Below are 72,089 nucleotides of genomic sequence, written 5' to 3'. Positions count from 1 at the left end.
GGGTTAGGGGCGGTTTAAGTGAGTTAGGGTTAGGGCGCAGGTTAGGCATGTATGCAATAGTGACAAAAATTAGGGTTAGGGGCGGTTTAAGTGAGTTAGGGTTAGGGCGCGGATCAGGTGAGTGTGCGATAGTGACGGACCTTAGGGTTAGGGTTAGGGTCAAGGTCAGTCGGTAGATATTTGTGTCTTTGTATTGGCATATTAGCATTATTTGTGTTTTCAGGATTTTGGGTTTTCAGGATTTTGAGTTTTCAGGCTTTTGGTTTCAGGATTTTGATTTTCAAGCTTATAGTGTTTCAGGCCCCTGATAGGGAACCGTTTAAATACATTCAAGTGCAACTCCATTGGTTCATTTTCAAAATTGCTCATTAAGGCCAGGTAGGATAATCCACCTAACTTTACAATCCATTTCTTTTCTTTAGAATCTAGAATAGAATGCTATCCAGTTTTGTTAAATTTGTTACCCTTGACAACATCAATGATCATGAAAGAAAATTTTGCAGTTTTATGTGTCAAACAATGTTTATACAAGGCATTGTTAACTTTTTTATTTTTGATGTTACTTACATGTTCAGAGATTCTCAGCCTGAGAGGACGAGATGTTTCTCCAATGTAGAAGGACCCACAGGTGCATGTTGCCAAATAGACTAGCCAGTCGCTGCTACAATTAGCAAGAAATTGGATGTCATAAACCATGGCACAGTTTTTACTTGTAAATTGTTTAGATTTGGTTACTTTATCACAATTGATGCAATGCCCACATGGGAAGCAGCCAATCAAAGGTTCACCAGTCAAGGTGGTTTGTTGTGAGTGAGCATGCCCAGTATCATGAGTATGTTTAGAATGGTTAAAGCAAAATGCCAAGTTCTTACCTTTACAAAATGAAAACAGGCATCTGTCTGGTATTATGTTGGCTAGTTCTTGATCACATTGTAATATGTTCCAGTGTCTATGTATGCTGTTGATTAATAAATCAGAGTTCCTGGCATAAGTGGTTACAAACCTGATAGGTTGGGGTTCCTCCCTGTTCCGTAGGTTAACAAATCCTCCCTGTGAAGTGTGTTGGTCCATTTGCTGGCTTGCAGAACATGTCCCATATAGTATCCCCTGGATCTGAATCTGTTGGTCAGGTCCTGTCTGTGTTCTTGAAAAGAAGCTTCATGGGAACAAATCCGCCTCATTCTTATGAATTGAGATTTCGGGATATTTCTAGCGATGTAAGAAGGATGGAAGCTGGATGCATTGAGGAAAGTATTGTATTCGGGGTACTTCCTGAAGACCTCTGTACTTAAAGTGATAGTACTTACATGATAGTTTGCTGTGAATTGAAGACCCCATTTGTTGTCATTCAGGTAAAATATAAATTCAGCTAAATATTCTACATCTGCCCTCCATACCATCCAGCAATCATCCAAATAATGTCTCCAGATGTCGATTTCATCCAAATAGATATTGTGACTGTTATCATAAATTATATGACCTTCAATGAAGGCCATGAATAGGTCAGCATAGATGGGGGCAAACGATGCCCCCATCGCTGTACCCTTGGTTTGCCAGTAGCAAGTATCCTGATAAAATAAGACGTTATTGGTAAAGACATGTTCTGCAAGACCTACCAGGAAAGAGTTGAAGTCTGGTTCATATAAACCAGCCACATTTAGCCAATGAGCCAGAGCTTCCAAACCTACCTTATGAGGAATGATGGTGTATAGAGCACTCACATCAAGTGTGCACATGAGCCAGCCTGGTTCCAACTGTGTATCAAAAATGATTTGTAGAAATTCAGTAGTGTCCTGTAAATGGGAACGTACCCATGATAATAAAGGTTTTAAATGTTTGGTGAGAAATATAGATAATGGTTCTGTGATGTATCCCCTGCCTGACACTATAGGTCTGCCTGGTGGATTAAATGGATCCTTGTGTATCTTGGGTAGAAAATAGATGCACTGATTGGCAGAGTCCTGAATTGTTAGCTGCTGCATCACATTTGTTGTAATGATACCTTCATCCCTGGCAGTAGATAGAAAGTTGTCAATCTGTTTCTTAAATCTAAACGTGGGGTTGATTGGCATTTCTGAATAGTAGCTTCTGTCCGAAAGTTGTCTCTTGGCCTCCTTGTCATAATTGGACCAGTTCATCACTACTACCACCCCACCTTTATCAGCAGAAATGATGACTATATCCCTGTTGTTCTGTAATTCTATGATTGCCTGTTTTTCACTCAGTGACAAATTATTGGGTTTGAAGCAAGTGTCAGAGCCAGAATAATGCAGATCTTTGAGAATACTGCTCTGGAACTGGTGTACAATGGGATGCATGGGAGGAAGGTATCTTGATTTGTGATATACAAATTTATCATGATTATAATTACCATCTGAATCACCAAACTGCAGCTTAAGGTTTAAGATTCTGCAAAAAGACATAACATCTTGTGCCACGACATCCTCAGATACCACAAAACCAGGGATAAAAGTAAGACCTTTATTGAGAATGGACAGGTGTGTGGGTGACAAAACAAAGTCTGATAAATTTAAATAATTTACATTTGCATTCTGGTTTATTTCTGCATTACTAATTTCAACAGACTTTGAATGTTGTTCATTTTTCTTGTGTTTTCTCCCCTCTCAATTATATTTTGTCCTAAAGGGACAAATCCCTGCATCCATTTTGGGGTCTGTAAATCTGATGCTAAGTGTATATCGCTATCTGTGCAGGATGATGGGTCATCAGTGGATGAACCATTATCTGTGTTCCATTTCCTAAGAATTGACCTTGGCCTTTTTCTTTTTGGAGTTCTTGGTTGATTTGGTGTAAATCTAACATGTTTATTAGAGGTGCTAAAAGGGTTGGCACCCTGGTAATCAAGCTGATCACGCTGAATTTTTTTAATTTTTCTGGTCTTGAGTTGCTCCTCAGGGTTACTGAGATCAGTTGCCACTTTATTCAAATGTTTAGTAAAAGAACTGTCTCCCTCAAATTGTTGTACTTCATTGCACAATTCAGTGACTACATTGATCTCACGGTCAATTACTTTATCATGGTACTTGGCCAAAGCCTCAACAAAAGACATGGTGGCCTGTTGTTGTATAGCTGTCCATTGACTATTTAACTCTTCATCAGCCTCACCCACATGGGGTTGTATTCTGATTCTAAGACCTCTTGGTGTAATGCCTTTGGCCATATAGGCCCTGAAAAGCTTAGAGTGCCATACATTAGAGCTTAAAGATCTAAGATGCTTATGCAACTTATCAAAGGCTAGACCACACGTTGACTTGGGCCCCAAAGGGTCACTAGTGTTGCTATTGTTTTTACTGGGACCCAGCCCAAATGCTCCAAGGTCCTCTCTGTCTGCTGATAGACCTGAGACTAAACTGAGTAGGTCCATACTGATGCTTTATCAAAAATTGCTCGGATCTATAATAATAATAGTGTTGTTGATATGACAACTCAGAAAAACAAAAAATCAACTATATATAAAAGTTATTATAATATGTTTGCGTCCTTAGAGATATTTGACAATAATAGCATTGATCCAAAAAAAAACTTGGAATTGCTACGTCAGTATCATAGGACCATAACCAATCTTTAGATAAAGGGACAATAATAGCCAGAAAAAGCAAGGACCAATTATTAGCCAATTTCAAAATTGTTACGTCCCTTCACAAAATCTTTGAAGGTAATGCCTAGGCACAACACAAATCCTGGATCAATTTGTATTTAGTATAAACAGGAAAAGACCAAAAAAGAGATCAAGGGACAAAACCTTGGGTCAAATGAATGACCAGTGGCCAAGTGGGGCCCAGAGAATGAAGCTTGATGTGGTCAGTCAGTCAAGGGAGTCAACCAACAACAATAGTCATATAAACATTAATATATTATTTTATCCTAGGAGCAACAATGTAGTTCAAGACCAGTACATAAAACTAAGACAACCAAGGTGCCAACCAATGATTAGATGGGAAATGTCCCAATACAAAAACAATTATTGAAAAAGGCCTGGAACTCATGGGTCAACTGGCACCATGCTCAATGATGCAAAAGCAGGCTGAGGTTATGTTCAAAAGTCCAAAAGGTAAAAAGAATAGTTGTGCCTGAAATGTACCATGAATGCTTATTAATAACAGACCCCTGAGGTAGTGTGATTATCCTCAAAAATGTGAAATATTATGAAGAAGGTCATATAAGACAGGGTAAACACAGCAATCGGTCCTTAATGGATCCAAAATAATAATGCTGTGAGAGCTGGTACTGGAGAGATGATTATAAATGGGCTACAATAATAATAATATAGCCAATGGCATAATAAATTAAATAAATATTGAGCCAGCAACAAGCCTTGAGTACCTGACTACTGAAAAAGCATTAGAGAACATGAAAACATGAATAAATAGCTAGTGTGTATCTAGTTCCCCATATACCTTATGCCAATGTCATACAAACATCTGAGCAGCAGGCTAGTGAACAATGAAAATCAAATTAAATAAACTGTTTGAAAAAACGGACATACCTATCCCTAAAACAGTTGGCCTGCTAAATCAAAAATAATTAAACAGCCAAAAAAAGAAATTTGCAATAACAAATTTGTCTGCAATGACCATCTGGTCTTATCAGAAATCAAACTGGTATGAACTGGACCATCTTAGGCAATCCGATATGCAATCCTGACCAAACAGTTGGTTAATGCCAGAGTGACTTGCAAAAGCACATAAATACATGAGCCTGATACACTGGCTTGTTGGTATCTAGTTCCATATATACCTTATACCAATGTCATATAAACATCAACCAGCTAGCTAAAGACTATTCCACTGTTATAAAAACGGACATTCCTATGCATATATTAGTTAGCCCCCTTCATGAAAAATAACTGTATTACTATAAAAAATGATCAAAAAAGCATTTGTGTAAACAAAATAGTGTCCAACGATCTTCCAGTCTATTCAGAGGATGGACTGGTGTGGATTAAACACCATTAAATAGTCCAATATTGCATACTCAATCACAACAGAACAGTTAGTTAGTGCCAGAAAAAATACCATCTTACTCGGCAATCTTGATGTAATACTGTCCAACCTAATGACTGTAATGGCCCCTCTGATGTTCATGTAGTAAAATTGGGATAATTCATCAAAATAGCAACAACCTCCATTCAGTTGTCATAAAAGTCAGAGAAGAATCGCCGGATAACCAATTCTCGAGAAGAGGATAGCCAAACAGTTGTACAACACAAGTCCGTTCTGAAAACAGACAATATAAGCGGTCCACTCAATAGCAGCTGTTAGCATGACCAAACTGTATTTCCAATAAGATGAAAATTGTTCCATAAAAAGTGAAAACAGTACCTTTCAGATGCTCAAATGGTTGAGTATCAACAGATTAGGCGCCAATGCTGCCACCCATTTGTTAGGCCGACAGACCAGGCTGCTGCGAGCAACGTAGAATAAAGCTGGTATTTCCAAACATATATCCCTGAAGAAATCCTGATATTGTTAGGGGAAGGTTCCCAAAAAATAGAAATATAAACCAGACGGCTAGTTAGAGCAGGAAAATGAGCCAAGAATGGAGAAGCGGTATTTGGGACTGCAGAGACAATCATACAGCCAGCATCAGGTTCACAGGCCCCCAGCAGGATGTAGTAAGCAGTGCAACATTCAAAACAAACCTCCTGTATGAGGATTATTGCACGGCTCGAGATTCAAATAAGATCCAAAAAAAAAACATGTTGAGCCAGCAAACTGTGACCTGAAAAAGACATTTATTAATTATTATAGCATAAAAACAAGTAACCAGACCGGTTTCGGCTGGTAAAAAACACAGCCTTCATCAGTGTAAACCAGAAGAAAAAAATGCTACTGTTTAAATACATTCATGTGCAACTCCATTGATTCATTTTCAAAATTGCTCATTAAGGCCATTCTCAATAAAGGTCTTACTTTTATCCCTGGTTTTGTGGTATCTGCGGATGTCCTGGCACAAGATGTTATGTCTTTTTGCAGCATCTTAAAACTTAAGCTGCAGTTTGGTGATTCGGATGGTAATTATAATCATGATAAATTTGTATATCACAAATCAAGATACCTTCCTCCCATGCATCCTATTGTACACCAGTTCCAGAGCAGTATTCTCAAAGATCTGCATTATTCTGGCTCTGACAATTGCTTCAAACCCAATAATTTTCAATGAGTGAGAAACAGGCAATCAGAATTACAGAACAACAGGGATGTAGTCATCATTTCTGCTGATAAAGGTGGGGTGGTAGTAGTGATGAACTGGTCCAGTTATGACAAGGAGGCCAAGAGACAACTTTCGGACAGACGCTACTATTCAAAAATGTCAATCAACCCCACGTTTAGATTTAAGAAGCAGATTGATGACTTTCTATCTACTGCCAGGGACAAAGGTATCATTACAACAAACGTGATGCAGCAGCTAACAATTCAGGACTCTGCCAATCAATACATCTATTTTCTACCCAAGATACACAAGGATCCAGTTAATCCACCAGGCAGACCTATAGTGTCAGGCAGGGGATACATCACAGAACCATTATCTATATTTCTCACCAAACATTTAAAATCTTTATTATCACAGGTACATTCCCATTTACAGGACACTACTGAATTTCTACAAATCATTTCTGATACACAGTTGGAACTAGGCTGGCTCATGTGCACACTTGATGTGAGTGCTCTATGCACCAACATTCCTCATAAGGTAGGTTTGGAAGCTCTGGCTCATTGGCTAAATGTCGCTGGTTTATATGAACTAGACTTCAACTATTTCCTGGTAGGTCTTGCAGAACATGTCCTTACCAATAACGTCTTATTTTATCAGGATACTTGCTACTGGCAAACCAAGGGTACAGCGATGGGGGCGTCGTTTGCCCCCATCTATGCTGACCTATTCATGGCCTTCATTGAAGATCAAATAATTTATGATAGTCACAATATCTATTTGGATGAAATCGACATCTGGATACGTTATTTGGATGATTGCTGGATGGTATGGAGGGCAGATGTAGAATATTTAGCTGAATTTATATCTTACCTGAATGACAACAAATGGGGTCTTCAATTCACAGCAAACTATCATGTAAGTACTATCACCTTTCTTGATGTTCTGGTTAACAGACAACCTGACCACACTTTAAGTACAGAGGTCTTCAGGAAGTACCCCGAATACAATACTGTCTTCCATGCATCCAGCTTCCATCCTCCTCACATCGCTAGAAATATCCCGAAATCTCAATTCATAAGGATGAGGTGGATTTGTTCCCATGAAGCTTCTTTTCAAGAACACAGCCAGGACCTGACCAACAGATTCAGATCCAGGGAATACCATATGGGACATGTTCTGCAAGCCAGAAATTGGGCCAACACACTTCACAGGGAGGATTTGTTAACCTACAAAACACAGAACAGGGAGGAACCCCAACCTATCAGGTTTGTAACCACTTATGCCAGGAACTCTGATTTATTAATCAACAACATACATAGACACTGGAACATATTACAGTGTGATCAAGAACTAGCCAACATAATACCAGACAGATGCTTGTTTTCATTTTGTAAAGGTAAAAACTTGGCATCTTGCTTTAATCATTATAAACATACTCATGATACTGGGCACGCTCACTCACAACAAACCACCTTGACTGGTGAACCTTTGATCGGCTGCTTCCCATGTGTTCATTGCATCAATTGTGATAAAGTAACCAAATCTAAACAATTTACGAGTAAAAACTGTGCCATGGTTTTACATCCAATTTTTTACTAATTGTAGCAGAGACTGGTTAGTCTATTTGGCAACATGCACCTGCGGGTCCTTCTACATTGGACAAACATCTCGTCCTCTCAGGCTGAGAATCTCTGAACATGTAAATAACATCAAAAATAAAAAAGGTAACAATGCCTTGTATAAACATTGTTTGACACATAAAACTGCAAAATTTTCTTTCATGATCATTGATGTTGTCAAGGGTAACAAATTTAACAAAACTGGATGGCATTCTATTGTAGATTCTAAAGAAAAGAAATGGATTGTAAAGTTAGGTGGATTATTCCCACCTGGTCTTAATGAGCAATTTTGAAAATGAACCAATGGAGTTGCACTTGAATGTATTTAAACAGTAGCATTTTTTTCTTCTGGTTTACACTGACGAGGGCTGTATTTTTTACCAGCCAAAACCGGTCTGGTTACTTGTTTTTATGCTATAATAATTAATAAATGTCTTTTTCAGGTCACAGTTTGCTGGCTCAACATGTTTTTTTGATTCTATAACTATGTCAAGAATCTAAATGGCAATGCTCACATCTGCTCTGAGCTACAACAGAATGCATTAAATATACTGATCCAAAGGATATTGCCAATATCCTGGCATATCGATTCAGTGCCAACTTCACCCCCCCTCACCCCCTAAACAGCCCATCTCAATACCGGAAGATTGCCAAATTCTGGTAATAATGGCCACACAGGTAAAAAACGCACTCTCCAAAGCTAAGAATACAGCATCCATGGGACCAGATGATATCCCGGGTTGTGTACTACATGAACTACAAAATGAAATGGCACCTCACCTAAGTGTCATGTTTAATCATACCCTCACCTCAAGCTTCATGCCCACTGAGTGGCTACAGTTATCCCACTCCACAAGGGGGTATCCACCTTGGATCCTGGGAACTACCACCCCATCAGTCTGACGAGCCTGATCTGCAAGGCCATGGAACATATTATCATGGAACTTATAAACAAAGATATTGGCAACCTTCAAACACTGGACCCCACCCAGTTTGGGTTCGTGAAGGGCCGATATTGTCTCCTGAACCTGACTGACTTCTTCGAATCAGTCTCCAGAGCCAAGGATGAGGGTAAGGCAGTCCACACAGCCTATCTGGACCTCACCAAGGCCTTTGACACCATCCCCCACTCTGGAATCATAGATAAACTTACTAAGCTGGGCATTAATCACTACGTCACTCAATGGGTTGCCAACTGGCTTAATGACAGAACCCACACTTTAAAAATAACTGCCTCCAAATCCAGCTCCAGACAAGTGGCAAGTGGAGTACCTCAGGGTTCAGTCCTGGGATCGCTCTTGTTTGGCATCTACTTCTCTGAAGTACAGGCCAACACTAAGGGACTCTGGCTAACAAAGTTCGCAGATGACTGCAAACTGGGAGCCATTATTGAATCCCCACATTATGTGGATATGCTACAAAAGGGCCTTACAGAAACAGATGCTTGGTGCCAAAACCATGGGTTCAAGCTCAATGCCAAGAAATGTATAGTTATCCCCTTTGGGAAAAAATATGTACCCATGAATTACCACATAGGTGACAGTACACTAAACACCGAAAGTGTGATAAGAGACTTAGGGACACAGGTGGACAGTGGTCTCACCTTCAATAACCACATCGCCACAACAGTCAGGAAATCCTTCTATGTGGCACACCTCATCACTAAGGGCTTTTCATCCAGAAAATAGGAGGTCATTGTCCCACTGTACTCATCCCTCATTGGACCCATTATAGAATACAACTCCCCATTTGGTATGTACTTCTCAAGACATCTGCAACAACTGGAAAGGCCGCAGAAATACCTCACTAAAAGAATCACAGGCCTAAAGCAGATGCCCTATGCTGACCGCCTTAAAAACTCCAGCTATACTCTGTCGCATATCGTCTACTCAGAGGCAATCTTTGCTTAACATACAAGGCCATGTCAAACCCAGAGCTGATGGACATGCTACACTTAAAGAAATCCCAATCTCTCAGAGCCACACGCTCCAGGGATCTAAACCTTGTCATCACAATAAACAAAATATGCTGGAGGGATAGGTTCCTGACCCAAATACTCCCCAGACTCTGGAACAGACTGCCCATACATGTCAAGCAGAGTGCCTCCTTGGCCCTCTTCAAAAGGAACCTTGACAATTGGATGGGAGAAAGGAAATTCACCCCAGGGATCACATCAGTTGCCCTGCTAGACAGGGGTCCTGGGAAGTAAATAATGTGGGAAGAAATAGCCAGGGAATTCTTATGGCTAGACTTGTATAGGCCCTAGGGCCGATAGCCTTGTACCAACCTATGAACCTATGAACTATTTCCTCCAAAAATGACACTATTATCTCTCCCTCTGACCATACCAAACTCCTATGCATTGAAATTGATAAAAATCTACACTTCGACGTCCACATTTCACAAACTATCAAAAAAGTCCATAAAAAAATGGGAACACTCTATAGGCACAGGAAATCCCTCTTGAAACAAGCACGGATTACCCCTGCCCAAACTCACCTCTTGTCTACCCTAATGTATGCTGCTCCAATTCTTACCCAGCTTAGAAAACTTGACCTTGCCAGACTCGAATTATGTTATAATAAAATTGCCAAATTTGCAAACAACTCCACCTTTAGAACCCACCATTGCCAGTCTCTAAGGGAACTGCAATGGCTGGAACATCCCCAGCTACTAACCTATCACCAGTTAGTCATTGCCTACAATGTGGTAACACATCCAGAAAAAAACCCTGTACTAGGCCAACTTCTCACCCACTATAATACAAATCATCCTCTCCAATCTTCCAACAAACACCTCCTCTGTAGCTCTAGGGCTAACAATACTGCAGGAAAAGCACTGTTATCCCACTCCATAGCTAGAACCTGGAATAACCAGCCATGCTTCTATACTGGTCTATTTATTATTAAGATTGCATGTATTAAGGCAAGCAGTTTTAAGGTCTTTATTGCTAATATGACAGGAAATTGGGTTTTGTAACTGAGGGCTGAATTGAGGTGGTTCTAGGGTTGAGTGAATATCTCCTAAATGTATAAGTTTGAGTAGGAGACTGTGAAGTTTTGAGAGAAGATCCTTCATTTTTTGGGATGGAGATTGGTGACCTTTGAAGTCATATGGTTGGCAATAGAAAATGTTCCCTAGTAGCATAAGTGCGTTTATTGCTGGTGCCATTCAGTAGACTGTGTATTTTTTATTTGCCAGTAGCAAGCCTGAGTAAAGTTGGAGGTTTCCAGACATGGATGAGAAAGAGGCAAAGTATCTGTAATGAACAGACTGAAGGGTAAGGTGACAGACAAAATAGTAAAACTGCATGCTAAGGATACTTCCACACCAACACCACCAGGTAAACCAACAAAATAAATGCACTCTCTGTGTTCCTTACAGTTCCCAACAGTTCACTCCTTATATCCGTTAAATTAAATCCACAAAATGCATATATTCTCAATGGCCCATTCACAGGTGAAGATTAAAAATGAACTTTAATGAATGAAAAGTCATAAAATATATATACATCCAATTAGCGCTTTTGTCTCAGTAGTTTGAAACTTCAGCAGATACTATTACATTCTTCACATGAAGTTTTGCAGCAAAGAACAATCGTGTGACCACCTTCTGCAATGACATCACTTCCCCCAGACACCCCCCAGCACTTGGTGTTCCCAGGTGGTCTCCCATCCAAGTACTAACCAAGCCTAACCCTGCTTTGCTTCCAAAAAAAGCAGGATTGGGCTTGGTTAGTACTTATTGGAACACAGAGAGTGTTTTTTATTTTGTTAGCTTGCTAAGGATGTTGAGAGAATAAAAACTAGCATTGCATTATGAGACTGCAAGTTAGTTGGATCTATAACTTGTAAAGACAGAGGCAAAGTGTGAATGATGAAATGTCAGAGGTATAATAGATTATATAGCAAGGTTTCTGGAGTGTGAGAGATGTGGTAAAATGGAGAAACGGGGCTGGTAGGAGTCTATGACAATAAGTAGTGTAACAATGTCTTTTCCATCACAATAAGAGGAGGTGGATTGGTGGGAAAAAGAAACACCAGAGCCTAAATTTTGCCAATGCTGTAAATCCATTTATTCCACTCAATTAAACAATAGAAGGTCCATGCAGAAGAAGATAGTATACTTTATCATCTACAAAGGCTGTGTCAGGAAATGAACTAAAAGTGCAGCCTATATTTGTAGCCTAGACTATGAGTTAAAAAAGACTGTAAATGGAGCCTGTCACATAGGATAAGAGTTAAAATGGCCAGATAAGAGAAGGTCCACAGCCTGCCTGCCAACTAGACTGTATGCGTAGGTTAAGTAGTGCAGTCTACTTGCCACCTAGACTATGTGCACAGGTTAAGCAGCACAGTCTACCTGACACCTAGACTGTGTGTATAGGTTAAGTAGCAAAGTCTATCTGTCACCCAGACTGTTGGAGTAGTAGTAGAACAGAGGATGAAATAGCTGGCAATCAAAAGAAAGTGCAGCCTATTTATACTTGGACAATAAAGTAAATGTATCTGACAAGAGCTGGAGGATGTCAACTTATCTGCCACCTAAGCTGGGTGCATAAGTTAAATTGTAGAGTTTAACTGCTACTTAGACTGCTGGACTGACAGTATAAACAGAAAAGGCCCTAATAAGAGAAGGAGATCAGCCTATCTGCTACCTAAGCTATGTGCAAAGATGTGTGGTGCAGCCTATCTGTAGCAGTAAATGTGTAGAAGGAAGAGCAGTTAGGATATGCAATGAAAGACTAAGAGGAAAGAAGACCTGGCAAAAGTAGAAGAATGGCCTATATGCTACTTAGGTTTTGTGCAAACATTAACTTGCAAAGTCTTTCTACTCCCTAGACTGTTTTAATAACTTTATAAATGATGAAATAGTTCGGACATAAGCACAGGCCAAAGGTGAAAGAGCATAAGCAGAGGCAAAAGCAATGTCTTTCGGCTTCTCCCATTAGGGCTCGCCACAGAGGTCACTGGTCTGCAGACTGAGTGGTAGTGGAGTTTTTATGGTATCAAGTTGCCAGTCCAGTGCCCAACCTTCACAGAAGGAGCACACACATCTACCTGCCTGTTTTTAAAACTCACTCAACTGCAGGGAGGACATGCAGACTCCACAAAGAAGGCACTCCAGCTGAAAATCAAACCAGAGAACCTCTTTCTATGAGGCGTCAACCCTAACTGCTGCACCCGGTTCTGAAGGAGGGATGGGCCTCCTTGAAATTGATTATATGTATAGATCTGCAATCGTGGACTCCATACATATCTGCTGACCTTACATGACCCAAACATAGTGAAAGTTTTAAAACATGAGGAGAATAAATCTAAGATGACTTCTCTATATAATTTAGCAGAAGCATATCAGTGTCAAGCAGGAATGGAAATCAAACTAGAAGTGAATAAAAATCAGGCAGCAACTGAATGTGCCAAAAAAACAAAAGAAAGAATATAAGGTGAAGTACCAGATGAGAAGGCAAGAAATGTAGAAAAAGCATAAATATAGCTGCATGTATAGAAAATTTCTGGAAGAAATTTATGTTGATCAGGAACAAAACGCAGAAAAGGTTAAGGAGAGGCGAATTCAAACCAAGAGATGAAATGTTAATATTGGTAGCCCAAGATAGTGGGCTACATACACGTTGGTTTTCAAAGTCCATTGAACATGTGGGAGAAACAGACAAATGTAGGTTTTGTAAAATCAAATTGGAAACAGTTGCACACCTTTTTGCAGGTTGCGACATACTAATGGCAGAAGGACTGTACACTGAAAGGCATAATAATGTGGCAAGACTGTTGCACTGAGGATTGTGCAAACATTATGATATTGAAGTGGCTGAAAAACACTGGAAACATGAGCCACAAAGCATCATAGAAAATGATGAAGTTTATATCACATGGGACCACCCATTAACAACACTTCAAAAGATAGATGCTAGAAAACCAGATATAGTGGTTCAAGAAAAGAAGACAAGAGTAGCATTGATCATTGAAATCGCCGCACCCAGTGACTACAGTGTCTTGTGTACATTGAGACACAAAGTCATAAAATATCAGGATCTGCAGGCAGAAACAACAGCAATGTGGAAGAAAGATACCCAGACAGTTCCAATAGTAGTAGGAGCAACGGGTCTTATAAAAAATAATCTGCAATTGTATTCAATGTAACTCTGTACGAATTGCAAAAGGAGGCATTATTGGGCACATTGCAGGTGCACCGAAGAGCACTTTTGGCTAACATCAAAGAGTGAAACAATACTAATTTCATGAATTTTAATCATACTTTGATTTAGGAATGGGGTCCATTCCCGTCATGGTATTGGAAACCCAAAAGACTTGAAGAAATTAAAAAGATTGAAAACATAAGCAGCGGCACAAGGTGAAAATAATGGATTGAGAAGACAAGAGATCTTGTGAAGGAAGAAGTGGGAGAAAAGAAGTGAGCATTTTATCAGAGACACTTTCTTGTTAAAACAAAATTACTACTATAGCAGTGTACCTCAGTAAGCTAGAAATGTGCAAAAGAAGAAGGGAATTATAGTTATTGAAAGAAAAATGTACAAGAGGAAGCAAATGTTCACAGTATAACAGTGAAGGAGAATGAAGACAGAGTTTTGCCTTGAGAAGAAAAGAGAAGTGCTTAGGTAAAATGGGACCTCTGATCTCACTAAGATAGTTTTGAAGAAGTGTTGTCACTGATGGATTAATGCTGAGTGTGACAGAATGTTAAGTAAAGTAAGGAGAAGTGTTGGTGTTGGTGTATTAACTATATAGTTAAATACAGTGTGTTGCTAAGGGATTCTAGATTATAATAACATTATACTGCTTGGTTAGTAGGGTCATGAAATGATTTATAAGAGTAATGGAGTCAAAGTTTATACAGAAAAGAGCATAAGTTAGCTGGAGTCAAGACGTCACGGTTTCTGTGAGAATAAGTTGAGTTGGGGGTGGGTTAATTCGTGAACAGAGGCTAGGCCTGCTGGATGAGTTTTGTGTAGATCATAGAAAGAATATTCTTGGCAGAATGCCAGCTGAGAGGGGGTCTATGTCAGAAGCTTGAGTTTTTAGAAATTTGAAATTCATATTTTCAAGACAATATGATCGAGTTTCCAAAAAATCGAACATCAAAAAGCAACAAAAATATACCTTGTTTTATCTATATATATATATATTTATATATATATATATATATATATATATATATATATATATATATATATATATATATACACACACACACGCACGTATATATCAACTCCAAGATAGCACTACAGTGCGGAAAAGGGTAAATTCCCCGATCCTCATTGTACTGCAATCTCCATTCAAAAGCTCTCAGTTTTCGGAAACTTGATTATATTGTATCCACAATATGAATTTCGAAGTTCTGAAAACTTGAGCTTCTGAAGGGGACCCGCTGAGAGACATAATATGAATAATGATGTATTTAGTTTTGATTGTTTGATAATTTGTTGCCTAGTTAAAAATTTCACCCTTATTCCTTTCTTAACAATTTCATATATTATTACTGAAATTCAGTCATTGGATCCTTACTTAATTTTTTTATATTGTTTATCATTACATAATAAATCTAATCATATTTATCTTAGTTTTCTAAATTCATTAAAAGAATGTTTGAACTTTTATCTGTGGATTTAATTACTATTGCACCTTCATTTTGTAAATTCATAATTTCTATTCACTCTTCTTAATATTAAAATTATTCTTCCATTTTACATATATAACAAATTAATTAGACAGTTCCTTTAAAGATAGCTTATAAAAACTTGCATCACTGAATTGCTGAAGTGAGGTATAAACTTACTTTTACAATCAGATTTTAACCTTTAGTTACATTATAACCCCTTTTAAAGGGAAGAATCATCTTCATCTTGAAATTCACCTTCATCAAGAAAATCCAATATATTATTTTCCTCATTCCCTCCTGTTAAAACTTTTTTATTAACTGTCTTTGTCTTAAATATTAATTTTAAATAAAGTTTAGAGGCCAAGGACTCTAAGCTGCCAAAATCTTTATTTATGAATTCCATAATGGTGCAGTCCTTCAATTTACAAATACGATTGAGAAAGCTTATTTGTCTGCAGTTGGTAGGATTATTAGTGGGCTTACCCTTGTTGAGGAGGATGACCACATCTGTTCTCCAGACCTCCCACCCATAGCCAATTTCAAGGCTGTGGTTGAACAGGTTCATTAGTGAGTAGGCAAGAATATGCATTATACTGAGAAGAAAGCAGTCAGGCACATTGTTTGGACCCACAGAACCAGTGTTCTTGGCTTTGAACAGTGTCCTTAGGACCTGATGCAGTGTGATCTGTGGGGTGGATGCAGACAAGATGGCATGAAGGCGGAAGTATGAGGGGATGGGGAGGTGAAGTTTGCACTAAATATGTCTGCTAGTATGTCTGCTATGTCCTTTACAGTTGAGTAGCTGTTATTGTTATGTATGAATTTGGTGCAGTGCTGGATACTGTTCCTAAGTTTCCTAACATATATGAAAAAGGTCTTATAGTTCTTATACAGAAGTGGCAATTTTCATTTCATACTTAACCTTGGAGGATTTGATTTTACACCTGAGTTCTTTGTTTAACCTCATAAGTTCACTCCTGGAGTGCAAAATATTCAGCCTGTTTCTCAGGACAAGGAGTTGTTTCCTTTTGTTACATATTTTTTATGTTAGGGTTCCACCATTGTGGGTTATTCCTAAATGTGGCCTTGTATTTGTATCAGCTAGGCACTAATGTCTCTATGCATGCATTAAGGTTGGAATTGAAACTTTCATTATTTATTTGCATATATTTCTTTAACAAGATAGTGCACTGATCAATACCGACTAATTTCAGGCCCAGCCCAGGTGAAATACAAAACATTTCACAAACAAAAATACAGAAATGTAGTGTTGCAAATTTTATGAGGAGAATTTCTGTGAAGTCTAGCTGCAAGGAGAGTAAATGCCTAGAGCTGGAGTAGTTTGTAGAGTTGGTATCCTAAAATGAGGTTAGATCTTTGTTTTTATGGGTAACCATTTTTTCTAGAGTAATACAGTAATGCTCACAGAGTGGTGAGTTCATAATGAATGCAGATGCTGTTATATATAGTCTGTAGTCAGTGTGGCAATGTTTTTCTTGAAGGCAGAAACAAAAGTTGGGAGCCCATATTCAAGTTGGGAATGGAGAACTCCTTTGTCAATGGCTACTCCAGCTGGTCAGGATAGAAAAGCAAAGATCTTTTTTGCTCAGAAAAGGAGGGAGATTATTTATTTAAACTGTATGTAAATGCAGCTGTGTTTGCTACTGGGTCTTCAAGAAGAGTTGGGGGTTTTTAAATTGGATCAGGACATCAAATAGTTGTAGCAGATCTGCATTTAAAAATTCTCTAAAGACTGTAGGGTTTGTGGGTAAGCTGGATTTAGCCATCATTGTAAATACTACTGAACGATGGTCATATCTAACCAATGGTGATATAACCATGTTTGCAGAGAATAATGAGGCTAAATTTTGCACTGTTTGATCTAGAAAGCTTGTGTTTATGAAATCTATTAAATGTTGTACATACTTATTGTTGTAGATTAACAGAAGAGCTCTAGAAGAAAATTAGGGTTTTATTGGATGGAAAGGGACTGTAGTTTGTGTAAGTATGTCTCTTCTGCTGAGGGCATCTTAGAGATGGTTCTGGAGTTGGCTAGGATATGGTAAGAGATCATACCTGTAATAACTATAATGTGGAGGAGCTCAAAGTCATTGCTTTGTTGTATAAGTCTTTAAGTTATATTTTATAGGAATGTCACCACCAGTACAACAGTTATTCCCACAGAGATGGGTCTGAAGAAGTGCTAAGCATTAAATCCTGGTAGGGAATACCATTGCTCTATTAATGTTGACAAATATTTGCCTCCACTCCACAAAACCACAATGAGCCATATCTAATAGTTTTGGCAATACCTCAGCTATTATCTTACATAGTATAGACAGAAGCACTTTATAATAATGGTTTGTAATTGAAAATGGTCTATATGAAGCTGGGTCTGAAATGTATTTACCCCATTTGGGTAATACAGCCACCACAGCTTTCTTACAGGATACTGGCACTGCCCCTCCTTTTAAAATATTGTTAACCAAAACTTTTCAGATCTTTATTGCTTTCTTCCCTTCCCTCCTGACTTCCAAACTTCAACAGGGGCACCTTCTGTCCAGTTGAATGATTATATATATCCATTTTTATCTCATCCTCTCATTTCTTAGCTATTAGTTTTTGAGTCTTATCTTCCCATAGTCAATCAAGTCTTCCATATTGTTTTTACTTGTTTTCCCCACTCATCTGCTTTCTACAGATTTTCATAAACTTTCTGAAATATTTTTATTAACTCTACAGCGTCTCTGGTAATTTTTCTTGTTATAGATTCAAAGAGTTTGACAACACCCTTTTCTATTTTCTGATGCCTAAAGCATTGTGCTAATAGTTTTCATGCTCTGGAATTGTTACAAAAAATATTTGCTTAACAGCAACCTTTCTAAGCTCATGTATATTATCAAAATATTCCCTTATTTTCTTTTTAGCACTCGGCAATTAATCCTCTTCCTCTTCATCTGAAGTAGTTTAACCTTTGATAACCCTGTAAACAATTCCTGCTACTTCTTTCCCCTAGCTTTGTCTCTTATTTCTACCATATTTTAAATTCCATTTTATTTTAGTTTACTTTAGTTTAATTTCTCCAACTATTTTGAGTTTCTAATACCATAGCAGGAATGAACCATATTCCTAAGTCAGGATATGCTCAGAGCTCACATAATTGGTATTGTTTCAGTCTTTGATTTTAGCCAAAAGTGCACTTCTCAGCACTAGCAATGTGCCCAGAATTGCCTTCTTCAGTAATTCATAAAGGGTTACATTTATTGGTAGCATATACAAGTACAGTTGTAAATTCTTTTTTATTAGACCCATTGCACCTAATACTACTGGAACTGCCCGGATATCTTTCTTCCACATTGCTGTCATTTCAGCCTGCAAATCCTGGTATTTTATGACTTTGTGTCTTTCTGTATGTAAGACACTGTAATCACTGGTTGTAGCAATTTCAATGTCTTTTTTCACGTACTGCTATATCTGGTTTTCTTACAGCTGTTTTTGGAATTGTTGGTAATGGATGATAACTATGTAATATCAACTTCATCACTCTCTATAATGCTTTGTGATTCATGTTTCCAAAGCTTCTCGACTAATAATCTATTGCAGCATTTGCATAGTTTCCATTGCAACAGTCTTGCCAAATTATTGTGACTTTCAGTATACAGTCCCTTTGCCATGAATGTATCACACCCAGCAACAAGATGTGCAACTGTTTTCAGTTCTTTTTATAGAACCTACAATTTGTCCATTTCTCCCACCTTTTCAATAGACATTGTATACAAAAGTGTATTAGTCCACAATCCTGAGCCATCATTATTAGACTTTCATCTTTTGGTTTCATTTCAACTCCCTTTAACCATTCCTGTGTCATATCTTGGTCAGCTTGAGGTTGTTTGAGGATATCACTGTACTTCCAGCTATATTTATGGTTTTTCTACTTTTCTTTCCTTCACATCTGTTCCTTTTCCTTATATTTTGGCATATTCAGTTGCTGTCTGATTTTTATCTGCTTCTGGTTTGATTTCCATTCCCACTTGACACTGAAATGCTTCTAATAAACAAAGCAAAGATGTCATCTTGACTTCTACTCCTCGTGTTTTACAACTTTCACTGTGTTTGGATCTGATGGGGTCAGTAAGTATGTATGCAGTCTCACAATTGCAAATCTATACGTGTAATCAATTTTGAGGCAGCCCATACCTACTCTATAGTGAAGAATATATAATCTTGGTATACACTGATTTTTGTATGTCATTTGTTAAGCATGAAGCATTTTTCTTGTTTTATGTCTTATCGATGCAATAATTGTGGGACCACTCAGTCATCCCAAAATTGCTAGCTAGAACAGGAGAGCAAATTGATTTATAGCTTGGACTTAATTCCAAGATGTTAAGGCAGTTTACAATATTCTGAAGTATTCCTGACTATTTCATTCTCATTTATTAATGTTGTATTGTTGATCCTTCAGTTATTCCCAAATATTTATATACTCCTTCTCGCTCATGTTCCTTTGTATCCCATTCCTGTCCAAACCTGATATTTTCTTAGTGCTGCAACTTTTCTATTTTAAATGTTGCTTTTGCACATTTATCAAGACCAAATGTCATTATATCATCTGAGAAGGTTTTAACTATTTGAAGTTGTGCTTCCAACTCCTTATCTGATGAACTACAAAGTATTAAGTCGTCCACAGAAAGCAGATGAGAAATCTTTAAACAAGGTTGGTTTCTGGGAGACAAATTGTAACCATAGGCTAATCTGTCAAATAAACAGCTTAATGGGTTAAGCTCAAGACAAAACAGAAGTGATGACAAAAAAATCACCCTGGAATATCCCCATTTGAATGTTTATCCCTGGGATAATAATTTGCCCATTTTCATGGCTGAACTGCAAACCATTTTCCCACTGTGTAATGTAATTGGTCAATGTAGGGTGTATTTTATACATCTGTAAGTACTCCTTTATCCATGAATGTGGGATGCTGTCAAATGCTATTTTTGTAATCTGCCCATGCCATGCTGAAATTTTCCCATTTTTACAATGCTCTATTATACCTTTATTTATCAACAAATGAGTCTTTGTTCCATGTGACTTTTTTTTATTACCCCTTTGGTCTATTGCCATAATTGATTCTTTTCTAAATGACTATAAACTTTGTCAACATCAATTCCAGTATATAGTTTGCATATTGTTGAAAGACAACTTATTGGTCTACAGCTCTTAGGATGGTTTGCAGGTTCCTGATGTTGATAAAGTCAGTGTCTGTTTAGGATGCAGATATAAAAAACTTACTCAAGGCTAAATATTTCTGTAAAAGTGTTAATGCTTTTAGACAGAAGTTAGGTACTGCATCTGGGCCTTGTTTTTTAGTTAGGAGCTTTTTTAATTTAGCCTCAATTTATATGACCATTACTTCATCCCATTTCATATCCTTTGCATTAAAAATCCTTACTGTTTCATGCAATAATGCTATCCATTCAACATCTTTGTTATGTTCAACAGGGTCTTCATAAATAAATCTCTAAAATGTGTCTATTTCTTCTTTTTTGGGTGGTGTTTCTATTCCCTTTATTTTTATTTCCCAATTCTCTATAAAATATTTTTGTGTCATCAGTGAATTGCTTCTATAGATAAATAAAAAAGAAAAGTACAAAATATATTTTAAGTTGTTCTGCTTATACTGATATATTTTTTTTTTTATTAAAGGTAATAGTGTGTGATAAATCATGGTCTGTTTTGATACTGTGTGTTGCTTTTACCCCGTCTATCTTTATAAGTATTTTTAATTATATGTTCCCTTTCCTATATTCTTCTAACAGTGACACTTCTTGTCTTAATTATGTTACAGTTTTCTTTATTTGGTGCTTTCATGGTAGATTTTTTACTTGTTCCCTTCAATTCCTTTGTTACTCTATGTTTTTGTAATATATTCTATTTATTTATGTTATATTACATGAATTTCTTTTTAATAGTCCTGATTACTGTGTTTATGATCTGTTTTATAAATCTTCTAACATTCTGGGTCTGATTTATATTCAATAACCTATTTCTTTCATAGGTTCATAGGTTCATAGGTGTGTACTAGGCTAATGGCCCTGGAGTGTTTACTAGCCTAGCCCCTAGAAGTGCCCTGGCATCGTGCCGCCCAATGTTAGTTCCCAGTGCCTCTATCAAGTAGAGTCACTGGAGTGATCCCCGGGGTGAACTTTCTATTTCCTATCCACTCATCAAGATTTCTCTTGAAGAGGGCGAGTGAAGTGCTCTGCTTGACATGTATGGGAAGTCTATTCCAGAGCATCTATCTTAATATGTTTAACCACGTCTATTAAATCAAGCAGGTCTTCCCTGAGATCACTTTTTTTTGTAGACTGAGAGCATCTTCCTGGTCCCCTTCTTCTTGTGAGTATTCCATAGAAAGCTTCAAAATATTTTCCTGTGACATATTCTCTTCAGATGCACCCTGCTTAATCTACTGCACCTTCATATGGAAATGCATTGGCCCATCACATCACATTAGCTATGTCAGAGTTGCTAATATTTCTTGCTTCTTTAATTGCTATACAACTTCAACTGTACTTTGATACCAGTCTCATGCAGATGGCTCCAGAGCATCATCATATGGCAAATCTACTTCAGATGCCTCCGGTTCCACCTGCTACTACTTAATCTGGGGACCTATTGTCCCAGCATGCTGCGATATTTGCATAAATATTGCACCATACCTTATCTCTTTTCTTTCCCATGACCATGTTTCTTTTTTATACTTTTCAGAAAACTCTGGATTTTTGTTCTTTATATTTTCACACTTCATCTGTCACTTCTTTTTCCAGGCAGCCCAAAGTTTCTTCATCTGTGTAATGTTTTTCATGGCTCTGTTGTATTAATGAATATAAATTTTTATTTTAAGATTTTGACAGTATTTCTTGTGCAAATATTTTTCTTTCCTCTAGTTCTTCTTTCAGTCTTAATGAACATCTTATATCTGTGAATTCAGGGCTTTTTAGGTTCATAGGTTCATAGGTTCATACTAGGCTATCTGCCCTAGGGCATTTACAAGCCTAGCCAGAGTGTGGTTGGCTTTCGCCACCCATTTTAAAATTAATTTTGCTATGCCCTTTTTCGAGGTTAGTATACTGTGCATCTGTCTAACAGTGACACAGAAGTGATACCCGGAGTAAATCTACGATCTCCCATCCACTCATCAAGATTCCTCTTGAAGAGAGTCAGTGAGGGACTCTGCCTAACCTAGACTGGGATTTTGTTCCAGAGTGAAGGGAGCCACTGGGTTATGAATCTGTCCCTCCAGCATGTCCTATTTATTTCAGTGCTGAGGTTCAAGTCTCTCGAGCGCATAGCTCGATGGGATTTGGATTTTCTGAGGTGCAACATGTCCATTAATTCTGGGTTGGACATGGCTTTATACATCAGGCACAGATCGTCTCTGAGCAGGCTGTATGCCACTGAGTAGAGCTGGAGTTTCTTTAACCGGGCAGCATATGGCATCTGTTTGAGCCCTTTGATCCTCTTGGTGAGGTACTTTTGGGGTCTTTCCAGTTGCTGTAGGTGTCTGGTAAGGTACATCCCAAAAGGGACATTGTACTCAATTATGGGCCTGATGAGGGATGAGTAAAGAGGCACGATGACCTCCACTGATCTAGATGTGAATCCCTTCATGATTAGGTGGGCTATATAAAATGATTTTCTAACCACTTTGGCCACATGGTTGTCGAATGAGAGATTGCTATCGACTTGGGTCCCCAGGTCCCTAATTACTTCTTCCATACTTAATGGATTACCATCTATGTGGTAATTTGTGGGCACTTTGTTTTTGCCGAAGGGGATGACTATATACTTTTTGGTGTTTAGCTTGAGGCCATGGCTCTGGCACCAGTTGTCTGTTTCTATGAGGCCCTTTTGTAGGATGCTTGTGTCGGCTGGAGAGTCGATTATGGCGCCCAGTTTGCAGTCATCTGTGAACTTGGTCAGCCACAGTCCTTCCGTGTTGGCCTGTACCTCCGAGAAATATATACCAAACAAGAGAGGTCCCAGGACTGAGCCTTGTGGGATGCCACTTGTAACTGGTTTGGAGTCTGACATGGCTCCAGCAATTCTAACCATGTGGGTTCTGTCCTTGAGCCAGTTTGCAACCCATCTAGTGACATAGGGATTTATATTTAAGCTGGTGAGCTTATCTATAATGCCCGAGTGGGGTATAAATAATCAGCCCTTGCAAGTCTCGAACCCAGGATCCTCAACACCATAGGCATAGCAAGTCACCACTAAGCCATTTCAGCTGTTTTGGCATAATAATAATAATAACAATATGTAATTTCGTCCTTATCCTCAACAGTTCACTTTGTCATCATTATGACTTTTTTGGCCTGTAAGTTGTGTTTTTTGTGGACTACTTCTTCCATCTACCACAGGGGATTTGCATCATCCCCCTAAGCCTGGCCTAACCCTGATGCAGGAATGTTTCTGTGTCCTGAGGGTTTTTCACAGCCTTTTCCCCATCCTGTCACCGGTGCATACACCAGGATTGAGCACTTTTTTTATCCTGCGACCTGTGCACTCAGCTGTCTTTTTTATTTTTTAACCTACCTTTCTGTGTGATATATGCTATATAAAATACAGTCTATATATCAGTGTCATCTTGAAGAGATTTTGTGAAAATAGGGTCCACCATGTGAAAGTACTGACCAAAACTTGAGGATGGATTCAGTTCCAGCACTACTACTTTATTTTTCATGCTGATTTCATCTCTCCATTCTTGCCCCATATCTGAAATAGTTACTGGATGTGTTTCAAAGCTTTCAATTAAATCCCCCTGCCCCTGTGAAATATAATTTCTATCCAGTATAACCAAGGTATTGTACCCTGATTAATACATTTCTATCCAGTATAACAAAGGTATTGTACCCTGATGAATAAATTTCTATCCAGTATAACAAAGGTATTGTACCCTGATGAATAATATAAAAATTATTTCTGGGTTCCCATTAGTAAGTTTATATCTTCCATTCCAAATATTATCATATATTTTCCATTCTAGGTCCCCTTAATACATCCTCACTATTGCAGATCAGGTTCCAGTCCGAAAATCACAAATAATATTCTGTGCTGAAAGTTACAACTCCTATGATTCTCTGAAGCTCTTTAATAGTAGTTTAAGGTGGAATATATTTATGCCGGTGCAATCTTCTGGAGTGGTTCACTGTTGAAACTGAAATAGCTGGGTGAAAATTAACACCTTCATATCAGGGGTTATGGTTCTGTCCTGGAAATGAAGGGATTTCTTGCTGTAAATATTAGGGCAGTATCTGCTTCAGTTAATAGATTTTAAGTTTGTGGACTTGTTCATCAGAGAAGGTAGAGAGGATCAGGGAACTGACCAGTGGACAGGTAGATTGTAATGGTACAGAAGGTGCAGTACCTGACTATGGAATAAAGTGAAAACGTGAGTTATAAAACGAAGCTCCCAGTTTAGTAATCAGTCCTTGTTCTCATCCTCACCATTGGTTGTGAGCTTTAATTAGTGGCAAAGGGATCCAAGTGGTTAAAGGAGATTCCTTTATAGGGCAGATGAGTTCAGTGTCTGTAACAGAGTGAGGATTTCAGCAGTTTAGGGCAATCTCAGTGCACAGCCAGTGCTTCTCTAAGCTGATGGGCGTTAGCTGATTAGATGTGTGCACCCTGTAAGGGTGTCACCTGAATGCTTCCCACGGCAGCTATTCCAAGCATAGACAATGGGAAGAAGCCCAGGGCATACCCAGTACATGTTGGAACATTATATTTTTCATCTTGCTTAGGATCACAGGATGAGCTGAAAACTGTTGCTGTGGAAAGGGAAGTCTAATCTACCCTGCTCGGTTTAATATCACTGTGACTCAACAGGACAACTGGTTTAGAAACTGGATGGATTATATCACATTTGCTGGATAGCAGAATGCACCAATAAACTTATCCATTCTGCATTGCATTCAACACTGTACCACCTCTCCATTCCAATCTTCTCCCTCACCTCTTCTCTAATTGCCCTTATGCCTCACCATGGATTTGTCTTTTGCCACCCATTTTATTAGTCCATTCTATGTATACACTGCCCTCTCTGTGAAGAAGCCTGTTTGAAAACCTAGTGAGAAGTTAATCCCCACAGTCTCATATTGTGTTAAGTTCTCCCTCCATTGTCCTTCTTACTCAGGACAATCACTTCGTATCTACCTGAGATAATTTTGTGCACCCATATCAAGACCCCCCCTCCATTTCTTCTGGTTTGGACAGAGAAAAAAAATCTAGCTCCTCTAACTTGTGAAAATACCCTTTTCCCTTAATCCCATGCATCTTTCTTTTGGCTACTGGTGGCTTCCCTCTAGATTTCTTCCAGCAGCTTGATATTCTTCTTTTTGTATAGCCTTCAGAACTAGGTAGGCCCTAACCTAGTATAGCAGGAGCATTGCCTCTTTGCTTATGCAGTCTCTCCTACTGAGGAAACATCCACAGAATTCTGTTGATGTTTGCTACTTCACTCTCAATCTCAAACATCCACAGAATTCTGTTGATGTTTGCTACTTCACTCTCAATCTCACTCTGTTCCTGTTAGTCCAGTCTCACAGTGATCTGCACTCCGGGATTTTTTCCTGGTCTGCTGCCATCAAGGGTCTATATTATATTTTCGAAAGTTTCAAACATCGAGCACCATATGGTCAATGTTTGAAATTTCGAAAATATAATAAAAAAAATAGAAATAAAATACTATACTTACCTAAACGCTGAAGGCAGGGGGCAACCCCCCTGCACCCCCCATGGGGGGGCTGTGTCCCCCACACCCCTGCTACTTAAATATTCCTACTCCAAGAATGCACTGCATTGAAGTAAAGGGAAAATATTCTCTACGGCAATTTCCGTGTTACGTGAGCGACGTTTCGACCAATCGGGTTCACTCAATACACATTCGCCGTTTACAATTTTCGATCACATGATAGGAACCCGCCATCAAGTCCATTTCTCCCAGATAACTTCACATCGGGGTTGTATAGGTAGTAAATGTCATTTATTTGCACTGAATCTTAGCTGCAGCCATTCAGCCCACATGGTTTAACCTTTCCAAATCCATCCTTATACTCTATCCTGCAGCCTCCACTGCTGCTTCTAACTAGCGTCATCCAAGTGGAGTTTAATTATGTTCTCTGTTTCTTCAGATATGTCAGAAGTAAATATACATTGAACATATTGACTATAACTAGAGCTAGAACCAACCCCTGCAGTACTCCTGTAGTCATTTTCCATAGATGTATGGATGTACAACTAAGTAAAACATAGGCACACCAAATTATAAAATGGGTCTATATTAAAAGCCCGAAGAGGCGTTACATTGAATGCCTCTTCAGTGACACATAAACACTGACCTCATTAAACTGTGAACATTCAAAACAGCGATTTCTTTCCCTGGGAAAGAAATCGCTAGCACCAAAAACAAATACACACAGTTTCAAACATAACTAAGTGGGGGGCTTTGCCCCCCACACCCCCTAACTAAATATATCAACTCTGAGATCGCACTACCGTGGGGTAAAGGGCAATGTCATGACTCAGGCCAAGCAATTTTTTTCCCTGGGAAAAAAAATTGCTGACCTGAGCCTTCGCTATTTTCAGATTTTGGTCTATGTGTTGGCGAAATGGAATTTGCTGTAGTGCCTTTTCGCCAATCTAATGTAGACCCTTATAAAGTACATGTATAAAATACCCCTATTTTATAAATATATAGATGTAGATGCGTGTGTGTGTGTGTGTGTGTGTGGTATATATATATATATATATATATATATATATATATATATATATATATATATATAGGTCCCTATCAGAGTACTGAAGTTTCAAAAACTTTAAACATCATACGGCCTAGACCATATGATCGAAGTTTTGAAACTTTGAACATTTTGAATAGAGATCGCCATACAGCACGGAACGGGAAATTTACTGTTTTCCTCACTGTAGTGGGATCTTGGAGTTGGTATATTTGATTAGCAGGGGTTTGGGGGTGCATGGGGGGCTTGCTCCCTTGCAAAAATGTAAAAAAAAAAAATTGTTTTTATTTATTTATTATTTTATTACCCATAAAACCATTTTTTTTAAATTGTAGTTTCAAAGTTTCAAAACTTCAGTCATATGGTCTCGGCCGTATGATGTTCAAAGTTTTTGAAACTCCAGTAATCTGATAGGTACCTATATATATATATATATATATATATATATATATATATATATATATATATATATATATATATATATATAATAGACTGCTTGTAATGTTGAACAATTTTACAGCCATCAGAAGTGATTGAAAACTCATTTGATCACTTCTTCCGATGTTAGTTTGGGAGATATCACAGAACAGCTGGGAGTGGAAATTTGCCTTTCATTGGTGGTGTGCAATCTCAGAGTTTGTACAGTATATATATATATATATATATATATATATATATATATATATATATATATATATATATATACACGAGCGCTACAAAATCCTGAGAACAAAATCTTGAAAGTTCAAAATACTGAAAACTCAAAATACTGAATCTCATAACACTGAAAACAAATAATATACCAACACTTACTATATTCCAGCACATAAATGTGCTTTCAGTGAATAGTCCTAGACCCATATCTATCTATCTATATCTATATATATATATATATATATATATATATATATATATATATATATACATATACATATACATATGTACACACACACACACACACACACATATATATATATATATATAAATATATATATTTATATATATATATTATATATATATATATAAAATATATTTCTATACACACACACACACACACACACACATATAATACACATATATATATATATATATATATATATATATATATATATATACATATAAATATATATACACACACACATGTGTATATATATATATATATATATATATATATATATATATATATATATATATATATATATATATATATATATATACATATAATATATATATATATATATATATATATATGTATGCATATATATATATATGTGTATATATATATATATATATATATATATATATATATATAAATAAATGTATATGTATGTACACACATATATATATATATATATATATATATATATATATATATATATATATATATATAGTTTCATAGTTTAGTGCTAGACTATCTGCCCTGAGGCATTTATAAGCCTAGCCATAGTGATGTGGCTTTCGCCACCCCATGTTATGGTACAAAAGTGTACAGAATAGATTTAGAATACTGTGCCTCTGTCTAGTAGTGACACAGTGAAGACCCCCCTTACATAATAGAATTAGTTTACTGTGCCTCTGTCTAGTAATGACACAGAGATGACCCCTGGGGTAAACCTACGATCTCCCATCCACTCGTCAAGATTTCTCTTGAAGAGAGTCAGTGAGGGGCTCTGCCTAACATGAACTGGGATTCTGTTCCAGAGTATGGGAAGCCTCTGAATTATGAATCTGTCCCTCCAGCATGCCCTATTCATATTTGTGCTGAGGTTTAAATCTTTAGCTCTCATGGTTCTGATGGATTTGGATTTTTTGAGGTGGAGCATGTCCATCAATTCCTGATTGGACATGGCATTGTACGTCAGGCACAGATCACCTCTGAGTAGGCGGTATGCTACTGAATAGAGCTGGAGTTTCTTTAGTCTGGCAACATATGACATATGTTGGAGACCCTTGATCCTCTTGGTGAGGTACTTTTGGGGTCTCTCTAGCTGTTGCAAGTGCCGGGTGAGGTACATACCAAATGGGGCATTGTACTCAATCATGGGCCTGATAAGGGAGGAGTATGGGGGTAAAATGACCTCCTTTGATCTGGATGTGAATCCCTTCATGATAAGGTGGGCAAGGTAGAAAGTCTTTCTAACCACTTTGGCAACGTGGGTGTCAAATGTGAGGTCACTATCAACTTGGGTCCCCAGGTCTCTGATTACTTTTTTGGTACTCAGTGGGTTACTGTCTATGTGATAATTTGTGGGTACTTTGTTTTTCCCAAAGAGGATGACTATACATTTTTTGGCATTTAGTTTAAGGCCATGACTCCGGCACCAGTTGTCCGTTTCAGTGAGGCCTTTCTGTAGGATGTATGTGTCAGCTGGTGTATCGACTATGGCGCCTAGTTTGCAGTCATCTGCGAACTTTGTCAGCCACAACCCTCCCATGTTTGCTTTCACAGCTGAGAAATAAATGCCGAACAAGAGGAGTCCCAGGACAGAGCCCTGTGGAACACCACTTGTGACTGGCTTTGAGTCTGACATGGCTCCAGCGATTTTGACTTTATGGGTTCTATCCTTTAGCCAGTTTGCAACCCATCTTGTGACATATGGATTTACATTTAAGCTGTTGAGCTTGTCTATGATGCCAGAGCGGGGTATTGTGTCGAAAGCTTTAGCCAAGTCCAGGTAGGCTGTATGGACTGCTTTGCCCTCGTCAATGATTCTAGTGACTGTTTCAAAAAAGTCAACCAGGTTCAAAAGGCAGGATCTGCCCTTTACAAAGCCAAACTGGGTGGGATCAAGTGTCTGTAAGTCCCCATTGTCTCTGTTTATGAGTTCCATAATGATTCTTTCCATAGCTTTGCAGACCAGGCTGGTTAAGCTTATGTGGCGGTAGTTACCAGGGTCTGTAGAGGTGCCTCCTTTGTGGAGTGGGACTACTGTTGCTGTACGCCAGTGTTCAGGTACACATCCTGTAGTAAGGCTAAGGTTAAATAGCATTTTTATGTGCTGGTTTAGCTCCTCTTGGAGTTCACGTAGCACGCACCCCGGGATACCGTCAGGTCCCATTGATGCTGTGTTTTTAGCTTTGCTGAGGGTGGTTCTCACCTGGACATCTGAGATGACAGGGAGGTTGCATTCAGCTGGGATAAGTATTTCTTCTTTTGGGGGTGAGGGAGGGGAGAAATTTGCACTGAACCTGTCTGCCAGAATGTTGGCAATATCTGTGGGTTCAGTGTATTTTTTGTCATTGTAAACTAACTCTGAACATATCTGAGGGTTTCCGCCCAGGTTTCTAACATAGCAGAAGAAGGCCTTGTGGTTATCTTTAGTGTCCATAGCGATTTTTCTCTCAAAGTTGGCCTTGGATGTTTTTATGAGAAAATGTAGCTTTTTACTAGTGCTGATCAGAGATGCCTTCTCTTTATGGGATTTTGCTCTGTCGTGCAGTAGCTTCCTTCTTTTGTTATACAATTTGTTTATGGCTGGGGTCCACCAGACAGGACACCTGCCCTTGGTGGAGAGGGTCTTGATTTTATTTGGGATTGCATGATCCATGCATTCTTGGAGATGTCCGTAGAAAGCATTTGTGAAGGATTCTGCATTGTGGGATGTGGTTTCCACTGGCCCAGTGGGCTTAAAGGATACCATCTCAGTTTTAAGAAGTGTAAAGTCGGCTTTTGAGAAGTTTTTCACTGTAGTCTTTTGTTTTGGAGGTGGAGGTGGGATATGTATATCCAGGGTGATCAGTTTGTGGTCAGATCTCACTAGTGAGGGGTATACTTCCAGTGTGGAGCGCTTTGTCCCCATGTTTGTGATGATCAGGTCTAGTATATTATCTCCCCTTGTGGGAGATGTGACTAGCTGTTCCATTGCATTTGAATTTATGAATTCCAGGAACCCTTGGGCTAGGGTGTTTGGGCTAGAATAATGCACCCAGTCTATGTTAGGGTAGTTGAAGTCTCCCAATATGATGGTGTTTGGTGAGACATTCATATCCTCCAATGTCTTCAGGAAGGCTGAATGGGGTTCCTGAGATTGGGAGGGTGGTCTGTAATATGCTACCAGTTGTATAGCAGTTTTGCCTATGGTTAGTTGCACCTGGATGGTCTCTGATGCTTCATGTGTTGCCACTAACCTGGAGGTGTGGGTGTCCTTGATGAATATGGACACTCCCCCTCCCTTTTTGGTTTGGCCCGAGTTTTGGGGCCGAAAAGCATGATACGAGGTATAGCCTGGTAGCGCTGGGGTGCTCTCAGGAGCCTTAAACCAGGTTTCAGTTACTGCACAGACATCGATTTTCTCCATACTGAGGAGTGCTTCGAGAGCCTGCATCTTGAGATTTAGACTTCTGGTGTTGAGCAGCATTACCCTTAATTTTTTTCCATTTTTGTTTTCTAAGGAGGTGGGTTTGTCTTTTGAGCCTTGCCTAAAAAAGGCACTATGGGGGTGGCAAGAGCCTTAGCCAATATCCGGAAGCCCAGTGGTGACAGATGCAAGCCGTCCATTGCGAAGCAGCGTGGCTTGTCCAGCATGTCATCCCAAGCAGACAGACATTTGATCCCCCCAGAATGACACCAGTATTTGAGCCAATTATTAAAGCTGATCATCTTGTCTTTGTATTGTGGCATCATTCTTGGTTCATAGGTTCATAGGTTCATACTAGGCTATCTGCCCTAGGGCATTTATAAGCCTAGCCCAGAGTTTTGTGGCTTTCGCCACCCCTTTAGTTTGAAGGATACTATACCCATTATTTTGCTGTGCCTCTGTCAAGCAGTGACACTGAGGTTATCCCTGGGGTATACCTGCGATCTCCCATCCATTGGTCAAGATTTCTCTTGAACAAGGCCAGCGAGGTGCTGTGCCTCACATGAACTGGGATTTTGTTCCACAGCATAGGGAGTCTCTGGGTGATGAATCTGTCCCGCCAGCATGTCCTATTAATAGCCGTGTCGAGGTTTAAGTCTCTTGCCCTTGTAGTTCTGATGGATTTAGATTTTTTGAGGTGAAGCATGTTCATTAATTCCGGGTTGGACATGGCCTTGTATGTCAGGCACAGGTCACCTCTGAGCAGTCGGTAAGCGACTGAATAGAGCTGGAGTTCATTCAGTCGGGCAGCATAAGACATATTTTTGAGACCCTTTATCCTTTTGAGAAGGGCTTCGAGTGCGTGCATCTTGAGGTTGAGACTTCTGGCATTGAGCAGCATTACCCTTAGTTTTTTTCCTTTTTTGTGTTCTAGGGTGGTAGGTTTAGAATTTGAGCCCTGCCTAAAAAAGGAACAATGGGGGTGGCAAGAGCCTTTGCCAAAATCCGGAAGCCCAGGGGTGACAGGTGCAAGCCGTCCCTTGTGAAGCAGCGTGGCTTGTCCAGCATGTCATCCCAGGCAGACAGACATTGGATCCCCTTTGAATGACACCATAGTTTAAGCCAATTATAAAAGCTGATCATCTTGTCTTCGTATTGTGGCATCATTCTTGGTGAAGGTAGGATACTGCTCAAGGTCAGGGTCATACCTGCCTGGGCTACATAATCAGAGAGCTCCTTTATGTCTCTTTTCATGTAGTCCAGGGAGGTACATCTCAGGTCATTCACACCAGCATGGACAATGACTGAGTCATACTTGTACCTGCAGTTGAGTGACCTGAGTGCTTGCGTTATGTGGCGGATTCTAGTGCCTGATAGGCAGCTTACTGTGACCTTCTCCTTACTCAGTCTGGTGAGTGGGACGTCAGTGTGTCTGACTATGGAGTCACCAATGACGAGTGTGTCTGGCATTGTGTTTGGCCTTAAGGGCTGTGACTGTTTGGCACACTGACTCTGTGGTCTATGTGTTGCATGTGCTGTGCCCTGTGGAGGCGGTTGTTTGGGTGTCTGCTTTGGTGGCCTCTGCTGTTTTGGTAGGTTTTTGAACAGAGCCTCCGAGTATGTCTTTGTGTGTTTATGTGTATGATTTGAAGTTGTGATAGTGCTATGTGAGACTGGGTTTGTGGTGTGTGTGGTTACCTTCTCCTCCTGTCTGGTCTTGCCAGTCCTATGTTGAGAGAGCTCAGCCTCCAGTTTGGCTATATATTTGCATCTCTCGCATGTATTTGTGTTTTGTGGGAGAAGGAGAGGGTTGTCAGTGTACATGAGGCAATTGTAACATTGCCTCAATATTCCCAGATTCACCAGCTGAGCAGAAGAGGACACTAGCAACTGATCCTCGCCATGCTAGAAGGAATAGGCAAAAACTTTATGTAGATGAGTTTGAAAAAAGGACTTGGGGATGTGGTGTTTTTGGCGGTGGGGTACTATGTATAATAAAAGTGCTATATCAGAGTAAAAAGTACTTTAGGAGCAAGTGCTAGGCTTTACAGATGGAGAATAGTCTACTTAGGAATCAAGTAGAGCTGAACTTTTTAGTTAGAGAATAGGCTGGTTAGATAGGCAGTACAGTTCAAGAAGAGCTGTTCTAAGGGAAAAAATGAAGAGTGAACTTTAGGTAGCCCAAATAGTTTAACCTTGATTAACTGCCGCTGCTCTTGTGTGCTCCTGTGGCAACTCCGCGCTAAATCGCACTAAAGCGCTCTAAAGCGTGCTTTATAGCAGGGGGCTGGAAAAGGCAGGAAATGAACCAAAATGGCCAATGAACTACAAGTTACTGACTTAAACCACTCCTCTGAGGACAAACAGGCAGCTGCTCAGGGTCAGAGTCATACCAGCCTGGGATACATAATCAGAGAGCTCCTCTATGTCTCTTTTCATGTAGCCCAGGGAGGTACGTCTCAGGTCATTCACACCGGCATGGACAATGACAGAGTCATATTTGTACTTGCTTTGGAGTGACCTGAGTGCGTGTGTTATGTGGCGGATCCTAGCTCCCGATAGGCAGCTCACCGTTACCCTCTCCTTGTTCAGCCTGGTAAGCGGAACGTCAGTGTGTCTGACTATAGAGTCACCTATTACTAGTGTATCAGGCATGGTGTTTGGCTTTAAGGGTTGTGATTGTTTGACACACTGATTTATTGAAGTATGTGTTATGTTTTGAGGTGGTGGATTTTTGGGTGTCTGCTTTGTGAGCCTCTGTTGTTTTGGTAAGTTTTTTGTTAGAGCCTCCGAGTATGTCTTTGTGTTATTATATGTTTGGTTTGCAGTTGTGGTAGGTCTATGTGGGACTGGGTTTGGTGTGTGTGTGGTTACCTTCTCCTCCTGTCTGGTCTTGCCAGTCCTGACTTGAGAGAGTTCAGCCTCCAGTTTGGCTATATAGTTGCATCTCTCGCATGTATTTGTGTTTGTTGGGAGGAGGAGAGGGTTGTCTGTGTACATGAGACAATTGTAGCATTGTCTCAAGATTCCCAGATTAACCAGCTGAACCGGAGAGGATGCTAGTAATCTACCACTCGACATGCTAGAATATTATAAGGGAGTGCTGTGCCTTTAATATATATATATATATATATATATATTATATAATACATATATATACATATATATATATATATATATATATATATATATATATATGTATGTATGGTGTGTGTATATGTACCGATGGTCATATTGATTATGTGAATTCAAATCAAGTTGTGATTAAGGTCAAAAGTGACTTTTGGTCTGAAAAGTCATTGATTAAAGGCAAAACAGTTACGATTAAACTGAATCCTGGGGCAATGTGCAACATAATATCAAAATATATTTATAAAATGTTGCATGTAAACTTTAAGTTGTATAACTACATGCATGCTACTGATACATTATAGGTATGAAGTCAAGCTATTAGGTCAAGTATGACTGATCTTTGCATATAAGAATATAATGGGACATTGCAAGCTCAGCTACAACATCCAGATGTCTTGACAGAGATGCTTGTGTTACACATGGCATGGCATTGGAAGGCAGAATATGTGTGGTTCACATGAGAAATGAGCTTTCTGCAACAATATACAACAAAATGCAGCAATCTGTCAGAGTCTGTGGTCTATTGATATTAAAAATAGAAAGATGCAGCCAGTGAGACAGTTTTAAGAGAATATGTAAGAGGGTACACAGAACAGTCACAGTAATTTTAATTGTAATATAGTACAAAGGTGGACCAATACTGAATCCGAAGTACAGACATTAGGGATGTCTAAAATTATGATTTTATTGACATGCTATCCACTTTTGCAAACATACTCAGTAAAATATGTCCATAATTAACACTTCTTTGCAAGTATAAAAGAAGTACAGAGAATGTTGTTTATGATGCAAATGACATCCTGAAAAGACAGAGTATCTGTCATATTAATTTTTCACCTGAGGTAGTTCCTGTGATTCATGTCACTCATAGTGTACCTGTTGGGTTTAAGGCTTGGCTACAACAACAGCTGAAGCATACAGAGACTAGGAGAGTCATAGAAGAGAGAAACAGAACTGACAGAGTAGGTCACCAGTGTGGTAACAATCATGATAACCAGGATAAGGTCATAATATGAACTGATCAACATGATGGCAACAAATGGATCAAGATAGAGCACTACCCAAATAATATTGAATCATAGGATCATGGGATCATAGGAGATTATTAGGCTATCGACCTGGAGGCCATGTTAAGCTTAGCCGTCCAATCCCAGTGTAATGCTATAGAAATGCTAGTCAGTACCCAAAACTGCATTTAGTGATGACTGATCATGTCCAGGAGGGTAGTGGGCTCTATCCCTGATAAGAATTTACAGTGCCCCATCCACTTGTCCAGGTACCTCTTGAACAATGTCATAGAGGTGCTCTGTTTCACATGAAATGGTAGCCTGTTCCAAAGATGCAGCAGTCACTGGGAGAAAAATCTGTCCCTCCAGCATGTCCCATTTAAGTCTCAGGCCATATTTAGGTCCCTGGAATGTGTAGCCCTAGTCCCGTTTGATATACGGGTATGCAGCAAGTCCTTTAGGTTTGGATCTTGGATTGTACTGTAGGCCAGGCATAAGTCTCCTCTAAGAAGTCTGTATGATATAGCCACAGAAGCAGCAGCAACTATTCTTAATGCCAGATACTATCCAATGCTTCATCAAACTAAAGGTTTTGATGGATCAAGTTGGATGAACGTAGTTCCAAACTTTCAGTGTGCATTAGCTTAAATCATTACAGATTCTTGAGTCAACCTTTTGATATCTTATCAGTCCTAGATGTGTTTCAAAGGGTAGTTGGCATTATAGTTAATGGGCTAGAGGGAAGTATTCAACATAATAGACAATATTCTATCCTGAGTTGCTGTCTCATTAAGAAAACACCCAGAAACATGGATTGTACAGTTAATACAAAAATAAATGTAAAATTACTGTTGCATGTTCATATGACTCTCTTATTTAAAGGTTGTATAACATAGTTATCAAGTGACCACGTGTACTGTAAATAAAATTAGTTTTTGCATGAAGGAGATCCTAACATTTAGTAACAGGAGAACTGGCATACTTGGTGTATATGATTGGTGCAGTGTACCTATAAAGCAGTAGTATTAATGGGATGAGAGCCATGTGATCCTATGGTGATATGGCAGAGTCGTCAGTAAAGGCTTAACGTGCAAACAGTTTCTCCCTGCATTTCTTTCAAATTAAATGATTTAGACAGAGTATGCTATGATTTTTCTTCCCTCGAATTTAGCCTTGTTCCACCAAAATGTACTTACTAATTTTCTTTATAAAATCAGCCCCGCTTATTCATACTATATTAATTCTTTATCAATAACTATATTAAAACCACATGTTGCAAAAAAAAAAAAAAAAACGAAAGAAACTCTAATCATTCTCTGCCATGATTTTAAAGGCCGGTGCTAGCAGAAACTGAGTCTCCCCCAAGCTTTTTAATTAGCCATCTTATAGCTATATTTTAACCTAGCTAACACACGTGACAGACAGACTTGCATCTTCCTAAAATGCTGCTTTACCTTTGTTCTCGAGACAAGGTAAAAATGCATGCGGTTATTTTAATCAAAATTGTCTGAAAGGCAACCAGCTGTATAGAACGCTTCCCAGAATCCTTTTCACCTAGCAATTACACTTGTTCTATTATATAAAGAAACTAGAAGATTTTTGCCTTTAAGCTTCCGTACAAGGAATAGTGATTTAAAATAAGAGCTATTTTTAATTACCACGACCAAGGCGTGGGAAGGTTGTTTACCTCACGGCTAAGGTAATAAAGTAATAGCACAAACCAAAGTATCTCGCACTTCTTTTACTACGCCAAAACAGACATGGGGTACTGAACTTTTGTCAATAGAGTCACACCTGTATGCGCCTTTCATAGGGCGGAGAATTATCTTGCGCAAGCGCAGGAAGATAATTAAGAAGGGAAGTGTTTATCTCTTGGTAAGAGTTTAGTTTGTTGAGACTAATTCAGAGTGGGAGTGTGGTCAGTGCTATAAAACATAGGAATTTGTTTTGGGTTTTATTTAAACGGTGACAGTGTTTGTTTAGAGGATAATTTGAAAATGGCGTGATGTGACAATCTGTTAAAATAGGTAACGTGAGTAAGTAGCTTATATTTATTTTTTAATGTGTGTAGTGTAAAATTTGCTTTATACTTTTTGGTAATTTCAGTATAATCACAACCGGGAGAGCGGAACATTGTCACACAAATGTCAGATTGTAGACTACGCATACCAGGAACAAACTGGTAGCGCACGTAAATGGGTTGAGATTATCTGGAAGGAAATTGTCCGGAACAATACGTTCTTGATCACGGAGTTTAAGCTATTAGTAACGGAAACTTAATAGGACTGGGAAGTAATGCTTCCCTTTTAAAGTGATGGTTTGATACTTCTAAATGTACGAGTAGATGTAGGTTTTAGGCTTTTATGGGGTATTTTGAGGGCTAATTGGAAGTTGTAGTTTTGTGGTCGAGTATTCCAGGGACAAGCGTAACTCGACTCAAAAGACCAAAAAGAAAACGGTTACACCTGATGAGTCCAGGAGCTGCACGTAATATTACTAAGCTTAATTTACAAATGTATGAGGAAAGTAAAATCCGCATTCCACATTTAAACTGCGTTAGCAGTAAATGGACTGAAACCTGGCAAGAAACCTTCACTTTTATTCTTGCTTGATTATTTTGTAGAACTGGTGTAAGAAAGTTACGTAGCCTATCTTTAGATGTAAGGAGTCTTTTTGCCATACCTTAAACTGCTGACCCACGCAGGAGGGGAAGTAGTATTTTGTGACTTTTCTTACACTGCGAATCCATCGCAGCCCTCTTGTAAGAGGAGTGTTTTAAACTTGGATTGAGAACTTTTGTGCCAAGTGGTAAAATACTCTTACCACTTCGATATCTGAATTGTTGACCCATCGTTCAAAACGTAGTTGTCTCCTAGCATAAGCTAGGACGTTTTAGTGTTTAAACTGAGTAATAGTAATGCGGATTAAAATTCTTGCACCTGTTTTACAGCAAGCACACACTTTTCAATACTGGTACAGCGCATTTCGTTTTTGAGTTATCTTTGATTTGCTAACTGCTTCTGAAAGTGCAGCCTCAATTCTTCAGTACAAAACATGTCCTTTCCTTTCTCTGAATATTGATTTAGTAACTTTTCAGTACTGGGCTTTTTTTAGGTAATTATTACGTTTGTATTTCTGTCTGTCTTGGCAGCCAGGGCTGGCCTAGGCGAATGGACTCCATAGAGGCCCCTCCCACAGCAGCACCACCACCATCCAGCCAATAACCCCATCCCTGCTCTACCTTCACCATCCATATTACTTTTTTCTTCCTTTTCTCCCAGTTTGCTTTACTGTTCACTACTACTGTATTTATTCAACCCATTTTAACTAAACAAGACTGCTCCAGGTAACCATGTGTGAAACAACCAGTCGTGGCCTTAGGTCAACTGGTGCCCTAGGCAAAAGGGCTCTATGGTGCTCCCCCCACACCACCCAGTGTCCCCATCCTGGTCTACCTACACCAAATAAATACTGGAAAAGTGCCCCTGCTACAGCAGCGCCCTAGGCGGCTGCCTAGTTGGCCTATGCCTAAGGCCGGCTATGGAAACTACATTTAGTTGAGGTTCTAGATGCTCTGAGGTTCTTTTTACATGTTTTTTAAACAACCTTTTCATCTTGTAATGGCCTGAACAAAAATTCAAGGGAAGAAATTCAGTCCTGCTCATTAACCCCCCCCCCCCCCCCGAATCTTTAACACACTGACTCTACTGTAATAACGTCAGTGGAATTAAATGCATTAAGCTGAATGTTCTTAGTGAGTTAGTTAACTGGGTTGGTTCAACTGGGCCATTAGCCCATTTTCAGTGGAGACTTGAGGAGAAAAGCCCCAGTTACAATTTATAGCAAGTTTTATATTGACTTTCAGAGATAGTAAAACTACTAGCAATAGAAGCAAAAAATGAAAAGCATGATAATTTATTTTATTTTATTTTATTTACATTTGTTGACTGGGAGTGTCCGACTGGACGTAGGTGGATTTTCAGCGGAGGCCCGGGGAGAAAAACTCCACAGTTAAAATAAACTGACAGTTACATTGGAGTACATGGCGATTAACAATATAACATGGCAAGTACAACATATTTACAGATTAAGAACATATTTACGGATTAAGAACATAGTACATCAGTAGAAAACTAGAATCTTTATCTGTGAAGTACATAACGGACATTAACAAATGTTATAATAAGTTCTTGCTGTATAATAAGTACTAGGCTTATGAGCATCTGAGCTTGCTATAATCAAGGTAGTTGGAGTGGAAAGAAAGGTAGTGGTTGGATGGGGTGGGTGATTTTTAGAGTGGGAGTTGCAAGGGCATAGCCAGCATGTTTTTAGGTGTGCTTTTAGTAAAGGTTTGAAGTGGGTGCATGATGATACGGAGGTAATTGTGGGTGGGAGGGAGTTCCATAATTTGGCTATGATGCAAGAGTTATTGGCTTTAGTAATCTGCAAGTGATTTTTGTTGCTGGATCTTAGTGGTCTGGTGGTGCGATAGGGTTGGAGTAGGTTCTGGAGGGTTGGGACATTTAGTGGATTGTTTACTAGTTTGTGGGCGAGTGAGAGTTGATACCATTGAAGGAGGTGAGGGAGTTCAAGCCAGCCCAGTTCAGCAAGTGAGACAGTGGTGACTACGGTAGGATGCCCCTTTTGTTGTAGCGGGTCTCTAGCTTGTTTAGATCGCATTGCCTTAGGTTGGTATATATTGGAGAGGCATAAAGTAGGGTGGAGATAAGGTGGGAATTTGCTATTGAAATCTTTGGTGAGAAGTTGCTTATTTCTGTATAAAGCTCCAAGTTTTTTGTGGACTATATATATATATATATATATATATATATATATATATATATATATATATATTTTTTTTTTTTGGGTATGTGAAAGACAAACAAAAATTTGACAATGTCCACTCCTAGCAATTTGGTGAATTCAGTTGGGTATATAGTGGTGTTGTCTTGCTGTGATGTTAAGTGAGTTGTTTTGAGTATGATGGGTTGGAAGATGAGTAGTTTAGTTTTGTTTGGGTTGAGTATTAATTGGGCATCGGATAACCAAGTTTCAACAGAGGAAAAGGCTTCCTGTGACTTTTTGCATTTTGGGTAGGGACTGGGCTGAGCAGATGATGGTTGAGTCATTTGCTTATTGTATGAGTGTGCCATGTTTGGTGGCAGAGGCTAGATTATTGGTGAAAATGGAGAAGAGTAAGGGTCCAAGGATGGATCCTTGGGGAACCCCTATGGAGACAGGTAGTTGGGGAGATGTCATTCTGCCATACAACGGATTGTTGGCGGTCGGACAGGTAAATCTGAAACTAGTTGGTGACTGAGAAGGATAGGTTACTGAGGTCCGAGATAAGTTGTTTGTGTGGGACCATGTCAAATGCTTTAGGTAGGTCTAGGAAAGTAGCAGAGGAGAGAGTGCCATTGTTTTTATGCAGAAGGATAGTGTTGGTAAAGGTGAGTAAGGCAGTGGTGGTGCTATGGTTTGGTCAGAAACCATGCTGAGTATTGGAAAGGAGGTTGTTAGTAAGGAGGTAGTCTGAGACCTGAGTGTATGCATCTCTGTAGTATTTTGAAGAGTGGAGAGAGAATAGCTATGGGGCGGTAATTGGTTAGTTCTGTGGAGGGTCCGCCTTTGTGGAGGGGAATTATGTTATACTTTCCGCAGTGTGGGAACTTAACTTTCTGACAAAGATCGGTTAATCAAGATAGATACTGGGTAGGCCGGAGCATCAGCTACGATTTGTAGGTATTCACTTTGGAGGTTGTCTGCTGCTAATTTGGTGGGCTTAAGTTTAGTTAAGAGTTTTTTATGTTGGAGGTAGGTACATGAGAAAAAGAGAAGGCAGTGGGGAGATTACTAGTTGAAGGTGTGGGTTGGAGGGGAGGAGGGTTGTGTTTATTGGTTTGTGTGAAGTGTGTGTTGAATGAGGTAGCAATGTTTTCTGAGGAGTGAGGGATGTTAGGAGGAGGGGCACTGACTTTACCTGGGTGGAGGATGGAGTTTATGGAAGACCAGAATTGTTTGGGGCTGTGTTGGGAGGAGTCTAGGGCAGACTGGTAGTACTGGAATTTGTCCTGTTTTATTAGCTTTTTGACTCTATTGCGTAGTTCTAGAAATTTCTGTCTCGTTGAGGGGGTTTTGGTTTTGCACCAGTGCTCCCAGGCTTTATCCCTGTTTTTCATTTCTGACTTAGTGGTTTTCTGTAGCCATGGGGAGGGTTGTGCTTTGGTTCTGGAAAGTCTTATGGGGGCATGGTAATTAAGGATGCTCAGGAAGGTAGTATTAAAATTCAACTGAGTCAAGACTGAGGTACTTTAGAGTATGCCAGTTACATTCTTTGAGGAATGAGATGAATGTGAGTGGGTTAAAGTTTAGTTTTTACATATTTAATGGTAGATGACAGGTTTAGCTTGGTATAGGTATTTTTTGAGTAGGAATGTTGGGGAGTGATCACTGAGGCTATCTGATAAGCAGCCTGTTATATATGACTGGGGGCTCTTGCTGACCACTATCCAATCCAGGGTAGTGTGCTTGCTGGAGTTTTTATTTATCCTGGTTGGCGACTGGACTAGTTGGGTGAAGGTTTACATGATTGGGTTGGATGGTTGCCAGAACAGGATTGCCAGTCAATATTGAAATCACCTAAAATGATAGTTTCTTGGGGGAGATGGGTAGACCAGCTGAGGAGGTTTTCTAGTGGAGGGATGTTTTGGCCAGGTGGGAAGTAGCATCCAATTATGTTGATGATTTGGTCATGGTTTATTTTGAGGTTGGTATATATTTCTTCATTGCCTGTTTGTGGAGCTGATGATTTTAAGATCTGGATGTTTAGATGCTGTTTAAATATTATAGCTACACCGCCTCCTTTCTTGTTTAGCCGGTCTACTCTTAGTATGCCGTAACCTGTAGGGAGTATTTGCTCACTAGTAATGTGAGGTTTTAGCCAGGTTTCTGTCAGGATGACTGTATCTGGGGAGTTTGGATATACTTCTAATATTTAGGCTTAGTAGAAGGAAGTCACTTGGCTTTCTGTTGGCTGTAATATGGAAGAATTTGTGGTTCCTAGTCTGATTGAGGATTGGGGTTGGAGATGGTAGGGCCAGGGTTGGGGTGGATGTCTCTACTTGCGGCTAGTTTTGATATGCATGAGGTTATTAGTTTTCTCAGTTTTTGAATGTATTTGTTTATAACGGAAACTTTGATTGTGCTCTGTGGGTAATGGGTATGGTGGGAGGGTTACTATGTTAAGTTGTAGGGGATGCTTTGTTTGAGTAATATAGTTGGTAAAATATGTGGGGGGTACATAGGGATGGTTCTTGAGTTGGTGGGAGGGGAGCTGAGTGAAGATGAGACATGAGTGGTGGTGTGAGTAGTAGTACAGTGGTAGTGGTTGAGTGGGGGAATGACAGAGCTTTGGTAGGATGCAAGATATGCAAGGAGAGTGCATGCAGCGAATATAGGTAAGGTATGCTTGTACATGTTAGTTGAGGAGGTGTGATAGTAGTGGGAAGATGGGAGGAGGTAGTGTTGGGTTAACACTGTGGTTGGCTATTGGGAAGATGGGAGGGGTTTGTGAGTGTAATAAAGGTGGGACCACTGGGGGTGGGAGGGAATAGGGTGCATGGTGGGGAGCGAAGCTGGTAGAAACCCTGTTAGTTGCTCTTATGAGGGGGCTGGAAACACTCTGGTAACAGTTAACTGATAAATGAACATATGATAGTGACAAGGGTGGTTGTAGTTTTAAAAATGGTGCCTGCCCACAGGTATTATTTATTAACTTTGGGATTGTCTTAAGGTAATAAACAGGGAAGGGGGGGAGAACAAGGGTGTGAGCAGGCAGTTATTTGTACTGCTGCTAATGAGCCAAAACAGGCAAGTTTGTGTTTAAGAAACAGTTTCAGAGCAGTCCTTGGTCAATTGTGATTAAGTCATTTCTTAAATAAATAAATACACACACAGTAAAGTATAATTTCCCTTAAGAGCACACACAGATCAGTCAGTCTGGGGCTGGTTTCTCCCTTCTCTCCATGTCCCCAGTAAGACTCCCCACTGGCACAGCTGTAGGGTCCAGACCTTAGCCTAGTGGGCAAACTTAAAACCTCCAGCACCCTCTGTCCAACCAGTGCTTCGTGTCCCTGCCCAAGTAGCTGACACACACACTTTGAGATGGAGTTCTATACATCCACACAGATGCTCCTGGGGAAGGCTGGCACAGGTTTTCCAGCTGTGCCCCTTTTACCCAGACTATATACAGTAGTACCACTTGCCACCACCCACTTATTTATCAGCTGCTAAAACACCCTTATGAAAGGGTGTCCAATAATACTGTGCAATATTATAGCAATAACCCACGCCTGGGTGTGGGTAATGCTGGATTTACCCACAGTTGGCGTGGTTTGGTCCCGAGGGCGAAGCCCGACCAAAGCCAACCGTGGGTAAATACAGCATTACCCACACCCCGAAGTGGGTTATTGCTATTATACCATGACATTATTTAAGAAAAGAAACTATTACTTTTCTTAAATAATGGCATAGTATAATGCCTGTTTACTGCCCTTCCGCAGATGTCTGGCATCCGCAGCAGTTCTGATGTACTGCGCGCCTGTGCAGTACATCAGAGCTGTGGGCAAAAGCAACGGAGAAAGCAAGATCTCAGTTGCCTTTTTTTATAACTGTTTTCGCTATGTTAAATCCCGTTGCTTATTTTAAAACTGTCTCGCTATGTTAAACCCATTTAACATAGCGAAACAGTAAAAAAAGCAACGGAGATCTTGCTTTCTCCGTTGCTTTTTTTAAAACCTGTCTCGCTATGTTAAACCCATTTAACATAGCGAGACAGTGTTTTAAAAGTAGAGTTATACTAATGGAAAAAAGTCCGGGCGACCGGACCTTTTTCCATTAGTATAACTCTATTTACAATGTGCATGCTGGCCAATCAGCATGCACACTTTGGGGGGGGTCATGGTATAATATCCAAATGATGAGTGTGACTGAACAGCAAGGCTACTGGGAGTAGCTTTGTACAATATCACTAAATACATGCTATGTACTCTTAGACGTTAAATTATCTCTACACAAAACAGACAGTTGAAAGGTTTAAAAATATTTAATAAATCAAAACACACTACAATGCGTCTTACTACATAGTGCTAGTCAAGAGTTCAGACATCACAGGAAAATGCTTAAAATAATGCAGTAGAAGAGTTCTGACATCAGTACAGAAAAGACTAATCTAATCTTCCTAGTTCCTAGCTATATCTAGGAGAAAACACAGTTCTAAAATAAACTTGCATATAGAACACAGGCAGAGCGGTGGTGAGTTAGATGTTCTCAAGACAAATGCTCTCATTATTTCTGTCCTTAAATTGATATGTCAGTACTGCGGATTAATTTTGGATGACATCATTTCTTTCTGGTTCCCAGGTTAACAGAAACTGTGAGGTTAATAGCCCTTTTGATCTTGCAGCTGGTCGGGAAGCCAGAGCAATATAAGAAATATACATGTAAATTCTAGCCATTAACTCTAGCCTCAAAACCATAGGCATAATGCCTCCCTCTAGACATCTCTGCTCTGAGTTTTAGATCAAAGAATTTCAAAATGTTTGACTTGTCAGCTTTCTTACAGCAGAGTGCACTGTTGCATTTTTTCAGTTCAACATCCAGTGCAGTCTCTTCACATTTAAGAGAACGAGCCTGTGGCTTGCATTACTATTTACAAATGACGAGAATTCTATCTGGCAGCCTTCACCTTTCTAATGGGATGCTTGCAACAACTTGCTCAGCAGTCCACAAGACATCCAAGATAGATGGAAGGAATACTTCCAGCACCTTCTAAATGAAGAAATCCTCACAGAAGCTGTACTGCCCTGTACACAGCCTATGATGAAAGAATAGGAACCCACTCCAGAAGAATTGAGAACAGCATAAGACATGGAAAGCAGTAGGCTCTGACGTCACAGCAGATATGATAAAGATGCTGGGTGAGATGGGGAGAAATGGCTCCTGAGGGTACTCGTAATACTATGGAGAGAGAGAAGTATTCTCGATTCCAATAAGTATACTAGTGCCAGTGTGTAAGAACAAAGGGGATATTCACAACTGTGGCCAATACAGAAGTATCAAACTCCTGTCGTATTGTGTGAAAGTCCTGGAGCAGGTGATTGATAAATGAATAGAATAAAGTAAGATGGGAGATGAGCTGATTGGAATAAGATCAAGATGCAGCACAACTGACCCAAATATTGCAGGTGAAACTGATGGGTGAGAAGAAGCTGGAGATGAGGAAAGTGCCCAAATGGGCTTTCTTAGACTTTGAGAGAGCCTATGATAAGGTCTCAGAACTGATTTGGGTAGACCTGAGGTGGTTCGGTGTCCCAGAAACATTGTTAGAATTAATGCAGGTTATATACAAAGATCCAGTGACTCAAGTACCAAATTGTGTCTGGTCTCACTGAGATGGGAGTGTGCATGCATCAGGGTTGATCTGAGCCCATTGCTTTTCATACTGGTGATGGATTAAATTAGTAAACGGGTTAGCGGGGACAGATCAACAGAAGTGCTGTATGCAGGTGATGTGGCATTACAGGCAGACCCTGAACAAGAACTTCAGTTTTGCATACCATTCACCTATTGCTTGCTGAAGAGACACAGGATGAAACTAAGTTACAGATAAGATGGGTAAACCTGAAGAAATAATATACCCAGCTCCCCGAACAAGCTACCATGATCTGTGTACACCTCCTGAGGAAGGCTGGTTTTAGACTAGGTGGGGCTCGAGGCAGATGCAACTACTATGCTTGTCAAAATAGACTTGTACAACTTTGGTGTGTAGGAGCCACAAACCTCCACAAGTTGTGAAGATCTGGATGTTGTACTGTATATTTTATACCTTCTTAATTGTTTTGACAGAAACCTTAAACTGAGCAAATCAGAAAAGGGTTATATAGTTTCATCCAGAAAGCCCCCCCCTCCCAAACGGGCAGCCATAGCCACTTCTGTGTACAATTCAGACATCCGATTGTGATGGAAAAGGATGGCAGTGTAATGTAGTTCATAGAGTTGTCGTACATTAAACGTATTCCAGGTTTCAGATTAATCCTGCAAAGCCAGAATAATGAGCAAGCAACAGCAGGCAGCTAGGTATCTTCCTGTACAGACAGCTGTAACAGTTAGATACTTTTTGTGTACATGTCAAATGTCTGGATCAGTAGTCCATCTTACTTTTATATAAATACACTAATTCTGAATGCCAGATAGTGACTGTTTAAATTGAAGAGGTCAGAAAGAGGTCAGTTTCTTTGTTGCTCCAAACCCCACTCTGCAGTTACAGCTACATCTGTATGCACTTCATATGTTTCAGATAAATGACCGCCACTTATCATATTCAGCTCTGTTAACTTCCATGCAAACAGTAGCCAGATATTATAATGTATTCCCAGTTGCTTCACAGAAATCATGTCTGCAAACCCACATTAGTCCTGCAAAGCTAGATAGTGCCTGTATAAAATGATGGAAAAAGAGGTTCAATTACTATCCATAAACAGCCCCTCATCTGCAGTTATAGCTAAAAGTCATAGCCATGTGTTGCATTTGACAAAACTTTAAGCACCCAATAGGATGTGCAGTATTTGACAAAACTTTAAGCACCCAATAGGATGTGCAGTAGTAAGCCCCACATCCACCTACTAGTCAGTCACACCCTCCATTACTTTTGTATAAAGACAGGTGGTTTAATTTCTGGGGGGGCTGCTGTCATCCTTGCTCCTCCACCACAGGATCATAATGTTTTAACCGGGTGCATTAGTAACAGTTGCCATTGTAATACATGGTGGGGGTGCTGGAGGAGAGAAGACCCCTTGCTGCATATGGACATTTCTTTCTTGTCATCTTATCAGTCATTCAGAGCCACTTCCAAGTCTGTGAGAAAATGGTGTGGCGTGTTTAAAGTAAGTCATCACTTGTATCTCAGCTTTGTTGCATGGAAACAGTGTTGCATTTAAAGTGTTAACAGGCTACTTCACATAAGTGACACTAATCCTAAAAATGCACAATAGTCCAGCAAAGCCAGATGGTGTTTCTTTAGATAAAGTAAACAAGAGGGTCGGTTACCTTCTGCAGGCGGCTCCCACCTCCATTCTGCATTTGTAATTAAACATGACATCAGCTTTGTTCTATGGAAACAGTAGCTACATACAAGTATTCTAAGTTCCCCTTACACAAATTGCAATAATCCTGCAAATTCAGAATAATCACTCTTGAAAGACACCCTGGCTTTGTTCTGTAACTGTCCTGGATAGACCTACAAGGTATAACCTTATCTATCCAGTTACTCCTTGCTGTCCCCTCTAATCCTACCAATGCACATCTCCTGACTCTATTCTCCTAAGTCTGTCTTACTGATGTATGATGATTTTACCCATGTGCTTACTGTAGTTGGATAGGTAGTGTCTACATTACCCATCATTCTAATATGTATTCATCCTGGAAATGTTAATTTCATCTGTATGCTTTTTTATATATGTGTGTGTGTGTGTTTTATTTATATATACATGTATACATACAGTTTTTCATATTTGGAAATTCTAAATTCCTTTTTGTTAAGTTTGTCTTTTGCATAATATTATTAGCCTGTGTAAGCTTTTTTTGAATTTTTGTAAATTTTGGTATATGTATTGAGCTTTTTGTATATGTATTAAAAACTTTTGTAAGCTTTTGGAACTGGAGCTTTTCTCCCCGGGCCTCTGCTGAAAAGGGACGTGTCCAGTCGGACTTTCACTGTTAACAAATGTAAAATAAAAAGTAGTTATTAGTCATATTCCCCAAAAGACAGGACATCATTTTATATAAAATTTTTTATTGACACACTTTCTGGATTGAAGCACAGAAATGCAATATCTAAGATTATTACTGGACTGTAATCCTCAGTGGTTTATAAGGTTAAAAATATAGGAGGGGTATGCCTGTTAACCACTTGACGCAAGAAACCTGGACAATGTCAAAATTAATCGGATGGGGCAAAATTAGGTCCAGACTTAAAATATTCTTATAAGTTTAGGAAATTGCTGGAAAAGGCTTTGCATTAACATGCATTTTTTTTGAGGGATGTGGAGTCTGAAACTGAAATGCCTGTTGTTGTATGTGGTAAAATAGGCATGTTTTGTCAAATTAGGGACAGCTGAGGACTAACCAGTGCCCAGCCATCCAAAAGATCTGGTTGTTTGCTTATAATAAACAAATGCAAATCTCCCTCCCCTCTCTCACATAGACTTTATGCCATTGCCAATTTTCTCTTTGCACCATTTCTCACTCTTGAATTTTTTTTTATTTCTTCTCCTGTTCTCCCCCCCCCCCCCTTTAACCTGCCTGATTCATTGTCTTTGGAGGTCATGGGTAGTAGAAGCAGGAGGCCAACAGATAGGCAAAAACTACAGAACTTCCACCCTAGGGTGCCTTGCCACTTCTCTAGCAGGGGAGCTTTTGTGGTACTTATTCTTTGTAGTAAAGAAACCATTTCTTTTCTACAGAAAAATACTAACCCGAAAAGCACACCTGCTAGAGTGATGCCATAGGTGGCCGCCAAGTTGGCTTATGCTTAAGAATGGCTATTTTGGCAGCAACTTGCAGCCTTGCATACAACCATACCTCTTGACTGTCCAGATTTTCGCCTCATATTTTCAGTCTGTGCCTCCTAAAATTGTTAGTTTTCTGTCTGCCTTGGATGACATGATGGACAAGCCTTGCTGTTTCACCAGAGATGGTTTGCACCTGTCACCCCTAGGCTTTCGAATACTGGCCAAGGCTCTTGCCGTCCCCATAGTGCCTTTTTTAGGCAAGGCTCCAAGGACAGACCAACCAGCACAGGTAACCAAAAACTAAGGGTAATGCTACTCAATGCCAGAAGTCTCAACCTCAAAATGCATGCACTCGAGGCACTCCTCAGTATGGAGAAAATCTATGTTTGTGCAGTGACGGAAACCTGGTTCAAGGCTCCAGAGAGCACCCCAGCACTACCAGGTTACAATTCATATACCTTCCGGCCTCAGTTACCGGATCGCAGTACAAAGGGTGGAGGTGTATCCATATTCATCAAGGATACCCACATTGGGTGGAGGTGTATCCATATTCATCAAGGATACCCACATCTCCAGGTTAATGGTGGAACATGATGCCCCAGAGATCATCCATGCTGCAACTATCAGCAGGCAAAACCACTTTTTGGATCGTAGCCTGTTATAGATTACCCACCATGTCCCAAGATGCCCACTCAGCATTCCTTGAGGCATTAGAAAATATAAAGGTCCTACCAAACACCATAATTTTGGGTGATTTCAACTACCCTGGTATAGACTAGATGAACTACCAAAGTTCTAACTTCTATGCCCAGTGTTTCATAGAATTTATAAATTCAAATGCCCTTGAACAACTGGTATGCTCTCCCACTAGAGGGGACAACCTATTGGATTTAGTCATCACAAATATGGGCGCCCATTGTACCACACCCATTATCACTCCCTCCCTGGTCAGATCAGACCAGAAACTGATAACCCTGGGCATCCTCACCCCTCCACCTCCCCCAGTCAAAGAAACCATCGTAACAAAACCTTTCCAAAGCAAGCTTCTAACTACTTGTCAGAAGTGGAAAGCTTCACTATTCCCTTGCAGAAGGATAATGATATCCAGGATGCAGAATCCTACACCAAGGTACTTTTTATATACATCTTCAGGATTGCATGGACCATGCTATCCCATATAAAACCAAGACTCCTTCCTCAAGCAAGAAGAAACCAGTCTGGTGGACCCTGGCCATAAGCAAACTATACAATAAAAGGAGGAGACTTGTACAAAAAAAGGCCAAATCTCAAGTAGAAAAATCATCCCTGATCAGCATTAGTAAGAAATTGAGGGCCCTCATCAAGTCAACTAAAGCCAATTTCAAAAATGTTGCCAAGCATAACCATAAGGCCTTCTATGGTTACATCAAAAACCTAAATGGCAATGCTCAGGTCTGTTCTGAGCTAGTACAAAATGGAACAAAATACACTGACCCCACTGACATTGCCAACATCTTGGCTGACAGGTTCAGTGCAAACCCCCCCCCAACCACCTGCAGGGCCTATTACTATTCCAGGAGATTGTGTAACTCCAATTATTACTGATACGTTGGCTAATAAGACTCTATCTAAAGCTAAAAACACTGCCTCCATGGGACCAGATGGTGTCCCGGGCTGTCTCATACCTGAGCTCCAAAATGAATTAACCCCGCATCTGAATACCCTGTTCAGTCTCATCCTCTCGACAGGCTATGTGCAGTTAGAATGGCGCACAGCAACGGTGGTTCCGCTGCATAAGGGTAGGCCCACAACCGACCCTGGGAACTACCGACCAATAAGCCTGACCAGTCTGATCTGTAAGGCAATGGAGTGAATCATTATGGAACTCATAAATGGAGAGATTGGGAACCTCCAAACACTTGACCCCCACACAGTTCGGATTCGTCAAGGGCAGATCATGCCTCCTGAACCTGGTGGACGACTTTGAGACAATTACTCAGGCTGTAGATAAGGGAAGGGAGGTAAACGCTGCTTACCTTGACCTTGCTAAAGCATTGGACACCATTCCCCATTCGGGTATTATTGATAAACTCACCAACCTGGGCATAAGCCCTTGCGTCACAAGATGGATTGCAGACTGGCTCTGACAGATCTCACAAAGTAAGAGAAGTGGGATCTATGTCTGAATCCAGACCAGTAACGAGTGGTGTGCCTCAGGGCTCTGTCCTGGGGCCCCTCCTGTTTGGCATATACTTCTCAGAAGTACAGGCAAGCACTGAAGGGCTGTGGCTGACCAAGTTTGCGGACGACTGCAAACTGGGTGCTATAATAGTCTCCTGCCGATATGGATATCCTCCAGAAGGGCCTTAGTGAGACTGATGCATGGTGTCAAAGCCATGGTCTCAAGCTAAATGCGTAGTAATCCCCTTTGGAAAAAGAGTACTCGCGAACTACCACATAGGATGTTGTTGTCGTCGTAGTTTCTTTTGGCTTTTCCCGGTTAAGGGTCGCCACAGCGGAACTCCGGTCCGCTAATGATTGGCAGCAGACTTTTACATACCAAGATGCCAGCTCTGACACACACCATTCAACGAAGGTATGCCCATTCTACACAAGACGCTTTAGCTGAGTATCGAACAGGACAATGTCTTACTGTAAGGCGATGACGCTACTGCAGCACCACCACTGCAGGAGGTAACCCCCTGAAATTTGAAGTAATAAGGGATCTAGGGACCCTAGTAGATAGTCAGCTTTCCTTTGATAACCATGTTGCCATGGTGGTTAGAAAATCCTTCTGTGTGACCCATCTGATCACGAAAGGTCGCATCAAGATCTAAGGATGTAGTGGTGCCCTCTACTCTTCCCTCATCAGACCCATTGAGTACAATGCACCAATTGGAATGTACCTGGCTAGGCATCTCCAGCAGCTGGTGGGACCACAGAGGTACCTCAGGGTTACTGGCCTCGAACAGTTGCCCTATGCAGCACGATTGAAAAAAACTAAGGCTTTTCTCTCTTGCATACCACCTTCTCAGAGGCTATCTCGGTCTAACATACAGAGCCATGTCCAACCCAGAACTGTTAAACATGCTCCATCTTAGCTAAACCAAATCTACTTGAGCTACACACTCTAGGGATATAAACCTCAGCACAACAATGAATAGAACATGCTGGAGGGATAGATTCCCCTCGCAGAGACTCCCCTTGCTATGGAACAAGGTCGTGATCTACATAAGACAGAGCCCCTCACTATCGCTCTTCAAGAGGGACCTTGACGAGTGGATGGTTAACAAAGTTCACACCAGGGATCTTACAAACAGCTCTACTAGATAGGGGCCAAGGGTACTAGCTGCTAGATCAAGGGCCTATGGAACTAACCAAAGGGGCAGTGAATACTGCACAATGTGTCTGGGCTAATATATGCCTTCGGGCAGATAGCCCAGTACCTACATATGAACCTAAGTCACTGAGGATTGAAGCCACTAAATGACATAAGTTTCAGACTTCTTATCCTTCAGAAAATGCAGGCAGTGCAGGCTAACACAAGTCCTGCTATTTTAGCAACTTTAAGTTTATAAAAGTGATTTTAAAATGTGTCCATATTTTTGGCATTTATCCTTATGTTAGGCTTTGTCCACATTTCTTATGCTAACAAGTTGAGAGGTATGAAAGTAACATATATATTGCTTCATATTCACAGACTGATTTCAGCATGGAATGACTCTGTATTTTTTAACTTCAACACTTAAGTGTACAACAAGACCTTTCACTAAGAACCAGGTCATCTTTATGATGCAGATTAGAAAGTGGTACAATATTTATGTTGACAGTACTGATGCAGCAAGTTAGTTCAGCTGATGTTTGTTTGAAAGATCACTTAGCATTTTTAGCTCTAGGTGTATGGATTAAGAGCTCGGTAATCTTTGAGTTGGATTCGTTTGACAGGTGGATTAACATAGTACTTGAAGGGGAAGAAGACTGGTCAACTCAAGGTAGTGGTGTTTAGACTGGTCTGTTTCCAGTGGTAGCCCTATTAACCAAAGTTGTTAATGGTGTAGAACACTGATACAGGTGGCCAGTTTTAGCCTCTGCCCTGAAGTACAGAAAGAATACAGTATGAAAAATAAATAGTGTAAGAATATTAATCAAATAAGAATAGTCTAAACTATTCATGAATACATGGAAATTAGTTGCTGAAGGCCATTGTAAAAGCTGGTAAAATCTATACTGTTATGGGTGAGAGCAAGACCGGTGAAAAATCTATACTACAAAAAGAACCAGAAAGGGAAGCGTGTTACCAAAAGTGCAAAAAAAAGGTGGTCCTTCTACGAGTGTAATCCACAAACCAAGTTAAGCAAGGCAAGCAATCCTTTGTTGAAAAACAAGCAGGTAGTAGTACTTCGAGTATAATCCACAAACCAGGCTAAGGAAGGTGAACAATCCTTTATTTAGAAACAAATAACGTAAAACACTACAAAGCGTTTTTCGTTCAGCACTGTGACTGAACTTCTTCAGACAAACACTAGTGCTTCCAGCAGCTTGTGTTTAAATAATACATTAATTATGATGTCATTAACTTCTGAGTTAATTGGATAAATTGATTTAACTTGGTCAAAAAACCAAGCTCTGTTTCTTGTATATACAAACCTTAAAGAGCACAAGGACATAAAAAATGTTTGACTCTTCTCCATCACATTTCGCATTTCAAATGCGAACCAACAGTGGAGGCAATAATAAACAAAACACTATATCATATAAAATTTAGGAAACAAATCTACATTAAGCTTCAGAAGTTTGTTCATCAAGACAAACAGCTGTTTCGCTTTCATATAGTATTCCATCTCATTGACAAATTAAGTCAAACTAATAATTTTTCTAATAAAAATATTGATTTAAAATCATTAAAAGTATATATAAGTGAATATATACAAATAAATACCTAAAACATGTGTATTATATTACAAATGGTAAATTCTGTTAATTCTACCCTACTTGTCTGGATTTTCATTGGAAAATAACCCCACACTATGATGTTGGCGTTTCTAACTGATAATTATACAATTTTACTTAAAAAGAGTATAAATAATCAAACTAATAAAAGTAAAAATAAAAATGAATACAATAATAAGTATTAAAGGGTAGTGTAAATTTTAATTGTTCAAACTCTTAGCCTGTTTACCTAAGTAAACTTTTAAGTTTCAGTATGCAAGTGATAGAACTTCATTAAGCCCTGGGTCCCTACAAGCCATTAAGCGGAGTTGCCAACTTAACTCCTTCTTTTCAAGTTGTAACCTTAGCAAGTTTTCATTCGCCATATTCAGGACATCCATCTGGACTTGGTCAATGGCCATAAATTTAAATGTATGACTTGTGTTTGATGTACAATGTCTCGCAAGGGCATTCTCCTCTCTACTTTTCTTAATGGCATAAATATGCTGGTACACTCTATCTCTGTGGCGTCGGTCCGTTTTCCCTATATAGAATGACGGACACTGTTCACACTGGGCTAAGTATACTACCCTCTTACTATTACAGTTAAGTGTTTTTAATGTTATAAGTTTCTTTCCTGATGGTAAAGTTGTCCGCAATTGTTATGTGGGCACAGTATTTACATGATCCACATTTGTTGGTGCCCCCCTTCCCTTTGTTTACTTTCAATTTCCTTTCTAGTAGTTCTTTCATATTTATATGTAATAATAGGACTGAAATTAAGGATTTGTGTCACCTTTTTGTCTAATGATAAACAGGACCAATATTTTCTCACTGTTTTACAAATTTCAGGTGCTTCAGGACAGAAGGTAAATACAAATGCTGTAGTAAAGTTTCTATTGTTTTCTGTAATGGCAGTAGAGGGCGTCTGAGTCATTAGTATTATTCGCCCTCATACTATGTGCTTGGGTGTCAACTTGGTCTGTAAAATCAATTACAGATCGCGTTTTCAAAATAGCTTTATAAATTCCTTCTCTCCTTTTCAAAGTGACTTCTTTGAAAATTCCTTCCAAAAATGTGTTGGGGTAACCTCTATGTGAAAACATCAAATAAAAGTTATCACATTCAGTGTCAAAGTCCTCGTCTAAGGTGGTCATTTTAGCTGCCCTCACAAGTTGCCCCTTCACCACAGATTTCTTTTGGTGAAGGGGGTGTAGGCTAGAAAAATGGAGGCAAGTACTAGAAAAGGTACTTTCTATGGATTCTTGAAATATATCCTCCTTGGGTCTTGTTGAGTTCGGTGTCAAGAAAACATATGGTGGTTTTTTGAAAGTTCATAGTGAACTTTAAAAACCTTGTGGTAGTATTGAAGTACTCGACTAATTCTTCTGCTTCTTTTTCTTGTCCCTTAAGTAAAATAAAGATATCACTGGTATTTGGAACTGTTCATAATTCCCTCCCCCTTGACTAAAGCCTCAGTTCCAGCTGAATAAAATGCTTCACTGTGGGGATGGTGTTCTTTTGGTGATGTGAAGTGTTTGTGTCAAAACGTACCTTTTGGAATAGTGGCCAAAAAGTTCAACTATGGTCTCAGACCATGACACATTTTCCCACATGCGTTTGGGAGACTTGATGCATTATTTTGCAAATTTTAGCTGGGTATGGATGTTTGTGTGTAAGAAAAGGCTTCTGTCTTGCAACCCTACCCATAGTCCAGACATGTGGAGGAATCGGGAGATTGTCGAATGTAGTACACAACCAGTACTTGCCAGAAATTCCTGCAGCTCCTTCAGTGTTGCTCTAGGTGTCATGGCAGCCTGCCTGACCAGTTTTCATCTTGTCTTTTCATCAATTTTGGAGGGACATCTAGTTCTTTGCAATGTCACTGTTGTCCCATATTTTCTCTACTTTTTGATGACCGTCTTTACTGTGTTCCATGGTATATCCAGTGCTGTGAATTTTTTTGTACACTTCTGACTGATACATTTCAACAATGACACCCCTTTGATGCTTTGTAAGCTGTCTGCGAACCATGGCTTTTGCTGCAGCAGGCAACTGAGTTAAATGTCAGGAAAGTCCTACTAGGACAGCTGAACTTTATTTGACGTTAATCCATCTCTTTAATTGATGGCAGGTGTGTACCCAAGAAGACTGAATGATGTAATTAAATCAAAAGGTGCTTCAACAAACTATTAGTTTAAGAGTGTGCACAGACATCAAAGTATTAGTTTGTGTGCACACTTCTACAACCAGCGTATTTTTATTTTTTATATTTTTTCCCTAACGGATTTGTTTTTATTTGAATTGTATGGGTTATAGGTCACATTAAAGGTGCTTGAGTTTTGAAATGATTTATTGTGGTCTCATTTTTTTATATCACAAAAACCTGGCATTTTAACAGCGGTGTGAACTTTTTATGTCCACTGTACACTCGAGGAATCAACTTGTAGGGATAATTGAGGCATTAGGAAAGAGGCAGCTGCTCCTTTCTGTAGTGTAACTGTCAAGTTAGACAGTAGTTGGTCTCTTGTTTCAGTGATAACTGATTAATGGTGTGCATGTGGGGAGGAGGGGAGAAATAACTCAATTTTTAGAAGGCTGTTTTTCTAGACTTGTGATTTTTAACCACTGCAGTAGAAGTGTGTACTTTGCATAACCAAAAGCTACCTTTTGGTCTGTGAATACTACCTTGGTTATGTCATTTGTCTGTGTGCATATAAAGACGTCCCTTGGTGACTGTTTTGATTGTCTTGTTGAAACTTTTGTCCATTTGCTTAAAGACTATATTAAGTTTTGTAGTCTTAAAGTCTTTTTTGGCTTTTCCCGGTTGGGGGTTGCCACAGTGGAACTCTGGTCCACTCATGATTGGCAGTGGGTTTTTACAGTGCCGAGTTGCCAGCCTGCCCAACCTTCAACGAAGGTATGCCCATTCATGCTCGCACCTACCTGCATGTCTTTAGTGACCCTCGACCGTGGGGAGGATATGCAGACTCCACACACAAGGCGCTGCAGACGAGAATTGAACAGGAGAACCTCTTGCTGTGAGGCAACAACGCTAACTGCTGCACCACCCCGGGCCCAGTTAAAGCTTTTTAGTAGACTTTCTAAATCAGACCATTATAGCTGGTAAAGGGTAGGGGATTAGCTTTAAAGTACTTGGGTATTGTAGATTTTTATAGATACCAAAGGTTTGGACTAGGAGTTAAGGATAGGTTTTTTTAACTGAGCAGGGGGCTTGACAATGTGTGGCATTGGTAACTTTTTAAAATGTAGGGTTGTAAAAATCATCACTTGGATTTCTGCTATAGGAAGTTTTGACTAACTTTTCACCAAAAATATTCACTGCAAATACTGAAGCAGAATCCTCTTCTGTGTGAAGGTGCTGGGGAGATGACTTTTAAGAAACGCAATGTGCGTAGAGAGGAGTAATTGGAGAGAGAGAAACAAAAAAAAATTTAAGAGCTCCACTGATGGGTGCATATAGTAGAAACATGGAATGGAACAAGGTTGTCATGGGAAATAGCGGAGCTGCTTGTTATAACACCTGTTTTATAGATGAGCTTTGTAATGGCTGCCACAGCTTAACCTGTAAAAGAAGGCAGGTGTGCATTGTATATATAGAATTTGGTGAAATCGTTATAAATCTATATATTTTTTTCTTTTATAGGTGAGACCATCTTATTGCAGAAACCTCACGTGGAAGGCAGTGCATCAGAATATTTTACAGGATACAATCTGCTAAAAGCTTTGAAACCTACATAGAAGAAATGGGTATTAACACACATGCAGCTGAAGCATCCCTGCAACTTTGTTAAAAGTGGAATTTGAAGCAATCCTTTCAGAAATGCACTCTGTACAGTTAATGCATACTCTTGGATGTGTCTGACTTGCATTTTGAGCCCGTTTGAAGGAACATTATTAAGGAATTGATTTATGTCCTTTCAGTTTTGGATATTTTTTTAAACCCTGACATAGAACATTGACGAACTGTGTCTGATCACTGGTTTTAGAATTTTCTAAAGAACAAAATGAAGTACAGGTGACTTGACAGCTGTACATAAGCAGGAGGGAACAGATGGTCTTACCTGCTTTTTGCATTTTTACTCAAAGTAGGATAGTCTTTGGTCTATTCCATGAAAGTACTGTAAATTGTCTTGGTCTTAAAAAAAAATTACATTAGTATTGATGTTTTTTGAGGAATTGACCTTTCTGGAGCTTTCCTTTAAAGTTATAAACTGTATGTCGCATGTGTCTTCTGAAGATGAAGGGATCTGTTAAAGAGCAGCAGAAACGTCCACAGATTATTCACAGTGGTCACTTCATGGTTTCTGAACCACATACAGACCCAGATCCTACACTGACTGGACTTGAGGTACAAGAGTCAAGTGGGACTGTGCCTGGATCTGCAGATGGGGATGATGGCACTATTGGGATACCACATTTGTCAAGGGAAGGCTATGATTTTGACACTGTGAACAAGCAGGCCTGCCAGACTTATCGCTTTGGACCACGCAGCACAGGGTACATGAATATCGATGCCTCCCTAACTAAGCTGTTTGAATGTATGACACTTGCATACAGGTGAGGGCCTAGTGCAGTTTATTGCATTTTGGAGTTTTAAACATTGCTGATATGTTATGATGGAATACAACAGTACAAAACAACATTTTCTGGCTTTTTGCGGCAGGGGAAGAACTGTGACTCTTACTTCTGTGGTTTTGCCCATTACACTTCTCTCAACAGTGTTTTTGGGACTTGACACTTTAGTCTCCATATAGCTTCAGTACTAAACTATTTTGCTAATATTTGGCTTTCCTATTACAGCTGTCAACTTGAGCAAATCTACTGCAGTTCTGTGTGGTACAGCTAGGAGATGATTTTCTACACTCAGGATTGACTGATTTTTGGCACCCTTTTTCTAACATGACTAAATTGAATTTAATTAGTACTCTGGCTGTATAGGTTTAGGTTACGTACGGGTTCTTCTCATATACTTGAGCCCTAGTATTGATATAATCCCAAGAACTGAATACTTCTTCCCAGTTACTGTCCCTCTTCCTGGTGGGACCATCAAATTAAGCAGGCCCTCTTTTTCACTTCTCGCTTGGTGAGAAGTCTTCCTAAAAAGTTTGCTCTAGCATTATGAAATGGGCAGCCTCTTTACAAAAAGAAAAAAAAATGGTCTGTTACATCTGTCACAAGTGTACAAACAGGCCTGTTTGAGATGTTGAGCTAGTATAGTTCATTTCAGTCACTTCATTAATTGTATTTGTTTTTAGTAAGTCATGCAATACTGCGGTGAGCCCACTGGTCTTTATAATAAGCAACTCTACAGATAGGAATGCACAGTTTCTAGTTTGTTTTTGCTGTAACATATCTTATCTATGGTGGTTGCAACGGTCTGTACCCTGTGGCTCCAGTGGAGTCTGATAAGAGGTCTTAACTGACTACATACTGTGTTATTGAACAAAAATAAATAACATTGCTGTAAGTTACGGACATGGATTTTAGCAATGAAAGCCAGTATAGAGAAACCAAAATGGTGCAAGGTGCACAAGTATAACTTTCGCATAGGTTTTGCCATGGGAGGACATTTCACATCGTAGCTGTGAACAGTAGCTTAAGGTGGTATGGTATACAGACTTTGTTGCTACTTAATTTGCTGTTCCCAGGTGTGCCTTGCTTGTTCGATCATGCTAGGGTTACTCTTGCATTTAAACAAGAAAATGCCTCAGTAGGCATTAATGCAGAGCTAGTTATGTCCATATTATGGTAATAAAGGGATCTGGTGCTGTTAGATCGATCTTTTAGTGCTGCATGGTATCACATTGAAGGTGTCGAAGGGTAGTTGTGGTAGCAGTTGTTCAGGGGAACTCCATTGCATGCAGGATTCTTCCTGCTGTGAAGAGAACTGTAGTGGTAGAATGCTGCTCAGCTTTGTAGGCTGATAAATCACTAACCTGACAAGTGGAAAACTTAACTTGTATGCAGTTGGAATCCTGTAGGTTATGCCTCTGGCATCCACTCTTGCGCGCACATGGTGTTTGCAATTTCCATATTGTCAAATGTAGATCATTTGCATGTGTGCCTTTATTTCAGCCATGTAGATTTTGGTACACTGTTGTATGGCATATCAGCCCAGTATAATATTTGACTTTCATCTTGTAGCCAGACTGTTAATTTGTAGTGTGAAGGTGAATTGAGCAGACATGTAGGAATTGCTTTTTGTTGGGTAATGAAAGTCCATTTTTATTTTTGTGCCCCCCCCCCCCCTTACTCCTTTCTTGAGTGCGTTAGCCTCAGTAGGCTAATAGCCTGTCTTCAGGTAAGACCTGAGCACATTTCTCAACTGTCCAACCTTTTGCTCATTTTTGGTGTTCCTCATAAAATTTGTGGTTTCCTAGCAATCTCAGGATTGAAGTCACTAAATGACATTTCACTTCTGCATTTCATAGCTTTCAGGAAATGCATGCTAATGCAAATCCTGTTCTAGCAACTTTGAGTTTATAAGAGCAATACATAAAATGTGTCCTTATTTTTGGACCTTTGTCTCCATTATGTCAGGCTTTGTCCAGATCTCTTGTGCTAAGAGGTTGAGAGAGATGTCCTCAAGGTGATATTTGTCAACTAAGGAATTTGGGCAGGTACTGGGGGCGCTCCATGCTATGGGTTCTTTTACAATTACATACACCAACATGGGTAGTTGGGTTCTTGCTTTAATACAATTCCTCACTCAGAAATTATTGATAAACTCACCAAACTAGGCATCAACCCCCTGTATCACTAGGTGGGTTTCAAATTGGCTCAATCCACACACACTGTGTAAGTAGCGGACTCAGTCAGACTGCCATTCACTCATGAGTCCCATAGGGATTGGTCCTGGGTCCTCTCCTGTTTGGCATCTACTTCTCAGAAGTCCAGGCCAGCATGGAGGGAGTCTGGCTGACCAAGTTCTCAGACGACTGCAAGCCATTATTAACTCCCCAAGTGATTGTAGACATGTACAGAAAGGCCTCACTGAGACAAGTGAGTGCTGTCAAAACCATGGCCTTAACCTAAATGCCAAACAATGCAGAGTCCTCCCCTTTGGGGAAAAACTCAGTTCCCACTAATTACCACATTGATGGGAGCCCACTTAAGGCGTTATAAGAGAACTAGAGACACAGGTTGACACCAACCTCTCCTTCGACCACCACATTGCCACTGTGGTCAGGGGGGAGTCCTGTGTGGCACATCTCATTACCAAGGGGTTTGCATCCAGGAAGAAAGAGGTGGTCATCTCTCTCTGCTCCTGTCTCATTAGGCCAGTCTGAGTATAATGCCCCATTTGGCATGCACCTGACTAAACGCATGCAACAGCTGGAAAGGCCATAAAAGTACCTCACAAAGAGGATCTTAAACACATGTCCTACACGAGCAGACTCAAAAAAAAAAAAAAAAAAAAAAAAAAAAAAACTCCAGCTATTCTCCCTGTCATATAGTCTACTAAGAGGTGATTTCTGCTTGACTTACAAAGCCATGCCTGACCCAGCTCTGTTAGAAATGCTACATCTAAAGAAATCCCAATCCCTCTGCCCCACATGCTCCAGAGACCTCAACCTCATTGCTACAATCAACGTAACATGCTGGAGGGACAGGTTCATAAACCAGACACTGCCCATGCTCTGGAATAGACTTCTCATACATGTCAAGAAGAGCACCTCACTGGCCCTCGTAAAGAGAAATCTTGAGTGGATGGGAAATCAAGTTCACCTTGGGGATCACTCCAGTGGCTGTACTTGATAGAGGCACTGGGAACCAACATCGGGTGTCACAATGCCAGAGCACTTCTATGGGCTAGGCTGGTAAAGGCTCCAGGGCCATTAGCCTAGTAAACACCTATGAACTTATGTTCTGCCCAGATGTAGGGCACACTGGGAAGTGCAGCACTCCCCAATACCACACTGCAGTGTTGGTAATGGAAAATGAATCCAGTCACCTGTGGTGGAAATGGATCCCACTTTTTTTTTTTTTTTTTTTTATCTTCCAGCACCCGCAGAAACTGTGCTACTTGTTGAACCAGTGACGCAACTTAAAATGAATAACTCCACCTTCTTCTGCCTTGTTAGACTACATATGCTTTACGCATAGGTGAGTTTTGGAAGTTAGGTTTTATATTAGGGGTCTGTTTTTGGGAAGCTTTTTGTAGCCTAAAAACTTAGCTGTGGTGTCTTGTACTAGAGCAGTGCTTTAGCATGTTTGTTTCCAGATTGTGCCTCTACCTCAACTTCTGCTAAAAGCCAACCCCATGTGCATTCGTTTTATCATGGAAGTAACATTTTACATTTTGCCTGCCTCCCTGAACCATTCATTTACTTTAGATGTTTTGTATTTCTTACAGTGAAAGTGTTGTGTTGAGTAGCTGCTGTTTCTGCCCATGGAAAGGGACATGGTTTACTTGTACCATATAATGTGAAAATGCAGTTGAGGATGATAATGGTGCAGTGTGTCATTTGGTTACAGTGAGGCGTGAAGCTAATGTAACTGTAGAGAGCAAGTTCATTTTCAGGCAAGTGAGTGCAGGTACTGGGACCCAGGTTCTTTAAGGGTATGGATAAATAGGAAAGGCCAAAAAGTCAGGTAAATGATAAATTGTATCGGAAGCAATTTGTTTACTGAGCTTGTGCACTGATCACATCTGACCAATTTTATTTGCCGCATGTGTGAATCCATCAGGAGAATAGCAGTAGAAGGCTTATAGAAAATCCCCAAGTGAACCAATATGATTTGCACCTTAGTATGCAAAGCCTGAGTTATTCAAAATGTATAGACAAACTAATGCATGCTCAGTTTCAACTAGTTTAGTTTACAGTAAAATAGGCTGGTGTAGCCTTTTTATGTACTGTGATTTTAAAATGGAAGTATAAGCACAAGATACAGTGTCTGATAATTTTTATAAGCAAGGGCAATACAAAAATTGGATTGGTACACATTGCCTGTGGAAGTAGGGGTAAAACTACCCAATATGGAACGGTGTGGCCTTTAACTGAAGGGATATGGTGGAATAGGTATGGGTAATAAGAGGAAGATAATGGGTGGGGGGAATATGCTGTGTGCATACTGGCTGAAACGTTAACGGTCATTGACAGTTTTTCCACAAGATACCTTGAGAATGGAGTTGAGTGAGATTATCAATTGAGTGTACCATCAAGAGGTTGGGAGGTGCTTTCCAAGGAAAGGTGCAATGGTAGACTCGGACAAACCAGCTGAAAGTGTTTGTTGTGGAAGCATTGGCATATTAAAGTGATGTGCCTTGTCAAAAAGCACTTGCATTGTGCTAGTTTCAAAAGATGTTTGAATTAGGGGCTGAATATATGCTGTCCATAGAGTCTTCTGTCAGGAAAATGAGAAGGCATGCACAGAGTCTACGGGCAGGGTGGAAAAAGCATAGTTTGAGCATCTGTAGTGCAGGGGTTGCCTGAGAGGTTGGATAAAGTGGTTTTTGGCTGTAAGTTTAATAGCAAATGACGTGTGTTTTGAGGTGCACAAGTTTAGAGTCTTGTTCCTACCAGGGTTTTTTCTGACTGGCAGCCATTTGGCTTTGGAGAGAGAGGTAGTGGTGTTGAGGTGGAGAGTTGCAGATAACCAAAAAGTTGTGTTGAATGTCTTTTGTACAGCAGATGACCTTTTTCTTGACTGTGTAACTATGATGGGGAAGCCATACTCCGGACTAAGAAGTCTTTTACCCCAGGTGACCCTTGGTGATGCTGAGGTAAGGAGATATTTGCCTGTAAAGTGGAATTTGAATAATTGTTTTCAGTATGAAGTTCAGCCAGTTTCCAAGGTAATTTACCCACCTGTAATTGCTTCTATGGGTATGTTTTAAGTATGCAGTACAGGGGATTAGCTGAGAGACAAGCACTGAAGTATGGTTTTAGTGTTGAAAGGGGGTTAAATTTAAGTTATGGTGCAGATAACCTAGGTCTCTGGTTTTGTATGACATTGTACCTGGACTGAAAGATAAACATGTCATCTGCATACAAGATCAGTGGTATATGACCTCCCTATATTCTACATGTATGGAAGCCTGTTAACAAAGATGGAGGGGAGGGGCAAGGATTGATCCTTGTGGTACTCCTTTGTATAGAGGTGGTTCCCCAGAGGTAGAGGTTTCTGGTTTGTTTAGGAAGTCCTGGAACCAGGTTGAGTCATCAGGACTGATACCAGTGTTGGAGTGTGTGGAGAAATGGGGTATGGTCTCAAAAGACTGCATTGTGAGGTTGCCTTTGTCCATGTTAATAAGCAAATTGTCATGGTGCTGTAATCTTGCCAGAATCTGTACTGTTTTAAGAAAGGAGTCTGTATTGGTAGTTGGGAGTGAATGCATTATAATTATTGTGTACTGTTTTGCCTAGTTGCAGGGTGGATAGAGAGGTCAGAAGTGAGTCTTTGGTTGGGTTGTCTGGAAATAGTGTGATTAGTTTTCCTTGTTCTTGGTCTGATGCTAATGGTTAAACAAAAAATTATAGATGTATGTGAGGCACAGTGAGGGTGTCTTTTGACTTATAGGTAAGTAGTAGGTTAGGTGGCCTTTTGGACCATTTTAAGCCTACAGTGGATATAAAAAGGGTAAACACCCCTGTTAAAATGCCAGGTTTTGTGGTATAAAGAGACCACAATAAATTCAAAACGTTTCCCACCTTTTAATGTGACCTATAAACCTGTACAATTCAAAAAAATCTGGGGGGGTATAAAGTGTACAAATAAGCTGGTTGCATAAGTGTGCACACCCTTAAACTAATACTTTGAAGCACCTTTTGATTTAATTACATCATTCAGTCTTGGGTACGCACCTGCCATCAATTAGAGACAGATTAACCCCAAGTAAAGTTTGGCTGTCGTAGTATGATTTTCCTGACACTCTGTTGTCTGTTAAAGCAAAACCCATGGTTCGCAGAGAGCTTAAACAGCATCCGAGATCTCCTTGTTGAAAGGTATCGGTCAGGAAAAGGGTACAAAAAAAATTTCCACAGCATTGGATATACCATAGAACACAGTGAAGACTGATCAAAAAGTAGAGAAAATATGGGACAACAGTGATGTTGCGAAGAGCTAGATGTTCCCCCAAAACTGAAGACCACCTGAAAACTGGTCAGGGAAGCTGCCAAGAGACCTACAGCAACACTGAAGGAGCTGCAGGAATTTCTGGCAAATACTGGTAGTTTCATGTAGTACACAATCTCCTGTATTCTCCATATGTCTGGACTATGGGGTAGGGTTGCAAGATGGAAGCTTTTTCTTCTACAGAAAAACATCCAGGCCCAGCTGTAATTTGCAAAACTATACATAGTCTCCCAAAAGCATGTGGGGAAAATGTGTTATGGTCTGAGACCAAGGTTTAACGTTTTGGCCACAATTCCAAAAGGTACGTTTGGTGCAAAAACACTTTGTATCACCAAAAGAACACCATCCCCACAATCAAGCATGATGGTGGCAGTGTCATGATTTGTGGTTGCTATTCAGCTGAAACTAGTGTTTTGGAACTGTTCATACTTCCCTCCACCTTGAGTAAATATCAGTCACTTTTGGTCCAAAACCTGCAGGCGTCTGCTAGAAAGATGAAGGGGGATTTCACCTTTCAGCACGACAATGGCCCCACGTATGTATCCAAATTTACAAAAGAATGGCTTCACCGAAAGAAAAGTTTTGGAATGGCCCAGACCTAAATCCAATAGAAAATCTTTGGGGTGACCTGAAGAGGAATGTGCACAAGGGATTCCCTTGCAATCTGAGAGATTTGGAGCGCTTTTGCAAGTAAGAGTAGGCAAATATTGCCAAGTCACGATGTGCCATGCTGATAGACTCCTACTCAAGAAGACTGAATGCTGTAACGAAATCAAAAGGCGCTTCAGCAAAGCATTAGTTTAAGGGTGTGGACACTTGCGCAACCAGCTCATTCTACATTTATTTTTTTTCTCCAAACGGATTTGTTTTTCAATTGAATTTTACAGGTCATATTAAAGGTGGGAAAAGTCTTGAAATGATATCACAAAAATCTGGCATTTTAACAGGAGTGTGGACACTTAATGTCCACTGTAGGTAACTTCCCTTGGTGAAAATCAAACCCTGTACCTCTTGTCTGAGGTAAAAACCTTAACCATTAATACCAATCCCTCAACCTCTGTTTGCAGAGGTAAATGAACCAAGTGGAGAAGTAACTGGACCTGGGTGGACTTTTGGTAGGGATTTGGTTATGTACATCTATGATGTAATTTTTTTATTTTGGAAGTAGCCTTTGAGGTAGGAAGAATGGGTAGGGTGACTGGGGAGCAGTATTATGATGGTAGTCTCTGGGTTGGAGAAAATTATGAATTTCTTATGGATGGCCATGTGAAAGTTTCATACTAACACATGGCTTCCTTGCCAAGGTTGCAAAGTGAAGGCTTGTTTTGTTTATCTTCCCCTACTCAAGTTTGCTAATCTTTGGTCTCTTAATTTAAGGATGTGTTCTCCCATCTTTTTATTCCATGTTTTTAAGGAGTCTTTTAACCAGGTGTGAGAAGTAACCTTGAAGTTGAATGACACCGCTATGAGTGTATTTTGGGATCTTGTGAACTGTAAGAGATTGTGGAATTTTGGAGAAGTAAAATTGGATTTTGGCCTGCAGGAGCGTAGCACCAGTAGGGGCATGATTGCTGAGTGTTGATTCTGTTTGAGATGAAGGTTGGAGTGTTGGTGATTAAACTGAGGAGGAAGGATGTTGGAATTGAGGATAGGTTGTGCAGGATGTTCTTCGTGTTTCACTGTTGCAGTCATCACATTTGGGTTATCCCTGCCAGGGTAGCCCTTAGTCGGCCCAAGTACCAGAGGCTTAGTATTTCTGCATTGGTTGATGTCACTCCAGGACTGACGTCAGGTAGTCAGTGGTATAAAATCAGGCAGCCAACGCCATCGGTCTTTTTTTTGCCAAGGATCCAGAAGCAGTTCACACGGGTGCCGGTCTGCACCTATCTGAGTTTTTCTTGCTCTAACCGATGTCAGAAAAAGTTAACAATTGTCTTGCCTGTGGAAAGCAAATACCACACATTAGACTTTCATTGTTGCTGCATCACTTGCTTAGGCCCAGACCATGACGTGTCCCCACTGTCACTTTTGTGCTTTGTTCAGTGCCAGAACTTTACGTTGTCAGGTCCTTATTGTAGCTAGATAACAGATCTTCTGAAAAAACATAAGGATAACGACTGAGACCACACAGGTCCAAGACTGCTAATGCTTCCGTTAAGCTAGTAGTCAGTTTTCCGGTCCTCAGGTGCTTTTGCAGCCCCTGATGCCTGCTTCTGTGGATTCGCAGGCCCCTACTGAGACCCTTTAGGAGTCCTGTATGCTGCGAGACTCTAAGGATCCCGTGGATGTCTCTACGTTGGATGGATCCGGAACTGCCGAGCAGGCACTGGCTTAAGAGGAAGTACTTCGCACTACAGATGCTCTACATAGACCGACTTCGCATCTACAGTTAGTTCAAAAACTACAGCGTTTCTAAGGCCCAGGGTACAAACCACACCCAAAAACAGACTACCCAAGCTCAGGCACCTCCTTCCTTGCCTCAGTCTTAAATGCTTAAAATGGCGGAAGACATTACACTTATCAGGGAAAGCCAGGCTACCCCTTCCAAAGGAAAGAGACTTGTCCCTAGTAGCTTTATCTGAACAGGCATCTGATGACTCTGATGCATTTGAATATGAAGATATGAAACCCCTCTGCTTATGAGAATTCTGATGCAGAGGAATCCATCTCTTCAGCCTCTCCACCAGAGGACTTTTTTTTTTTCCTTTGCGGAAACCCTACATACTGTAAGGGATCATTTCCAGTGGGAATGTCAGGACTATCCTCGGTCAAAAAGAGCCTTGGGGAATTTAGATTTTCCACAGCATAAATCTCTGGCCATTCCTCCTGTCCTGGATGATGTGGATTGTTTTTATGGAATTCAGTTTGACCCCCGACACCTTCCCTCCTGCTCCCAGGAAACCTGACAGGTACTATAGAGTCCCTGACTCTCACAAATTTCTTTTCAAAAATCTTACTGCTGACCCTGCGGTAATCTCTCGAGGACCTAAAGGAATCAAAGCAACTTCAGCTAAGAAACCCACCCCCTCTGATAGGGATTTCTGAGCATTAGACAAATGGGGCAAAAAAGTGTACGCCTCTGCTACTTTTGCTATTGGATCATTAAATTGTTAGTTCCATATGCTGAAATATCAGCAACATACCATGGAACTCCTCAAACAAAAAATTATCTTTTTCCTGTTTGTGCGGAAAATAGTTACAAGAGTTAGTGTGTTCTGCAAGACAAGTAACTAAGCACACCTTGCAAAGTGGTTTTGATGCCCTAGAAGCATCTTGCAGGACAGCAGTCACTGGTTCTGTCCTTGGAATGCATGCTTGGCTTAAGGAACAGCCTTTGCCAGACCATGTCAAATCCAAATTATTGGACGCACCCTTGCACAAAGACAACTTATTTGGCACCAAGGCAGATGAGCTCTTAAAGATGGAAGAAAAAGATAAATCTATGTAGACAGACTTTACAGGTCCAGCCATTGAAGTTCAGTAGGCATTGCCACTCCAAGCACTGGTCCTTTCTTGCCCTCACCAGGTCAGCTCAGCCCAGACTTGGGGGAAGCAGGCCCCCCCCCAGACAACAGCCCCAGGGAATGCAGAGATCCAAGCAATGGAGTTCCTCCTCTTCAAAACCAGAGTGCAAAGCCACCCCCTCATGGTAAGAACTCACAGTAACTTTCCACTTCCACCCCCTCCCTTTGCCCACCTGGGCTTGCCCCTAGGAGGAAAATTCTGCGCAACCTCCACCTCTGCAGCTTTCTTCCGAGGGGTCCCCACCAGGGGCATCCTGGAGGATGCAACATGGGCATCTGTTCATACCTTCACCAAGCATTATCACCTGCCTATCTTCTCCAAATCCAGGGCAGGCTTTGCCGTGGTGGTCTTCCACCATAACCTAGTTGCCTACTTGGGGCTCCTAACGGGGTAAGAAAAACTGATTTTAATGGCGTCGTGTCTGATTTTTATACCACTGACGTCAGTCCTGGAACGACAGCAACTGACGCAGAAATAATCTGCTTCTGGTATTTGGCTGACTGCAACCATGAATAAACTCTAACCTCTACATTTATGGTAAGTGTACACAACTGTACTTTCTGTGACACCTTGCATGAAGCATTCGTTGGCTGCTGTTTTTGAGATGCCCTGGGATATGTCAGTAAGAACAGTGTATGGTGTGTTTTGGGAGGATTGTAGTGGGGGATACTCTGTTTTCAGTTTGCAAAGTGAGGAAGTGGTCGTAGTTAACTGCTGGAAAGACCCGTTTGTGTTTTGGTTGTAGAAATTTTCAAAAGAAGTTGTGGGGGTCATAGTCTCTGAGGGGAGTTTCTTGGGCAGTCCTGGTTGAGTGTTGAGAGAATTTGTACAAATAGAGTGCTCTGCTTCCTGCACTTCAGAGAAGTCATTTAAAAATATTTCTTTAATGAGAGTAGGTGTTGCATATTGGGGACCCTTTTGAGTCAAAGCTCTCGCTGCTGAAGTGGCAAGGTTGATCTTAGTGTTTCACTGTTGCAGTCAACACATTTGCATTATCTGCTTTCAGTAGCCCTCAGTCGCCCTGATTTAACAAAGTCTTGAGTCCTGCGTCAGTTGCTGTCTCTTCCATGATGTCAGGTAGTCAGGAGTATAAAACATGCAGCCGACGCCATTACATCAGTCTTTCTTGCCGTGCGGTGCCTGAAGCAGAAGCAGTTAGCAAGTGCTGGTCGGCAGACTCCTGAAATTTCAGTTTTTGAGTTTCAGAACTGAAGTCTTCAACTAAAAGTTAAGTACCCCGTTAGAGAAACCTTTTCTTGCTCTAAACCGATGTCAGTAAAAGTAAATAATTGCATTTCTTGTGGAAAGAAAATACCTCAAAGATTTTAATTCGTACTGTATTCCTTGCCTAAGCCCTGACCACAACATACCTCACTGTCTGTTTTGTGCCTTATTTAAACCACGAACTATCCATTGTCTGTATTTTCGCTTCTACATTTTTTGGTACTCAGTTCAATTATCCAGATATGTCTTCGGTAATCCATCCGACTACTGACGTTCTGAAAAAATGCAGAGATAGGCTGCCTAGGTCCAAAGCTGTCGACGATGCTTCTAAGCCAGTCACCAGTTTGACAAAAAAATAGCAAAAAAAAAAACAAAAGCAAAAAAAAAAAATACTCAGTGGATATTCAACCAGTTTGCCGGTACTCAGTGAGGCACTTTCACAGCCCCTGATACCTGCTATTTAAGGCACCAGCTTTTGAGTGTGTATTCAGGCCTACTGACTTGCATATTAAACGGATGCCATCTTCAAGGCCTAAAATTCGAACCATGCCTAGAAAACTGACGCCCAGACTGCATGGTCAGGCCTATGTCCATAAAAAAACAAATAAGAATGGCTGAAGACCTTATTACTTGAATCAGGGGAAGCCAACCTTCCCCCCACTAAGAGACCTAGGACTGAGTTTGCTTATACGTCTGACCAGGATTGTGAAATTTGATTCCTCTGACCAGGATTTACCCTGGTCTACCTATGAGGATTCTGATGCTGAGGATTCTCTTCCCTCTGCCCCCCCGGAGGATTTCTCTTTTGGTGAAACCTTGGCATACTCTTAGGGAGCATTTTCATTGGAAAGTCAGGATTTCTCTGATTCTAAAGAGGCTTGGATTTCTTACTCCTGGCCCAGCACAGGCCTTTAGCTGCCCCTCCTGTACTAGACATTGATGCCTTTTCGGAATCTAGCTTGGCCTCTGACTCTCTACCTCCTGCTCCCAGAAAATCTGATAGATCCCTGACTCAACAGTTCCTTTTCAAAAATCCTACTGCAGATCCTGAGACCATTTCACAGGGACCCAAGGGCATTAAAGCTACTACTGCCAAAAATCCTACCCCCCTCTGATAGACTCCAGGGCGCTGGATAGATGGGATAAGAAGGTATACACTTGTGTAACTTTGGCCATTAGGGCCTTAAGCTGCCAGTTTCATATGTTAAATATCAGCAGCATATTAATGGATTGCTTAAACAGAAAATGATTCCCAGTTGTGCTGAAAATAGGGATTTACAAGACTTAATGCATTCTGCTGAACAAGTTGGAAAACATGTGGTTTTGATTCACTAGAGGCATCTTGCAGGGCTGCTGTCACTGGCTCTGTACTTGGAAGGCATGCTTGGCTTAAGGAGCAGTCCTTGCCAGATCCAGTTAAAGCTAAATTACTGGATGCTCCCTTAAATCAGGACTGCCTGTTTGGCAATAAGGCAGAAGTTCTTAAAAAGATGGAGGAAAAAGCTAAATGTATGCAAACTGTTAAAGATTTCTTACAAGTACAACCTCCAAGATTTAGTAGGCATTGGCCTTCTTCTAAGAATTGGTCCTTTCCTGTCTCTACCAGGCCTTCTCAGCCCAAACCCAGATCAGTAGAACACCCAGGCTTTAGTCCCAGGGTACGCACAGGACTAAGCAATGGGGGGGGGGGGGCCCACTTCCAAATCTGGGAGAAGTAAAACTCCCCCCTGCGGTAAACTCTCAATGACTTCACTTTAAAACTTCCAAGCACTTTGCAACTGACTGCCCCTTCGGGGGAAAAGATTGCTCTACATGCAAAAACCTGGGAACTCTTTACCCAGGAAAAATGGGTTTTAAATAGTGTCCCAAGCATACAGATTTCACTTCCACATGGCACCAACACCAAACGGTTGGCCAGATCTACCCCCAAATCAGCGGGCGGAGACTCAAAAGAAAGTAGTTTCTCAAGCACAAAGGCTATTCAAACTGTACCAGAAGTGGAAAAAGGGCAAGGTTTCTACTAAAGACTTTTCCTGGTACCCAGAAAAGACCATCCATGGCGTCCTATCCTGGACCTGTCTAATTTAAA

The 72,089-nt window shown here is 40.2% G+C and overlaps 1 long non-coding RNA gene across 1 annotated transcript; it reads left to right on the top strand.

Moving 5' to 3' along the window:
- The first annotated feature begins 37,553 nt into the window (after positions 1-37,553).
- Positions 37,554-58,529, top strand: LOC122811963. Its single transcript, XR_006366319.1, has 2 exons — positions 37,554-37,708; positions 57,816-58,529. It is a non-coding gene; the product is annotated as an uncharacterized LOC122811963 (long non-coding RNA).
- Positions 58,530-72,089: the final 13,560 nt, after the last annotated feature.

This window comes from Protopterus annectens, chromosome 9.part0 (assembly GCF_019279795.1).
Source record: "Protopterus annectens isolate FY-2018-M chromosome 9.part0, PAN1.0, whole genome shotgun sequence".
Lineage (NCBI taxonomy): Eukaryota > Metazoa > Chordata > Ceratodontiformes > Protopteridae > Protopterus > Protopterus annectens.
This window is presented reverse-complemented; position numbering and strand designations above follow the sequence as displayed.